Source organism: Amblyomma maculatum, chromosome 10 (assembly GCF_055883805.1).
Source record: "Amblyomma maculatum isolate TAMU_Amacu chromosome 10, ASM5588380v1, whole genome shotgun sequence".
In the NCBI taxonomy this organism is placed as follows: Eukaryota; Metazoa; Arthropoda; class Arachnida; order Ixodida; family Ixodidae; genus Amblyomma; species Amblyomma maculatum.
The window spans coordinates 27,226,349-27,292,932 of record NC_139353.1 but is presented as its reverse complement, the minus strand read 5'-3'; the positions used below and the strand labels follow the sequence as shown (position 1 = coordinate 27,292,932).

The 66,584-nt window shown below is 42.3% G+C and overlaps 1 protein-coding gene and 1 long non-coding RNA gene across 2 annotated transcripts; both read left to right on the top strand.

The window, feature by feature from the left end:
- The first annotated feature begins 15,566 nt into the window (after positions 1-15,566).
- Positions 15,567-25,203, top strand: LOC146175957 (uncharacterized). The gene is made up of 3 exons (XR_014701484.1): positions 15,567-15,798; positions 21,113-21,290; positions 25,148-25,203. It is a non-coding gene; the product is annotated as an uncharacterized LOC146175957 (long non-coding RNA).
- Positions 25,204-37,001: 11,798 nt separating this feature from the next.
- Positions 37,002-43,618, top strand: LOC146175956 (U-scoloptoxin(18)-Er1a-like). The gene is made up of 3 exons (XM_084580883.1): positions 37,002-37,397; positions 40,808-40,988; positions 43,396-43,618. The coding sequence occupies exons 1-3, from the start codon at positions 37,233-37,235 to the stop codon at positions 43,431-43,433; spliced, it is 384 nt and encodes a 127-aa protein (XP_084437009.1). The 5' UTR covers positions 37,002-37,232; the 3' UTR covers positions 43,434-43,618.
- The last annotated feature ends 22,966 nt before the right edge of the window (positions 43,619-66,584 follow it).

The following is a 66,584-nucleotide window of genomic DNA, read 5'->3' as shown; positions in this document are numbered from 1 at the left end:
ACTTCACTTTATTACCTTAAAGACCCTACACTGGGGGTATTACATAAGGGGTGGGAGTACAAACATTGATTGAATATGATTGCCTACATGGTATTTAGGAAGTGCATATTTAAACTGTTTACAAAACTTGATGGGCAGGTGATGGCATCAACATCGTGGGGAAGGTCATTCCAGTCTTTTGCAGTGCGAAGAAAGAATGATGAATAAAAAGTGACGGCGCGGGCGCGCTGGCATGAAACTACTAGTGGATGGCCGGTGCGATGAGATATGCGAGCTGGCGGTGTTATGTAGGGTGGTTGGCCGAGGGAGCTGTAAAAAAACTTTTGGAAGAGATTAAGAGAAGCAATGCGACGACGATGGGCAAGAGTTGATAAACCTGATTGCCGTTTAAGTGACGATACACTGACGTGGTACGAATAGGAAGAATGAATGAACCGTGAGAGTGTAGTTCGAATCTTCGCTCCATTTACCTTCCCTACAAAAATCTTCTATCGTTACAGCTTTCCAACTTGTTCCACGTGTGCCTGCTCAGGCTGCTGGAATACCAGGAAATTTTACGGTCCTGGAGGAGGGTTTAAGGACAGACGGGAACTGTAAAAAGTTAGTCTTAAGCTCATGTTCACAAATCGGTGTGTTAGCTCTTTATTAAAGCGGAAATACGGTATATGCAGGAAGTATTTGCTCCTTAACATCAGTTTTCTAGTAAGAAGTGCCCTGGAGACCTTGAAATCAAATATAATTTTTAGCTACGCTCTGCTGATTGAGACCAAATGCCTGCCAGGTCACGAGGCCCAGTCGTAGGTGAGGCCGAACGTTAACATGTTAGTCTTCGTTGCCAGAAAGTGCACCGGCGTCATGTACTTCCTAAATTGTTCTGGTCAGGCAGGAAATTTAACCGCCGTACAGAATTCTGATTTTTCCGTCTGCCATATGTTGACTTCAAACTGAAGCTGTTTGAGTTTCGTCGCACCGTTGAAAACACGATCTTCGACCGGCCATGCCTTAAAACCTGAATCCCAGACCGGGCATTTCTGTATTTCGGCATGACAAAAAGGCTGGCCTTCGTAAAGAACTCATAGGTTGTTTAGTAGTCGGTGTCTAGGGACTGAAATGAAATGGTCAAGGAATTGTCAACGCTGACTGCGCTGCATCAACTTCTCCCTTTCAGTATACTGTTTTAATCCATAAGCCATCACGCTGTCCACATTACAACGAAGTTAACGCAGGCAGGACAGGAGGGCACAGATGCCGGATCTTGGTCCCATGGCGTCCTCCAGTCTGCATGCTCAGCCTAGAGAGAGAAGAAAGAGGGGGGGAGGGGGACAACAGATTCCCCAGAAAACGATCTAGCCCTGCGAACGCCGCGAGAAGGCCGGCCTCGGCGATGCTGGGCTGATTGGATGATTAGGCGGCCCCTGATTGCCCCGACGGGCGCCCGGATGACTCGATGCCTCCGCGGCGGCGGCGGCGGCGGCGACGGCCTTTTTGCTTGTGGAGTTCTCGCTTTCTTCACGCCGACGGAAGCCCTGAAGTCGGTGTACGCCCCTTACCGGCTTGAAAGTCCTCTACGTTTACCGTCACTTGCGGAGACCGCGAAATGTTAGCGACATAGTAAGGGCCGCACTTGTGCAGTTGATAACAGGGTGCGGTGTGCTGTTTAATGTGTGGCAGTAGACCGGAAGGACCGAACGCCTGTTCAGCGTTGTTGTGGATGGGAGTCAGGCTGGGTTCAGCTCTCACAGGGGAACACATACAAAAATTAAAAGTGTTAAGACGTTTTCAAAATACGCCATTGGCGCTTTGAATCCGGCAAGAGAAAGCCCATGCGGACGCTTCCAACTTGCGGTATCGTGCGATGTTAAGAGTCTTAATGCTGCGCGTGGTCCGTGAGCGACTCCCTGTTCTTCGGGATTGAGGAATAATTACGAAAGTTTTCTAGGATCTCTCTGCGTCTGCCAATTTTTTTGCGCAGAATGGCATCTTTGTCTTTGGCCTCACTGAAATGCAGCCGCTTCGCACTATATTATTTCCCGCTTAAAAATATAAAATTTTTAGCAGAAAGTCATAACGTTTTGGGACACCGTGGCAGATAAAAGGTAAAAGAGAAATTAGTTGATATTTTGGCAAGTGAAATATCTGTAAAAACTGTATAGCCATGAAAAGCAGCTTTTGATTCTATGTTTCTTCTTTCTTGACTAGCAGAGCATGAAATCTTTGTAAAGAGTTCAGATGTCGAATCTCGGGAAAGGAGGGTTGGGGGTGCGGAGGGGGAGTTATAAGCTGCATTGGGAGACTGTTGTAGAAACAACACCAGTATCCAGTTTTCCGGAGTGCTAAACCAGTTTCTCGCACCTTCAAGGTATTTTGAAAATTCTCAAGGACTCACACTGGGAGACCCAGAACTATATCACCCCCCCCCCCCCTGCCTCCCGCTTAATGGGGCTTGTTTAATAAAATGAGTACCTAAGTTAGTTTAACGATGGGCTTCCGAATACCTGTCTGGATAGCACAGGAAGAAGAGTGAAGCCTGTAAAAGAGGTGCCTTAGCCCCACCGATGTATCGCGGACGTCTGTGGGCAGTTGGCGCCACGTCTATAAAACATAATTAAGAAGTCGAAACAATAAACTAATTGGGTCGGGCTGTCAATATTTTGAACAGAACGAGGTTATTAGGCGCTGCTACTTCCAACAAATAATGCTAGAAAAACTAGAACACTGATCTTACAATACAGGCACCGAATCGCGGTTCTGATATTGAGCATTTTCGTTAGCGCTGTTAAACAGCCACATGTTAATTAAAATATTATCGAGATCCTAAAATATCTTATTTATCACCCTTATTCTCGGTAAACATTGCCGGTAAGACGTGAACTGCAGTGCTCTCCGGGTGCGTATTTCATGAACAAGGTAACGTCCTGTGGGCAGAGGCATAACGACGTGTGGCCGTTCGTTTGCCTTAAAAAAATACAGTGGTGTTGCACCAGAGGTGTCGCCCTTGTGGGATTGTGGTTCAAAGTTTTGCCCAAGCACATGTGTCCGCTCGAGGCGCTGTGGTTGAAAGAACACTATGCGATGATTAGAGTATTGTTTTGAAACAAAAGACAGCACACAACACGGGAATGACTGGTAGTGACAGAAGTTTCATAGAAATTTAACTGAAGCTCAACGAAATATCCAGACACCTATCTCTGCCATCTTACCAATGTCTGGACTTCCTTGTGCTAGTTGCAGAGCTTCAAGTTAGGGTGGTGTAGGAGAGCCATATACCTCCCAACATTATTTAAGAGGGGTTTGATATCCTCCGCAAATGTGTAAGGACTGCATGAATACGAAGGCCGTAGTCTTTTATTTTAGTCAGTGGCTGTCAGAATATTTTCTTGTTGTTTCGACAATTTGGCAGTGAGTTTTAATAAGAACCATTGATATATTTTGTAAAACCTGGGACAGAGACAATCTTTTTGCCCATTTGTATAAAATGATGTGCAAAGCAAACCACCAGCAGCTTTCTCTCCCTCTTTATTTCTCTTTCGACCTGTGCTCGAATCAGTACAGGCCTCCCTCCGATAGAGCCAGACTTTGAGCACTGGCTGATCGCACCTGACAATGTATTCTCGAAGGCCGTCGACTAAGAACAGCTACGGTTATCCCTATCGCAGTCCTTCAGTAACGGCTTTCGGCAGTCGGATGAGAACAGTGTGCTCATTGGACAGTGGCGATACAGAACGTAGGGGTGCTACATTGTAGTGCACAAGGCAAATCTGTCAGAATTTGCAGGTAAGGATTTGCATAGCTGATCGTGCCTCGGTAATTTGAATATCATTGCAGCTCCAGGCGCCCAATGGGAAACAGTGGTTAAGGCCGAAGATCACTTTGTACTTTTTGTTGTCCTCTTTTGCCGGCCCCTGCGGTTCGTCGTTCTGTAGCAATGCTTGAAGAAAATATGCACATATATTCGTCAGATTCGAATTCTTCTCAGTGCAGTTCTATCAAAGGAGGCCCCTCCAAAGGGTTTCGTTGATAATTATTTGTTGCACAGACAGAGAGCTTTATGCATAAGATTGAAGACTTCTAAACTTTGGGAGGTTGCATCCGATGACCTGATTATTTCACAGGTGTGCGAACCTTGTTGGAACGTGATTACATTAGTTGGAGTAAAGCAGGCATGGCGTCATTGCTTGCTGTTCTGTATTATTGTCTGCTGGTATAACCACGAGTAGTGATTGTATCCAAACAATTTGGTATCGGGTGCTTTTCGTTGTATGAAGCTTCATGTTCTTTAGAATCACTTTCTATTTTGGGCAGATTATGGCATATTGTAATATATTGTTACAAAAATACTGATGACAATGGTCCGACGTTTCTGATGCATAGAAATAATAATAATAGTAATAATATTCCCTTAATTATTTTTCTGTGCGTGCACCGTGTAATTAGGCCTACCGACTGGGTGTATTTTTGTCAGCAGAAAGTGGGAAAAATTCAAGCGGACACAGGATGAATAATTGGATATACTGATTGTTATTATGCTGATTTACGATGCGCAAAAATAATATTGCGATGATGCAAAATTTTACGTTTAGAAAATTGATTTGCCCAGAAGCTCTGTTCATGAGCTCAGTAATTCCAGAACCTTACCCATGCATTTGCGAGCATAGATTGCAGCATAACTACTCAGCAATGTGTCGAAAATTGATCATGTCACAGATGCAGTAAAAGCCCGCGGAAAACCGGATGATTAAGAATGAAGTGCTTCCTATGGAATCCTGTCAGGAAGTGGTGATAAACTGACACGAATCAGGAGAGATAAGAAAAAAGGAACGAAAGAAATTGTGCGTTATTGAGCGAGCCTACCATGTAAGCCTGCAAATATCACAGTAGCCTTGTACTAGAAACATTAATGGCTTACACGAACTCCCTGGCAAATGTTGCCAATCATTTTTTTTTATCGGTCTTGTAAAATATCATCACCTACTTTTGAAAATATGCATGCTGTACGCTTTGAACGGCCATGTAAGCAACGGCTAAAGGACTGCACAAAAGAAACTCAAGAGTTTATTTTTTATTTTATAGCTTGGTTACTGACGAGAGGAAATAAATCACTGTTAAAAGAGGAAGAACTGATGAGGCTGGCGCACAGGTAACCCAGACCAAGTTTAACGTTCAATTTCACGGCTTACACATAAAAACTTGAAGCATATTTACACCTTGTATTAAAAAAAAAGGCTTCTGATTTACCTAACTAAGCTAAATGACACTTAGATGTGTTGGTGAATTTCGCCCTTGTTTACTTCTGTTTAGCAACCCTTGAGACATTACTGCTCTGAGCTTTAACCAGGGCACATATCTCTTCTTTAGTGGTTCATCTATTAAATCTATTACATAAAGAGGAGCGTACGGAACGATCATCCCCTTAGACTATCGGGAGCGACGACAATAGATTTTTCTTGCTGCGTGGCTCCTCAAAGTTTTTAAGTGTGAACAGGAGGAATATGTTTCTTTTTTTTTTTTCACGTTGCCGCATGACAACCGGGACAGGTGGCAGGTTGCAGGTCGCAGCTGGCTTTTCCTTGTGCCATCCATGGCGAGTAAATTATGGCTTCTGCCGCCTGCTATAGCAAGCCGCAAGTGTGCGACATGCCGACAGCGAACTTTCGCTGCACGGAGAACTACATTGCTGTCGCATAGTTGCTACGTTTCCTAGGTTTCGATGGCTGTTACCTTTCTTCTTACAAATGCCGTTTAATGCGTGATCGTTAAAGACCCCATCTATGAACATTTTCCCCTTGGTACACAAGTCGGAAGTCTCGCTTGGTATAGGCTAAGCTGAAGGAATAAAAAGATGTTTGTTTTTTCAATTTTTAGACGAGGGAGAAGACAAGAAAATATATGTAGACGACGGGTGGCGAGTGGTAGGGAAAAATAAGAAGTGTCGTGCGTGTATTCATGATAGAGTAGGGAAAGCGGAGAGGCTGACGGCTTGTCACAAGTCCGGGTCCCTCCAAACGCTTATACGGTCTGAACGCGTCACTTGCAGTGGCTGCTTCATCCGAGGGAAACGGTAACAGTAAGAAATGCTCTTTAGAATCAGGCGCATTGATAGCACAGCCATTTCTTGTTATATTTTTTACCATAAGCTTTTAAAAAGCGGACACATATTGAAATGACAATACACGAGAAAAAACATACATCTTCTAAGCCGCCCTTTCGTCTAAGAATGGCTCTATATCTAAACAATGCACGCTCTCATGCTTTGATCTTTCACGCCTGACAGTCTCTGATTCCGCGATAAAAAGGTCAGTGAATGTGAAGACGACTTTGCCACATCCGACATTTACTCCCTGTCTCTTGTTGAAATATGAGTTAACGCTACGATAGACTGCAGTGGCCTCTTTTCGATGGAGACAAAAAGCAAGACGCCGATATGCTGTGCCATGTTAGCGAACGTTAAGGAACCTGAGGTGGTCGAATTTTCCGGAGCCCTCCACTGCGGCATCTGTGATGGCCTAAGTCGCTTTGGGACATTAAATGCCGTAAACCAGACATCGTTATAATCAAATACCTTCGAGATCTCAGAATTCGCAGATATATTGCTCGCGACATGCAGTGTCAGGTACTGCATGTTGTCATTATTGACAACGTCTTCCAGACTCCCATTGTCGTCTGCATCACATCATAGCCGAGTACCTGATATGCGTAATTTTTGCGCCTCAAAAAATGAACTCGCGCAGTGTTTGGCTACGAAGCTGGCATCGAATAAATATTGGATTTTCTGAATGCTTGGAGGTTGAGTAAGCACCAAATAAAGGCGAAAATATGTATAAAATCAGTATGAAGTATGAAATCATCATACTTGTCTCGGGTGCCCTATCCGTAGTCCATATGACAAGCTTCCTCCAAGCAGAGCAAAGACGAGTTGACGATATTTTTCAATAGTCAAAGCTTTTGATCGCTTGCTAAGTGACAAGAAAGGAGCCCTTGCGAAGAAGATTATCGCACACTATAGACTCGTCTCTTTCTTTTATGGCGAAAGAAGTTGAAAAGCATGTGATGTTCTCATGAGTAAAAACTTTTAACTCGGCCTGGCGTGTATGTTCTGCGCTTGGATATCTTGCATACTCGTCTAATTAGCATTAACTTACTTTTAGTTTCACCACTAAATGAAAGAGTGGTGAAACTGAAAGGAGACAATGAAACCTATTTTGGTCAGCGTCCTGTGGGCAAAGTCTTGTAGTATCTGACTTTCCAACGGCTGAGGACACGCCTTATAACTATCCATGTCGACGTTATCAGCATCAACATTAGTGGCTGCTGCCCCCTCATTTACTAGGTACGGTCACCCCTAGTATCTAGAGGGAAAAATGCCAGTGCTTATAAAAAGTAAAAAAGCTTGACTTCTTAGTTTTCGAAGGCCTCATTATTGCTCAGCTTTTGTGTGCTGACTCTACGACGGCCATATTCAAATTACTTTCCATCAAGATTGCATGACAGCTTTTAATCTGTGATCTCTTCAGCCAATATGAGTGGTTGCAGCAGCGCTACAAATTCGCGGATTCTTCCCTGGCCGGACTACTTTACAGTGGCTTTATTCAGCAATGACTATCAAAGACAGAAGAGAAAGCAGCATCAAGTGCGACGCCCACGTCTTGGACTTGTAAGAGTAAAAATGAAAATAACTCTCAAGCAGGTAATTTTCGGTAATGGAGATTTGGGTAGGACAGCAAACCGCGGCGGCTTCACCGGCAGCCGCGTACGCAGCCGGCTACTGCAGGGAAAGCTGGGAAGGGAGGTAAAGGGAGGGATGTGCTGTGCGCAGTGTTGACCAGGTTGTCCCTCTGGGGCCGCCACCTCTCAGCCACTTTTTTTTCTCCTTCTTCAAAGCGTCATTTCTAACCTCTACCACTGCCCTGCTTTCTTTCCAAGGCGTAGCTCTCTGGATACTTTCTCTGAGTTGGGTCTTTTACCAGACCTATTTTTTTTCTCTCCTCAAGGAGGGGAACGTTAGGCTAGGCGCCACTAAGAGTGTGTTTTCGCTGGATCAGAGCGGGCAAGAGCCCGATTACCGCCTACTCCGTCTAACGAGATTGCCACGGCTTCCCGGTAGCAGCTCCTCGGAATACAGTAGGTGGCCACGAGAGTAAGACGGCAGCGTCTACCTAAGACAAAAGCAAACCGAAAAAAATAATAAATGAATAAAGGAGAATGAACGACCTGCTCTCTTTTTCTTGGTACGCCTCTTTCGCCCTCGCGTCGTCTCTATAGTAGATCGGTAACTCGGCGCTTCGAGGGACGAGAGATTGAGAGAGGGAGAGATAGAGGAGGAACCATTTGTTGGGGAACTGCACGGTTAGCCTTCAAAATTAAAAAGGAAAAATGAGCCGACAGCTTAGAACCTAACAGATATGGCCGTAGGCGAAGTAATCCCGACTTTCGCCCGCAGCCTGTTGTCCACGCTATGGGCATAGCGTTTCATTTTATTTAGATGCCCTGACACTTCGAGGGCGATATACTGGGAGAGGAAGACCGAAGCGTAGAGGGGCGGAGACAAAAAATACAAAAAAAGAGACCGTTTGGCGCCAAGCATGTGGAACAGATTGTCAGGCCACTCGGGTTTCACAACCTTAATTAGCGCCGGCTATTTCTTTATAGAAGGCGTAGAGGTGGTCGCGCTTGTGGTGTACTCTGCTATCAGTGTCAAGGTCCTCGCGCGAACATATGCCGGTCGTACTTTGTGTGGGCAGTCTTTCATTGAACGGAAACAAAAAGAAATCAATTCATTCTTCCCCGTGGGACGCCACGGTGTGTATTGGCTTAAAGGGCAGCTGTATGACAGCGAAACAGGTGGGATCGTAGCGAAGGCGCCTCAGAAAGTATACCCAAGTCCGCCAGGCCTCCTAGCAATTGCAGCGCCGTTCGAGAGGAAACGGACGCCAGACGCAGATGCAGCCTAGATGTTGAATCAACCTTGCTTGACTTTCGTTTTTTAATTCAATTACTTATTTCTATGTAAGAAAAAAATGTATTCCGGAAGGAGACCTACAGAACTGGACCTACAGTACACGGCAGTCGTGATTTTTTACAGTGAATTGCGCACTTTGCAGAAGTATATACAAAATTATATATAAATATATGAACGTTTGAAATTAGTTTGGAATATCAGTACTAATTAAGTACCAATAAAACACCACACTAAGCAAGGAAATAAACGGGTTAGCATAAAAACGAAAACAAATGGGCAAGAAAGCTCTTAAAAATAAAATACATTGAGCCATTTATTGCTTCGCCAGAAAATACATACTCAAACATTTATTCCGCAAGGAATGGCTGGTTATGATGCACTCACAGAAGATTATATTTGTTGCGAAAATTTGTAAGAAACCATACTTCATCTCTTCATGTGGCAGGCGTATTGAGTCTTCTAAAGAGGCTAGGTTGATCGAAATGTCTAAGCTAAAGAATAAAAATAGAAAGAGTAGAGAAAGTGACACCGATGCATGTTTGCAAATCGAAATAAGTTGTAAATTACAAAAACAATTCGGGTGAGAGAAAGGTAATCTACGTTACGAATATGTCGCACGATCCTCTTTTGAAGGGTAAGAGTGCTTGTAATATTTCCCTTCGGTTATTGCAACCCATTATATGATAGAGTAATTAACAGCAGGACCATGCAGTGCGTAACAAATTTGGAGTTTGGCCTCTGCTGAGCAATATATCCGCGATGTGATATGATTTCTTTCACGATGACTAGTTTTCTACAAACATCTTGTGCACGTTTATCCTAAACTATATTTGTAGGAAAAGAAACCCTGAAAACTGTGTGTCAATTAACTGCCTGAGTTCGAGTTCGGATATGATATCTGACAGAATCTTGAACATCACTTTTATTTTTTGGCAAAGAAGAAAGAAGAACCATTCAAAACTTTATTTGTTTTTTAAACAGCCGCTACCACGTGGGTTTACCACTTAGGGAATGGAACGATTTGGCACTCTTTGTTCATGTTCGGTATCGCGAAACATGTCTTTATCGCTTTCATTGTAGCACGAAATGTGCCGAAATTAGTCTGGAATGATTGCAGGTAAGAACAAGTTTTCGTACTATTCCGAATCTTTTTTCCGGTATGCCTTGGCTATTTATCTAGAAATTTCTGCGCCGATTTTAAACTCAGCACTGAGAAGTGCACCGAGCATTCTTAGATCGACGACTGCCGAGCACGCTTGCTGCCATCGACATCGCCAAATTCTTTAGTTCTTTCGCGAACGCAAGTCGAGCCCAGTAAAGAGTTCATTCAGTTCACCGCCAGTCTTTTCAGTTGCTGGTTTCGGAATCGTCCCCAGCACGTGACTATAAGGGTGGTTACGTCTTTTAAGGATTTATCCTAATACAATTTAAATTTGAGCACACATATAATGTAACAAATATTTGATCGCATCTGATAATTATGTCGTCTACGTTAGAACCTGCTATTATTATGTTGCTGCCGTCTGTATATATGAAAAACAGGACTATTGAATCATTGGTGTAACATATATATATATATATATATATATATATATATATATATATATATATATATATATATATATATATATATATATATATATATATATATATATATATATATATATATATATATATATATATATATATATATATATATAGGATGCGAGAACAGTTAACGTACTTGGCCGCTTAAAAAATAATAGAGCGAAGGGTACGCTTCATTTAAAGAAACATTTTATTAGACTCGACGTTTCGATCGGAGACCGATCTTTCTCAAGAGTGAATCTTCTTGGATAGTGTTGCGGCTTTTTAAGCATTTGGACATAGACCACACCACACCTACCCAGGTGTGGTCTATGTCCAAATGCTTAAAAAGCCGCAACACTATCCAAGAAGATTCACTCTTGAGAAAGATCGGTCTCCGATCGAAACGTCGAGTCTAATAAAATGTTTCTTTAAATATATATATATATATATATATATATATATATATATATATATATATATATATATATATATATATATATATATATATATATATATATATATACACACATATGTGTTTGTGTGTGTATATACACACCGAATGTCCCAGCTAACGTGGGCCAAGGTTTTAAAAAATAAGGTTCGCCCTAGCACAGTGAAACGAATTCAGATGTGTTCAGCGTCGCCTATGTTGATCTCCAGTATTTTTTTCGTTCACTATATTTCATTAATTAGTGAAGACTAATTAGTTATTTTAATTATTGGATTGAGAGAAAAGTGTGAATGCAAAAGTTGTAGATCTTCTCGAAAAACGGATAGCTACCTTGTTGCCATCATGGTATACGGCTTATGCCTCCCTATTTTGTACTAACACTTTTTCTCTCAAGGCAATAATAAAAAGTAGCTATTTAGTCCTTAGTAATTATTTACTTTGGTGAGCAAAAAAAAAAATACTGGAGGGTAGCATAGTCGACTCTGAAGAGCTCTGAATTGGCTTCACTGGGCTGGGGCCAACCGCATTCTTTTTTTAACCTTGCTCCAAGTTAGCTGGGACACCCAGTATATATAGACACTGACTGCCTGCTTCCAGTTGTCTGAATTCGGCCATAGTAGAACCAAGGGTGTTCCTAAAATTATACGGCAATGTGATAGCTTATAACGTAGTTTTATAGTTGAGGTAGTGAAAATATGCCTTGCTAAAATTAATAAACAGGCATAAAGTACTTATTCAATATTGAAGATGTTCAATATTGTGGAATAAATTTCTTAAGGGTTAGTAGGGCGGTTTCTGTTTTTGTTACTTTACAGAAACTGAGTTTCGAGACACATATAATCTTTGCATTACTAAATTCACACATCCAGAAGGGAATAACCGGAAGGAAAAAAAAAAACAAAACAATAATGTCAGAGACCGGGCCAGAATTGCTTGTGCCATATTGCTGACACCGCCTTAAATGTGACAGTAACCTTACATATTATTTTACTAGGATACACGCAAATGTTTATAATCAAGTTAGAAATAGGAGTGAATATTGGAGCCATGAATTATATGGTAAACTAAAATGGGCTTTTTTACTCTGTGCACTTGGATACTCTCCTAATTACTAATCCCTTTCTTTCTGCCTCTACTATCGCACACATACTAATTATGATATAGTCATAAGTGGCCACAAGAAAAAAAAAGCACCATATGCAGGCATAAAGCACCTATTTAGTAACCTTCCGCATGAATGTGCCAGCTTGGAGGAATGGTGGCGTGTGTCAGATTGTCACTTTTCCCTCCGTAAATTACAGTTTCTGCTATGTCATGCTGTATCGTGAGTTTACCATCTACCGAAAGAAGGTTCATGAATTTTCACTCGCAAAAGCGGATCACTACAATATCTCCGGGTTTACAATGAACGGGAGCCTTATTACCGCGTGGTAAAAAGAAAAAAAAAAGAACATAAGAACGATCAATTGGACTGATGTGGATGAAATGTGATAGAATTTGTTCTTGCAAATGCGAATCTGTCCCCGTTCTTGTTTCATCAATATAACCCAATTACAGTTCCGTTTTAGTTGGGATTCGATAGGAATTCTAGTTTCAGTCTCATTCCATTTCTTTTTGTAATTGCCATTTTTATTTGCCTATGAGACAGCCATTTCGATTTTAGGTGAGGGATTCTTATATTGGGTCAGGCAGCCAGGTACAGGAGCGCTGAATCAGCTGATACGATGGGATCAGTTATGACACATTCATGAAGAAAGCTTCTGGCATATCGACATAAAATTATGTGAGGAGGTTAACGGGGTGGGCAAAGCGTCCACAGTTTCCGGTCAGCGAGCAGAGCGGAGCATAATGACAGAGTACAGCGCAAAGCTGCATCGTGAGACGCCCGCTCGGCGTATGTGTATCAAAGCTGATCCTACCGAATTCTCATTCGGCGTGCCTGAGTAGGCCTTCCTGTCTATCGTAATGCAATTTCTGGCCTCTGTCTCCTCTGAGCTAAAAGTGTTGAACAGAATTGCCCTATATGCAGCTGCAATGATCAATCAGCTCGAAGTGGTTTTGCATGTGCTCCGACGCCGGACTGGTAATTCTCGCTCTCACGACATTTGTCTTGGTGCAGCAATAAAAACGATTTGCCTTAAGCGTACCCTTCCTGTCACCGCAAGACGAGTCCTCTAAGTTTAAAACGAGAAGTAAAGTGAGAAAACTAGCCTCATATATAGTAGTAATTGGAGAATGATATATCAAATGCATATTCCATGAACCGTGAATGACATTTAAGAGAAATAGTTAGCAAGAGCAGTAGTAAAACTGATCTGCAGATGAATGCAGTGTTGGCAAATATATTTTCATTGAGAAAAAGAGAAAGACCCTGCATTTGTATTGTTGCACTAACCATTGATATACACTGAAAGAGCACCCAATGCGCTGTTCACCTTCTTTTATAAGCAATAAGCATTTCCTGTCTTTCTCGAGGTTTCGCCGTCGGTTACAGTAAGCTCAGCTGTCACCAGTCGTGCTTCAGCAAGCCTTGGAGTATTTCTTCTCAAGCAATATGTTTGAATGAGGAGTATCATGAAAGAAGGTTGTCTAATATTATGTCAAATATTGTATCATTATTACCATCTCTTGATAACATTATGTCACCATATGCTGCCTCGTGACATTATCACCCCAAAGACAAACAAAATGTTTTGCTGCATTATCCCAGTCGTCGCTTTTTGTGGCATTGTTCATTCCCTGCACAATACCCTAATAGGGCAGCCTGCTTTGCATGTTTTATTTTCCTCTTATTACTTAGAAGACCGACCAGACGGTACAGAAAGAAGTAAATTAAGAAAAAGTGAGAATCAAAAAGAACACAAATATAACTGGCGCATGGAGATGAGCAGCATCCTTAAATTTGCGAGGATCCTCGACGGCGGGACAGAGGAGGGCAGGTGGTTTCATTGCGGTGAAGTTTTGGTCAAGAAAATGTTTCTATACTGGTTTGGTCTGCACTGTGGAATATTGATTTTAGGTTATTATCTCAGCCTGATGAAAACTAAACTACACCGAAGAAAAACAAAAACAAAAAACAGACAGTGATTTAGACAACTGTTGCCTAATATATTTGCAAAACTTACGCAGACGAGGAATGCGACGGGGTAAGTAATATTGGAATGACAAGACGAATTATATTTTATAAATCTAGCGGTGTGGTCTCAAGTAAAGCAATCAGAGAGTTAGTGCAGGAGTGTATTCAATGTTTCGACGTGCTAAACTTTTATAGAACAGCCATTTTAATGGTAGGGGCCACAGAAATATTGAAGGTGGTAGTCTACATTACCGATGCGCTCAGTGTGTTTCTTCCATGAAGGACCATTGGTAATTTGGACACCCATAATTTGTATTTATTACCTTAAGTCGTCTGGATTTCCTGATTTCTTATTGAACACTATTTGGTTTTTCTAAGCATCCGCATTTTCTAAATATTTCTCATTAAATTTTCTAACCTTCTGTTGAATAAGAAAGCTATTACCCGTAGTTCCATTATTGTTGAAATGATTTTATAGAGCACGCGCACAACCCAGGTTAGTAACTTTTCAAAAACACGCCGGAATCATCAGCGAAGAGTTTTGTTGAAAAAGGAGTGATCAATAATACACAAGATGGAAAGAAAATGCCTTAGTACGGAATTTTGAGGAATGCTAGATGTTACATGGAGAACAGGTAATCATTATTATTAGCAGTTAAATACTGATGTTGATTACCCAAGAAATACAGAATGTATTTGGTAGCGAAGCGAACATGTTTTTTTCATCTAGGTGGCGATGGAATATTTAGAGCTAATATATTTAGAATTCATTATTGGCTCCTTAGGACGTAAATGAATTTCATTTTAAGTTATTCCAGTGACCTCTGTGAGGTCCTTTGAACATAACAGCAGTAATCTTTGCGCGTTCTTTTATTATACCTTTCCTTATAGTTCTACATCAAAAGGTTGTTTATTATTTTTCTTTTCCCTTTTAGTTTGCCTTAATACTATCTTAAATATCAGTGTTTGCCCTTCCTCCATCCCTCTATTATTCACACATAGCGTCCTAATGTTCATTGAGCGAGAAACATAAGACAATCAAGTGTTATACTTTTTTGTTCACAAGAAGTTGGGAAATGGAAACATATCGAAATCAACCTTTCGTTTAAAATCTTACACGTGGAAAACTTGAAGTTAGAATGGCTTGACCCTTCAGTATCATCGCGGAACCATTACGTTTGTTTAGCTAAAGAGCATCACTTGTCGCTGACAATCTGGTGAATTATTCTTACATGCGTCAAAGAGATTGAAATCAGAAACTGGGGGGCGATTTTTTTCCCTTTAAGACCTTAGAGATCTGTGCAAACCAATTTCGCTTTTAAGAATCAGCTTGCTGACCAGTTGTCGCGCACGTGTCGTGATGCATCTAATATGAAGCAGAGCCTGAAGGTTAATCAAAGTTCTCGAGGATTATCGTGTCTAGAATCTGTCAGAGTAATAAGAGAAATTCAGAACAATGCTTACTGAAAGTTGATTGTGCGGGTACCAAGAAGTGAGGAAGATATAAGCGGGCATCTCACAACTGATAAAATTGCTTCCACAGCCGCGGGCTTGGATTCCAGCTTTTGAGACAGCACTTTCGCAGCGATGACATTGTCATTGATAAGCCAGGCATCATTTGCACTCATAATTTTACTCCATGCCGTTGCAACTTTCGCGGACATGTACCAGAGGCCTATAATACTAACACTACCTGGTAGAAACTACACCTCGAGACCAGATCCTGGACTTGGCCTAGGCCTGCAGGTAAGAGATGAATTTGTAGAATTTGTTTAAAGACGGATGATTCTCGATTTTACTACCAACCTAATGACAGAATCACGTCTGAAAAAGATGACCACGCAAAAAACAAAACAAAAAACAGAATGTTAACAAAGAGAAACGCTGAACTTCCAAGGGACAAAACTCTATTAAGCGCGCGCACTTACAGGAAGAATATAGAGTTATAGGAAATATATAGAAAAAAAAAGAACTATTCCACGCTGGGCTCGTGAGAACCAGATCGTAACTTTGTTTTTCTAGCATGCGGGTGCTACTAGCGATGATAATGGCTATGCAATTGGTGATAACGATAATGCTGACAGCGATGATAACGACTGCAGTTAGTGATAATGACAATGACAATAGCATCGATAGTGATAATGTTGATGATGATGCATAACAAGAAACGTAACCAAGCCTAACTAAACTTTCATTTGGGTTGAGCAGGAATAAATAACTGAAACTTTTGCTCATTTGCTTATTTTTGTTTCCTAGGTGTCATGTTAAACACAAAATTCCTTTCTTCATACTTCGATATATGTAGTTAGTGTCTACTATTTTTATTTCGTGTTTCTATTCTTTTCGCTCGGTGTGACTTGCACTTGTTTCAGAAAGAAAAAAAAACAATAGAAATTTTTCCTTGTTTACGAGACATTTTTGCAACTGGTAGATGGGTCTCGTTCTTTTTTACGAGTCTATCGCATCGCCAGCCAGGGTCTTCACGTCTCAGCGTTGAAAGGCTTCGCTCTTCAAAAAAACCTAGCGACGGCGTTGTCAGTTTTGGCGTTGTGAGAGGAAAGTCACGGGAATGAATGCCTCCGACAGGTACGTGGTCGATGATGGTTGACGTGAACGGGCATTTTTTGTCGTCACTTTGGGAAGCCATGGGACCACATGAGGTGGCCGAGTTTGCAGGACCTGGCAGGACCTGCCAACTTGGGTTTGCGTTTGGGACGAGATGGTGAAATAGCAATCCAACTCTTGAGGACCCAGGGGTGGATTGTAGGACAAGCTGCCTCTATAGGCAATGCAATCACTTTCAGAAGGCTTGGTTTTATTGGGCACTATATCTCTGCCTGGTAGTTTTCGCATAACGAGGTAGCCTAAAGCTGCATGGTAATGTGTATATGTGAAATAAAAAGAGACTAATTATTAGATTGATAATAAAGCAAATAACAAAATGTACGCATGCAAACGAGAATCCGCTAGGAGGAGCAATTTGCGCTGCCGGAAGCGTATACAAAGAAGCATAGCTTTGGTTTTATCAGATTTTCTTGTGTAGTTCAGACTGTTCCATATACCAAACAATTACGCAGTTTATTCATATGTTAGACTTACTATATGTGTCCATATTATATAAGCCATGTGTACTGCGCGACTGGGATCAAGTGCAAATAAAACAAGACAGAGTCAATTCCGTCCCTTTAAATTAAACTTGAAAGTGCTGTGAGAGTATCTTAATGGGCTCATTACAGCGACACCGTTATTTTAAAACTAAAAACAAATACTTCACCACAGTCTTTTACTTCACTAAGGTAGAATATGGCTACTTAGAGCTGGAGGTCGTTGACTCTTTAACGGAATGTTTTTCATAATATCCAGGTGACATGGCACGCGCACCTTTCTGTGCTCATTTTGTCTCTAACAAAGAGGTGCCGTATGCTCCCAATAACAGAAGTGGGCAATTGCAGATGTCGTTGCCAAAAATGAGATGTACAACCGACGTCAAGGCAACGAATTTAATTTTGATGCATTACGCGCTTGAAGTAGTTCATATAAGCATTAGGGCATAGAAGACTGTCAACAGTGAGCTTCTCCACGCATTGCAATATTACCACGACCTAAAGTTCTTAAAAAACGTTTGGTGGGCCACATTGGGGAAAGCTAGAAAATATGCGTTTTCTAGCCTGCATCTGGTGCGCCCTGTAAACCAATACATTAAACTTTAATTACGGCATGTTATATTGCTAGAAGCATCTATGAAAATGTTTCATTTTCCTCGAAGGCAACTGCTTGAGTCGAGCGAGGACAGCTCCGCATAATTGCAACCATCGGCTTTGTATGCAGGGGCTGTCCGGGAATTTAAATGCGAAAGCGATTTTCTCCGCGTTGCATATCCACAGTACTGAGAGATAGCGATTTCTTGCTTTAGTTCTGGCGCAGACTTTATTGCGCCTTTAAAAAAAAAAGGATGCTTACCTTCGTTATCTTGATCGGCTTTCTTCTGCAGAAGCGTCCTAGAGTCTAGCGACTGCGAAAATTCTAGATACTTGAACAAAATAGCTTGTGCCCTTTCCTTTTTTACTTGCGATTGCGATGTTCAATGGCGTATTTTTCGCTAATTGCGAAGCCCACGTTTTTTGTTCTTTAGGGGTTGCCGATGATGTGGTGGTTCTGACATAATCGATATTTTGACAAAGCTGGCGGGGCTGGGTGCGATGCCTTGGGGATGAACGATGAGTCGAGATATTGCGGCAGTCTTCTGCTGTCCTCAAAAGGGCCAAAATAGCGATCGAAGGCATTAGAAAATAGCCTTTCATGCCCGTGAATGTCGGATAAATCAGCATTTGACGTGAATTCTTCAAGGTTTGGATGAAGCTGGAACATTTTGTCCTGGCCTGTAGTGCCGGAGACAAAAACGGGGAATGCTCGACGAGCCTGAATCGTTTTTATCAGTAAAAGCAAAAAAAAGCACCTGGCTCTGTTAAGGTCACTTGTCATTGGTAGGTGACATCGATGGAAAGCCTCTTTACGAGTACTGTTAGGGCTTGACCGTTAGACAGTTAAGGGCATTTTATAAAATCTCTATTTGAACTATAGCAACAGAATGCCAGGGACTACCCACCCCGCTATTTCCTGGTTAACCCCCCTCCCTCCTTTCTCGTCTATAATCTTGACAACTATGGAAGTGCCCTTTGAGACGCGTGCGCACCTGTTCGCGCCCCAAAGAAGTTCCCTTGTCGAAACGCTGCTCTTGGATTGCGAACTGAGGTGCCCGCTCAACCCTTTATCAGTACTCTTGCACTCTTTCATACTGTGTCGCCATCTTCCTCCTCTCGGTCTTCCCTGTTTGCTTTTTGGTGACACTTGAATTAATAATTAGTATGCTATTAATATGGACTGATAGAATTTCTACACATAAGTAAATCAGGCGTAAAATAACACTCTGCATCTCTTAACTACAGTACCCAATTCGCCAAAACAAACAGGCGTGGTAAAGGCTTAGCGATGTGTTGATTAGGAATTTAACTAGTGCTCAAATAATTTTTGGTAGAATAATTGCATAGCATAATGACTATCAGCTATGGTCCGAGAGACGACGGTCTGTACACATTTCAATGGAGGCCGGTCGAATCGCTCCACCGGGTTTTGGCGGAAAGACTGAAAATGGCCTACGCAGGTGTACCTTGAACGTATTCAATGTAACCGTGCAATGACAGATGTTACACTGGCTAATTAGATCGGTGCAACGTTATATTGTTATCCATAGTTCTCTCATCTTAATAGGCGGAATATGCATTGGGTCTTTCATTCCTGTGGTTATTGTCCACGTCATGCATTTGGAAGTGAATATATGCTTCGTAATTATCGAGAGGTGCAATGAGAATAAATACCTTGGGCTAGAATATCACAAAATGCTTTGTAACATGGTCAACGTTTCTAACAGGCAACATAGGTTCCTGCTCACAGGAGAGCGCGATCAAACGAGAAGGTGTGGTAAAGCCTGTGTGCATTATAGTGGAGCAAAATCGTACTAATTTGGAGCTTGTTGCTAGGGGAGTGAAAATATTGTCGCAGTACAGATGAAGCACTGACTAAAACAGTGAGACAAACCGGAGAGCTCACGCTAGGCCAAACAGCCGTTACGCCAATATGAGTCTGCATATGGAGCCTTGTCGCCATAGGTTGTATTGGTGGATATTATTGTGTCCTGGTCACTGGATGAAACCTTGGCGGCCCCACCGCACAGCACTGCTTCAGCCTATACAACATCTTAACCGACCACACCACATCTCCCCGTGCACGTGCGCCAGTGCCGCTAATGAAGATGCTAGACCCGGACGACGACGTGATGTTGATAAGACCACGATGTAATGAGCCTAATGACCACAAAAGCCGCACGTTCGATAGGGAGCTTAAGACGTTCAGTGCATCCATAGGCCATGTCCCTAAGGGTGCCGATGACTGACGGCAGTAAAGTTTCGTAGATTAGTGCTCACACCCAGGCGGGTGTGAGCACATTCCTGATTTTTTTTTTAATCTCCTCTCTTTGATCGTCTTGTCATGACCACTTGGGTGTAGCGCGTCAAAAAGATCGCTTGAAATATCATATACGTCCGTGACCGGGAAGATATCTCTAAGCCAGAGGTGTTTTCGCTAGGAAAGGTTTGGATGACGCATGAACTGTTGTTAGTTGCCGAGCGGTCGACCCATTACTCTTTTAAGGATGTTATTGCAACGTGTCATGTCTGATCTTTAATCTGCATGGTCACCGATATGTAGTATACAATACGTTGTAGTATACAATGTCCATTGACACGTAAATATACGAAGTAAGAGTTTAGATGGACGTTTTTTTTTTCTTTTGCCAGCCCAAGAGATGTGAACAACGAAAAAATCCTTCCGGTCCATCTAGGGAATGCCAAACTAAGTCGTTTCTAGACGACAAGATATCATGTTAATAATCCTTCGCTATAACTTTGCTAAAACTTCCCTTTTGCGCCGGGAAATGCTAATTGAAGAAATTAAATTCGTTAGGCTGCAATATCTGTGACTTCGTCAGAAAAGAAAACACAAAAAATAAAAATAAAGCAGCCACTTTTGCATTTGATCTCCATTGAAGAGGAACATCGCGCCAAGAATGAAAACACTAAGTGGTTTATGCAAATGCTAGTTAATAATACTTTCACCGCTTTTCTATATCAGCCGGCTGACAAATTTAGCTTCTTTATCAGACAGTGAAATTTGTTCGAAACGTTGCTGACGAATATGTGGCCAATATATAATTTTAGCCAACGTCTTTTGTAATGCCAGTGAAATAGAGCCTTTGAAAACGAAATATTTAGAGGATAAAAAATGACACAAGCAATCACTGGCAAAATATTGCTGTCCTTTTTGACCAGCTTATACAGCGTAAAATACACATTAATCGAACTATCTCTGTTCACGGTGTCCTTCTGTGGTTAAGTAAATAGCATTTCACGAATACGTCACCTTAATTTGGGCGCATATTCTCACAAAAACGTATTATTGAATGTACGTACGGCCTGATTACGATGAAAGCTTTTGCCTATTGCAGAACAGAGGATGGAATCAAACTTGCTTAAATGACGGCGACTGCAAATGGTACCTCTGCTGCGTGAGATGGAACGGCAGAAGATCCTGCCAACGAAAAAAAGTGCGAGGTGAAACATGCAGTGATGGTCAAATCAAAGGAGGCTACCACGTAGCCGATTGCCCTTGCCTGAGAGGAATAGGTAACGCTAGCTATTAAATTATCTGTAGCAAGATAAGAACGTCCACGGTAATTTGAAAATCGTCCTATCTTATACTGATCGCATTATTTCCTTCTACTGTGTATTGCCTACGGTATCATCAGTCACATAATTCCAAAATCGTAGCCAATATAGCTGAATGACGTATTTTGAACAATAAGACCTTGTTAATATAGCTATTTTTCACAATTTAGCATTCATGGCAAATTGTATGGGACCAAAAATGTCTGGACTACTATACACGAGAATTCTTTCCATCATTCTGTGAAAAACATTAAGGAGCCTCTCATCCTGTTTCTCGACGTAACAACAGCGCATCCGCGCTCATGCGAGTGCATTCACAGCAGTGAGATAGTCATTTCCAAATATTGTTTAGTAGTAGAAGTGTATTAGATTTTTTAAAGTGTATATGTTTACAGCAACATAAATTATATCATACGCCATAACCCAAAAATCTGGCACAATCCACCGGAGCTGTAGAAGTGAAATAAGCCTGGGATATAGGCATTATTCAGCATGTCCAATGTGTGACAAAGCAGATTTAAAGGACAGCCCCCTACCGCCACTCCATGAGATGTCTGAAATAAGAGGGACGAAATTGGTTGAGTCAATCGCTATCGGCTCTCTGCTCAGGATGGTAGAAAAATGAAGAAAAGGTTTATTTTGAGGCAATGTAAAAACCATTTGAAATTTTCACGCAAAGAAAATAATTACCATACGTAATGCACTCTCGTGAAAAAAGACACTTAAATGAACATCACGTGCCCTTGTTGCATTTGATTTCGAACATAATGTTTTTATTTTAAAACGCACGCCTAAGAAACGTGAGAAAATTCTATAGATTCTTCAATATTTAAGATGGTGTGGTTCACGCCGCGAGATGCATAATTGAAGTAGCAGAAAATCGCGAGCGTCTTTACAACCTGAGAATAATGTTTGAAGTGTTACAGGTTCCATGCAGAAATATATTGTTTCACGACTCACCACGAAATCGGGTTAACCAGAAATGTTTTATACATGTAGTAAGCTCCTAACTGGGCAACCAATGGCATGCAATATAGTTCGCCTGACTGGAATAGTTAGTGACCACCTACTTTAGGCGCTAATGGCGTCATTGTGGATGGTTACACACGTCAATAGGCACATGACATGCACTAAAAAAAAAAAAGTGACGACGTGTTATTACTGGCTCCTTTTTAAATGGAATGATCGTGTGCATGCGTTTCATGACCCGCATGAATTCGCAGCGCTTTAACAGAGTTAGTGATTTCGCTTCTACACCCGCTTGAGGCTCAAGCCCATCTTAACCATACTCTATTCGGGTGGCATAAGAAAAAGTTAGTTTTCGTTTACAGCCTGCTATATAACGAAAAGCGCTGTAATCAGCGGTGAACGTTGAAATGAGGTACTAGGATGTAAAAGGGGAACGCTTGGAAGCTCATCTAAAATAATAAAAAATATTTTCACTCGCGCCATTTGTAAAGAGATTTGCAGCAGAAAAGATAGAAAAGGTAGAGAAGGAAGCAGAAAAGCAGGCCTTCAACACAGAGGAGTTCCAAGGTGACCTAAGCTGTTGGGCAATCCAAGGGGGGGGGGGGGGGCGGGGCGAATAAGTTTACTAGCCTTTTTTGGAGCTGACTCACTCGCAAAATACGCATTTTCCGACCCTACCTCCAAATACTTCTTTGGTTTGAAGTATATCGTGTGAAGTAAGGCCGAAGGCAAAATCTTGACACTTTTTTCGTAGGCTATCGTCACCTACCAAACATAATGGAGACTAAGAAACCGGCAGGCCCTACAGCCTCATACCAGCTAATTAATTTCATACCGCTAATGGTAACTCTATTTATAATGGAATCATAGAACTCACAGACCGAAATAAATTGCAGCTTGATCACAAGCATGAAGAGGTTGCTGTGAGCGGAGAACCTCTTAAGATAAGGAAGAGTAATAAGTTTGTCGTACTATATTGACATTCCACTTTTCATATCATCACAAAAGGTTAGAAAATATAAAAAAATCCATTTCAGAACTTCGTGTGGCAGAGCCTCTAGGAAGTAAACGTGGTTGCGGCTGGTGTCTACTTTTTGAATGTTGATTAAAGAAAATGAAACGGAGCTAAGTGAATGAAGAGAGCCTTCTTGTAAATGAGATTTCAATTATTATGTACTTTTAATTTTCACTAATGTCCGCGCTCAACGGCGTTTGCGGCTCTCGACTTTCTAGTGCCGCTATTATTACACCAGTGACGTCACATCCGCACCTTGTGCATATCTGAATGTATCTAGTAATTCGATCTCCAATCCATCGGCAGCAGTTATTTTATGGCGAGCGAATTTGCGAATTCCACTCCAGGTAAGTCAAGCGATCGCAGGTGTGGTAATCCGCAATTACTTTCATTTCATCGATTTAGCACAGCCGTTTGAGACTTCGGTTATCAAACAAGATGATTTGTTTAAGTATGCATTTGGGTATTATACTTTGTTCAGCTGAGCTAATTGACGCCAGACGTTCAGATATATTTAGCACGAAAATGTTACCAATATTTCTAGCTTCATTACCTTGATATATTATGCCAGTTTTCGCCCTATTTCTGCAATTGGTTATGAAAGAGTGCGTTCAGAAGCCAATGAAGTAATCTTAAATTATACTTTTGGGTCGTAATCGCGCAATATTATGCTATTGAGCCACTCTCCATCAGTGACACCGCTTCGAGAAAGAAATTTTGATGTTTCTAAAAAGCAGCGCATGAGAAAAACTGGTGCTTTCAGTCAATTTTCTGCTGTCCCGGTTTTTCGAAACAGATCAAAATTTCTTTCTTGAGACTATTCCATTAATGAAGATTGTTTCAATAGTGTAACATTGCAGTACTGACCTGTACAGTTAACTCTATCAAATTCCTTCTCGCTCCTACTATTCGTGGTGCTGGCATCCCTAGCGGCTCGGTGCAGCATAACCGCCTCGATCATGAATGAAAACCTAATATACGCCAATTCACCTCCGCTACCCTTCAACACACCATATATCTGCGCTCTTATCAAAGATGGCGCCAACAATTGTCTTATGAGAGCACTGGTAAGTAAAAACGAGGGTGGGGAGGATAGCTAGATATAAGTTGGAATGTTTTATAAAATAAAACAGCTGAGAGCGGGGCATGAAAACAGCAAAGTTAGGGACCGAGAATTGTTTTGTGGTTTTAAATTTTGTGCCCCGTTTTTAGATGTTTAAGAAAAAAAATAGATCGTTACCAATCAGCTCTAGTTTTCGCCCTCATAAGTATACGATTGCCTAGTTAGCGCAATAAGGGGAGGGTTGTATCAGCGAGAAATGTGGTTTGGGTTGGTTTAACGTGTTAAAGAGAATTAGGCTATGAGGGAGCCGTAGCGGGAGGTTCCAGAAATTCTGACCGCATGGGGTTCTTTCACATGTACTGACATCGCACAGCACACGGGTGCCTTGCTTTTCTCTCCATCGAAACCTATGTTTCAGAGTGTCGATGAGTGGAGTACAGGTGAAGGGGAAGGACGTTGCAGCGAGAAGATTGCCAATAATCGCTTTAATAGCATGCCACAAAGCGCAACTGTTAAAGGATGACTTTAAAGCATAATGAACAGCCGCGAATGTTACCTGCAACCTGCGGGCTGAACGTTAGGAAAGGAAGGGAACTAGGTGTGGAAACACACCTTTTGATTTTTTGTTCTCCGCGCTCAACGAAACGCGAAAATTCACTTTCGGGGCAGGACGCTGATTTTACTCATTGAAATGGCACATGATACCAGACTAGATTTGTTGTGCTGTATTCTTCAGGCTGAAACTTGGCCATTTTAACTCTGTTTCAGATGAATGCAGAAATAGGGTTTGTCAACCCTCGCGTCGAAGACATGGAATACATGCTTGGTCTTAATGGTATGAATATTGAAAAAAAAAAAAAAAAGAGTTTTCTGGCGGATGTCTCTCGTTCGAATAAATGCGGTTTCAAATAAAGAAGTTTTAGTATTCTGTCTTTGTTTACTAGTTCGTAAAACTATTCAACATAAACTGTTCACTGCTCAGTTGTACTAAATGTTCCAATTAAATCCACGAGTAAAAATAAAATTCTTCGGTATTCAAACAAACATACAAACACGCCTTCCAGCACAGCTGGAGATGATCGGGCTATACCCGTACTTGGTAAGAGGCCAACGGCCGTTAAGAGTGCGTTCTAAAAAAAGTAAAACAGAAAGTATTAAAATGAGCTTAAATTAAAATGAGCTTCGGTGGGAAACAAGCCTAAAATTATACTTCTGAACAGTTCGCTAAATTTTGTGGGAACTTTCGGGGTTTGTTTACAGTGATAAATGCAGTGATAAAAAATTATAACAAGAATTATTTTGGTGGAGATGCTTTCGGCAGTCCTGTAACCTGTAAACGTCTTACAATTTGCAATACATTCGAGCAAGCAGTTGAAAGGTTTATCCTTTTAACAGAAGTGATACCTATCTCAGTAGTTCCGACGACAAGAACGAATTGTTGCTGTGACCACATCCAAAACTTAGTCAGAAAATTGCTGCGGTTCAAATATCCTTGAGCCAAGTTTCACGAGGGTTAGCCATCGACCGCAGTCGCTGCTTCCGCTTACTTTTAGCTCGCTCCGCACTTGGTAAGCTTCTCGGCAACCAGCTCGTTCGATGGTGTCCGCCACCTGTCTTCCATGGCTTTGGTCATGGTGTAGCGAGATGACGTATGTGTATGGCGTATTTAGCTAGGTCCCCGAAGACTACCATGATCACTGCAGCGGATGGCAGTGCTTTACAATTGGAACTTTCCGAAGACGACGATGTTTACTGCAGAGCGCGAGAGTGTGTTGCAGTTTTAGACGAGGCGGGATGGGCTGCTGCGGTAGCATAGTACTCTCATGTCTAGGGATGACGATGAAGACGACGATGTTTTCTGCACAGCTCGAGAGTTTGTCACAATTTCATTAGTCATTGACCTTCAGGTTTTTGTGCATTGGAGGAGTACAGCTAATTCTCTAAAAACAAATCTTGCCTCGTCGTGACGGCCATAGCAGAAGTGAAATATTGGCCTGAACATTCTGTGAGGATGATATTGAAGCGACCTATATCGTTTCTAGCGAGCTGAGAGACAATCATTAAAGCGTGAAGGACCCGATAGGTAGACAAGCTACTCTGCCTGCTGTTGGAATACAAGAGCGGAAGCTCTAGAACCCCAGCTACAAATCCGGGGACCTGTGCGCCATTTCCGCGTAACCTTGAAGCTCAGCCCCGCCTAGCGAAAAGTCTCCTTGGTATAGGGTGCCATAAAGAGCTGGTGTATGACCATGACCATTTATGACCGCATGACTAAATGCCAGCATTACTAATTGCACATCATAAATTCTTTAATTTAATTTCATTTAATTTGCAATGCCAGGTTAACTAAGGCAACGAAAGAGGGATAAGCATGGTAAATACAGGAGACTCAAATACCAAAGTTAAAATAAACATATATAAGAATTAAAGTTAAATAGTCTTGGAAAAGGAGAAATTCGTGTGCACAACGTTGTGTTCGAGGACAGGTGGCAAGATACCGGAGTTCTCGACAAAACAAAAATAATAAAATGAAGAAAAGGACGGGGAGTAAACTCGCCAATGCAATGACAATCTAGTTGAAAATTTTATGCGTCTACATCGAAGTTGGTTAATACGAAACAGCATGTTAGAAGCCCGAATAAAAACTACTGGAGATGCTTACAATTTTCTAAGATTATAAAGGCGAAAGCCTAGTTTGAGGTTTGATAGGTTTTTTGGCTTATTTGTTTCATAGCGTATGACATGAAACTGTCCCAGTACATACTTTAATCATCTCTGCACGTATCTTCCAGATCCACTATCTAGACGGCGTTACGACCAGCAGCATTCGTCTTAATTGAATAATGTATATTCACTCACTCGAGCTACTCAAGCCATTCCTCCAGGGCGTACTTTCTCGGTCTTCGAAGCCCGCAAATACGGCCTATAGTGCGTCGTAACCTTTAGCTTTATGGAATGTAGGAAATTGTTTTGTGCACTCTAACAGGCAAAGAAAATGCATGCTTAGCAACGTTCTGAGATACGTTAAGTTGGTCACCGCAAGGTTAGCTGGACAGTGTTTCAAGATCCCGTCTAGCTACTGTCGCCCCAAAAAGTGAGCTAGAGAAGTTGTGGGACTTGGGAAGTACGGCGCCGAAAACTGCACAGAATTAAGAAGTTTGTGAATAAAGCCTAAGTTTAAGATATATGACTGTCGACGATGCTCACTGACAGCTTTATGGCTAAGCACCCATGCTCGCATGGGCCCCTTGGCGCTTCGACAGTCTCCATTCGAACGGTTGTCAATTGCATTTGCTAACCGGGCGAATAGAGGGTATCTTAGACCGGTGGGATAATTGAGGAGGATAAAAATTCATTAAAGCATATGAAGAACTCTTACATGGTATTTGCGTGTGTCAAGTTACATAAGAATATTGTGATGCAAACAGGCTGTGTTAAACTTTGTTTTCCAGAAATGAGGAGTACAGATTATTGTATTCTTCATAGGATCAGTGAGTTATACTAACATTCAGTTGAAATAAAGACGGAATAGACATGGGAAGACTAAGAATTGCGAATGCAAGCTCATTGCCAAGTATGACTGACAGAATTTAAAGGAAAAGCCAGCGTAGCAGTGGGTGGCCGGAAGGTTTGTGAGCGATTTAAATTAGGAAGTTTGCGGTGATTCAGTTTCTACAGGAGCCTTAGGATCGGGTGAAGAGGAGCGATATGGGAGATGTTTTCTCTAAAGCGGCTATAGTCAAGGTGATGATGGTGATAAATGCTGTAAACATCAATAGGAAGTAAAATAACTTTTTACTTTCGACGATGCAAATTTGTAGGAACAGATGTACGGCAGCGAGGAGACAGCCATAATTTAAACAAAGAAGTCAAAAAGTTGCCAAACATGTAGCAACTCTGTGTTGAAAATAATTACAGAAATATGCTATTCCTTCCTTATTCGGAGCTTATAGATTGCTTATAAACTTATGAGCAATCGGTCTAGCTACTCTTATTTAGAAATTAAAATATAATAAATACCTCATAAGGCGGTTGTGTTACGAATTTATTTTTGCCTTTTCCTCATAGCGTCTTTCACAACTGGAATGTCGTCTCGAACACTTGCTCAATCGAATATTGACGATCACTTGAAACATATAAGTCTTTTTACCCTTTCTACAAAACAGAAAAAGCAAGAAGCAATTTTCCCCCCTTGTTAGTTTTTCCCGATCAATCCGGTATGTGCTTCCAAACGACTTGTTCGTGCGTCTCTCATAGCCTGAGTCGCTTTGGGATGTAAAATCCCACAAACCAAACCAAGCCTATTCAATACAATTTCAGTGTAGTGGTCTACGGCACATTACGTTATAGATGAGTGAATGTGTGATATATCGTTCCGTTCATCTTTGCTTTCAAACAGCTCATATCGATGCCTTCGCAGAGTTCTTCAGTCGTTCTTTAAGTGCGCAAACTCCCATGCCAATACCTTATAGCTTGCGTCTCTATATATCCTACACATCAGTTTGGCCATCAGGAAGACTAGAATAAGCAAACAGGTCGACTACAAGGCCTACATCCTTTATCACAGGCTGGCGCATTTTGGCATAGCAAACTTATATGAGATTCCCGACATGTGAAATAGACGTGCCCTTTTGCGAAAACCATCGCCTTCTAGAGTTTTCCTCGGGATCGTTTAATAATAATAACAAAAAGTGTCACCCAATTATGGTACATTTTTGGATTGTGGCAGTGTGCGAATATTCAAAATTTTGAATAGCATTAAAATACGTTTGTTATTCGATCATATCTGATTCGGAAAACATAAATTTGAATTTTCTCGAATATTCGAACATTACCGAATACACCAAGTATTTACGAATATTCGAACACTACCGGTTGTTCTAAGGTATTTAGTTCGGCCTTCAGTGAATCGCAAAATGCTTGAATTAATCGAAAGTTCGAATTGTTCAATGGGCCTAACGAAAGATGCCGAAAACATTTGTAATCCCAGTAATCTTAACTAATGAACACCAGTAGAAAGGTTGTCTGCATTGACGAAACCCGATTAAGAACGGCAGTTTATCTCCGGTTTCGTCAAGTGTTTTGCCCTCCCCACACTTCTGCTTCCCTTTCCGTAGTGCGACGCAGTAAAGCAGTAGTGACAAGACACAAAACAGTCCCATCGCGTTTTGAGGGTGCTTCACTGCATATACTCCGCGATGAAGCTTTACGGCAAAGCGCTCAGTGCAGTGGTGTTCGTAACCAGTGCGCCAGCAACAGCGTACTGGATGCAGCCTGTGGGGGAACATGAAGGATATATGCGCAGGCGTTATAATACCGTGACCACAGGCGTTATAATACTAAGCAAAGGCAGCTGACCTTAAGCAAGAATATTTTCTTTGTCGATTCCGCAGGCATGGACATAAATATTTCTCTATGAATCCTGTTTGATGGCTTACAGTAGTCATTTGATTGCGGCTATCTCGCTGCACACGTTACCTCAGGCAGGATACAGCTCTTGTCGGGTACCGGGGGATATGCTATGAATGCAACGTAAGCAACATCGATCTAAATTTTCTTCTCAAACATCAGTCAAGAATAGGGAGGAAGCATTTTGTTCCCGAGCATTATGGTGTCGCCGCTCTGGCAGACAAGGACTAAAGGACGAGAGACACACACACAACTGCGCTATGTGTCTGTCGTCCTTTCGTACATGTCTGCCAGCGCTGCGACACAATAATGCTCGACAACCACCAGCTAGCCCAGCAGCATATCCTAAATTTTATCCCGGTACGAAGGCCAATGAAGATGTCCATCCTACATGTTATAAACCGACACTCGAACAAATCTCTAGCTAGCAATTTTTAATGATGTAGGTATTTTAATAATATAGGCGATCGCTATATTGTTGCAAACTTTCTTGAAAAAAAAAAAAAAAGATCGTTCAGAGCTTCTGCCTCACTCTATGCTTACTCTAAAATATGTCTGTTGTACTAGCCACGATTCGCTGCCATTCGATAGCAAACATATGCTGATTTCAGAAAGTGGCCCATGGGGAAGGCTGTCTGCTGCAGAACCAGAGTCGTCCCGAAGCATGCTATTGAGCCCGTCGTACATGCTCTAAATTAACAGCTGGCAAACGTTTGTGGCGCGCCAGGAAATAAAGAAAAAAGGAAAAAAGATGTCCCAAAGGATTATCACCCGTCTAGTTTAATGTAAAAATGTATTGAATGGTGGAAGTGTGTGAATGAAACTTAATACAGCCTTAGTTCAGCTGGAATGAGCTGTGCGCCAACTTGGGACGTTTCATTTCACCTGAGCCAGATGTTAATGATTGACTGCTTTCTTCATTTGCCTGCTATTATCTTTATGTCCAACAGCTCCGCCAATGAACATTTTTTATACCTGAATAAACACGCCAGAGTTAGCTGTTTCGTAATATAAATTTCTTGTCTTGAATGAGCAGCACAAAAGCCGCATCATGTGCCGTGTTTTAGCGTAATATATGTAGCACGATTAAATACAACCACGAAAATTAATTAATGAAACCTCTGCTGAGCACATGAAGGAAAAAAACGACTTCGAAACTCAGCAGATTTGAACTAAGGAATTTCTTGTGGGAAGCGGGTACGGAGCTCCATAGCTATCACCGCAGCCAATCACCGTATCATCGCTCATCGCATGCACCAACTTTCACCAACGCGGAAAATTAGTCGTCCGTGCTACTCAATCAGTTTAACTACGTTAACATCGTACCATTTTGGTGTTGCTGCTGTCCTGCACTCAGCCTCAGGACGTCGGGAGTATTGATCAGCACTTTTTCACTCTGACGTCGAAATATATGTCATCTTCCGGTGGTAGCTTTCTCGGCTATTTCAACGTCTGACTGACGTTGATTCGAACTAATGATTCCACTTCTATCACGCGATTTCCCTGGCGAGATTCTTTGCCCCTCTTTCGTACAGAATTGTTCTTTGTCCTCTAACCCTTCTCATTTCACTGCAATTGTGATGACATACTCTGCGCACAAACTCCTTCGAACATAGACATTTAATGCTTACGCATTAAAACCATTTCAGAGATGGCTAAGTATAGTCTATGGCCATGACAAAGTAGTACGTGCCCTCTTTGGTTCAGAAGTAACTCAAATCTTAAATGAAGCTCTGGTATATACGAATATCTGTTTGGATTGGATATCACACAGACGCAGAATTTTGGCTTTATAAGGCGTTGGTTTAATCGTACATTTCGTGGTTCCTCCAGGATGATGATCGCCAGAAACTTCCGCAAACGGTAGCTTAAATGAGCCTTTGCCCCTGGGAAGAAATTGCGTACGTCGCATTTAAGAAGTGCGTCCCACTTGACCTTTTCATCTGTGCGTGCATCCGTCTCCATAGTATGGCTTATGAGTTATTGTTATGAGGGATTGCAAACGCATATATTCGGTACTTGAAACTTAGCTTTAAAGACGCTAAAAGACAAGTTGAGACACGAGTATAGAAGTATATGTAGCTGCGATGGTAATCCTTCCTATTTAAATACTACCTCCTTCTCATTAGGAAATGTAAACTATACCTCGAACATTGCTCTGATGACGCCGTCTTGTAATTACCGCATTTACAGTATCCTAACGCGACCTTTTATTCCAGCGATCGTCGCGTTAACAAAGAAAGCACTTCGCGGTATTAAGGCAATTTGTTTTTCACTGCTCATCAAGGTAGCTTTCCCGCTAGACTGGTTAGTCATGAGAAGAAGCCAACTTTAGGCAACGCACCGTAAAACAAGGCCAGGTAAAAAAAGAAAGCCGAGAGGAAAGGCTGAAATCTGGTATGTGCAGCATTGGACGACGGAGTGGTGGCAGCAGCAGGCTTCCCATCGACAACAAATTTGGACGCGCCAGGCAAACATGAAGCTTCACGCTGTGTTAGATCAGATCAGGGCATAGTTAAAGCTGTGATTTCGCATTATATTCCCGAGCAAGCTTTGAATTTCTTTCCGGGCTTTAAGTAGTAGCAAAATATTTCCCTCTTCTTCCGGGCCAGAGTTCCTGCCTCGCGTTGTGTAAATACGGTATGTCCTGGTTTTTGAGTTGCAAGTCCGTCGAAACAGATTTGCCGCTTTTAAGGTTTGAGTTATTTATATGGGTGGTAGCATGTACACATGTGCAGTGTGCGTATGTCTAATCATGATACCCCATGATTCTCCATGGTTGTCATGACTCACTTTCTAGGTCGTGCTTATATCTATCAGCAATTTTCTTGTCCTCCTGGAAACGCAGCTGGACATCGATTTATTTTCGGGGCCGTAAATTGATGTTCGAATTCTGGTCAAAGTTTAACACTTGACTGGTCTTTGCTTTAAATCTGCAAAGATTGTTTTTCGCTGTGTCGGCCAGCTGAAGATTAGAACCTGGAGCTTCGTTTGCAAAAGCGGCAGGAAAGGTTTTCTGGTAAACTTTTGTTAGAATTGTTCGTACAGTGTCACAGGGTTTAAACTTCATGCTCACATTTCATTTTCAGTCACTAACTGTGTTGTATATCGACTGGGCATTCCCTTTCTGGTTAGTTCGCTAAATTATTTTTGAAAGTTACACTGAAACATATTGCGATTATAGGTCTTGCAGCACCTACGAAAAGGGCACTTAAACTGAGGACAATGCATAGACCTATGGAACACAGAATGGTTGTATCAATAACAAACATATAGGAATTGTGCAGAGTGGGTGAGGAAGCAAACTGGAGTTGCATTCTAGTCGAAATCATGAAGAATAAATGGACATGAACAGCAAATATAAAACAAAGGGAGGATAACGGATGATCGGTAAGGGAAAAAAAATATTGGATTCCAAAAGAAGGTTAGCGTAATAAAGGCCGATGGAAGGATAGGTGGATAGATGAGATTAGGAAGCTTGTGGAGTCAAGTGGATGCAGCTAGCACAGGACCGGGTCAATTGGAAGGATATGGGAGATCAAGCTTTTGCTCTGCAGTGCGCATAGACAACTCGATGATGATGATGTGTCTAAGGGTTACCTACAGTCGTGATTACGAGTACGCGGTGTAGAGGTATACTTTTCTGACTCTTCCACAAGTTCCTACATGTTGCCACCTAGTAAACACTTTTCTGACGTAGGCTATCAGTAGTGACAATGACGTGGCAAGACAGCGATGGTGGCGCACATTGTAGCACAGAAAGCTCGTCATAAGATTGTGTTAAAGTATATACACGCCGCGCTTACAATATTCCTAAGTTGCCTTATGAATATTGTTAAAACTGAAAACTCAGCCAATTGATTTCCTATGCAAGATTTGAATACCAGCTCATAGTGCTATTATTTTAAAAGCTAATTTTAGGCACCCACCGGAAGTGGATATCACTGCACAAAATTTATGCTTGAATATTACACATTTGTCTCATGATTATTTTTAAAGCGAAGCCTATTGGCTTCCTATGTTAGATTTAAATTTTGAGTGCGAGCGCATAAAAACTTTTAAATCAAATTTTAGACATCCATCAGAAGCTTAGGCGGTTGGATAAATAATATCTTAATATATTTCACAGTTGGCTCAAAGTTAGGAAAAATGCATTGTATTGGCTTTTTACTAAAGATTTATATTCTGGCTGGGAGAGGGGAGAACGCTTTAAAGGGAATTTTAGGTACCCATCAGAAGACTAGACAACAGCTATAAACGTGTGCAGAACAACATATACATTATATAGCACAGTTATGTCACATATAAAAGATGTCCCAAAATCCTTGACATACGTTTACGATTTCAGTGGGTCAGCCTTCAGTCCAATGATCGCATATGATCCCACAGCAACTGCCTGACACTGTGTTATAATTGTGATCGTCGACGCATTGTGGCACCAAATTCCTTACGTAATATTATCTGTCCACTTCCAAATTCATTGTTGGCCGAATAAGGGCTGAGGGCAATTGGCTCAGACGTTCAGACGTTCAGTGATGGTTTGATCATGGTCGTTATCGCAGGAGGCATTGAATTCGCCTGCAGGCGTCGGAATATCTTCAACGACGGAGAAGATGCCACCAGCACGTACATGTCACTGTTCAACCCAGGATGGGCTGGACTGACTTTTCTTGGCTATAGTCGATCCCTCGGACGGGGTTATGTTATTGAGAGAGTTAAGTTCGCGGCTAGAATACCATCGCGGCGAGTGGACGGGTTTGGCGCGCATATTGGCGATGAAAGACCTGGGTGCAAGTCCGGGAGTTTGTGCTTCACTGTAAACTGTAAACTAGTTAGCAAAAGGGTACATCAGTTAGAGTGTGTGGGAACCTACGCGAGCAAAACAGAAAACCAACCTAGTACTTCCTAATAGAGTTCAGCTACTTGGTTCTTTGATGTTTCAGTTTATGCAACGGTATAGAAGTCTGTCAGGCCAGTTAAACGAATTCCGGCTTCCGTAAGTTTCATGATGCTTTGAGGCCAATAAACATGGCCGACACTGGTTGTTTCATTGAGTAAGTGACGTCATGGGACCATCTGACATGGCAGAGGCGGCCATAACAGGCGGCCATAACGTGGTGGCGGGCTCAGCGCCAATCCCTAGCTTCGCTGGGATGCGTCCATGTTAAAGTTAGTCTTTAATATCGGGTTAAGGAGCCGGAAGCATGCAACTGGACCACGGGAGAAGAAAAAAAAGATGAGGCGCCTTTGCTTCGTATGTTTTAAAGCAGAACGTGAGTGCTTCCCTTCGCATTTTGGTCATTAATGCCTCTCTACACATAGGCGGATACGCTGCTAGCGCATCGAAAGCCAGGACGACCAGACGATCTCGCGTCGCCTTGAGATGCCGCCTATAATGATAGATGAGTCCGAAATGTAGTGCGCCGATTGAGAAAAAAAAAAAAAGAATGCCTGGCTGTAGAGAGCATGGGTGCCGCTTGGTCTCGATAAAATATGAATCAGGTATCACGTTGCATGCGCAAGTGTATACTGAATAATCTACCCGGCCTGCTCTGTCAACAACATAGCCGATTTGGGTGACGATGCAGAAGGGAATTCAAGCAGCCTTTGCGATAACACGGAATTACCGGCATTGTTTTTCTTGTGTAGCTCAGATACCGGAGATTTCTCCAAGTTTTCGGTCTTTATCAAAAAGCATGAATCTCGCCGTGCACTACAGAGTGCGACTTCAGCTCTGGGGAGAGAGCAGTGTACTATAAAAAAAGCTGGGTGCTGCGGCTGCAGTTGAAGACAGATTTAACTACTCAGTATTTAAGTTTGTACTGCTGGCTTCGTGTTTGGTGCTCTTGGTTTAGTATTGTACAGATAGTGCTATGCCTGACACGGCATCTTGGAATCATTTTTGCCGAAACCTGGTTTTCATCTAATCTCTGAAACGGGGCTCCTTCCAGCACTCCTGGAATGCCTAAAACTTAAAAATGGTAAGTACGAGACATTTAGTCAACCACAAAATTTTGAGTGCTAGAGATGTGCAACGAGCTCCGTTACTGGGCTTAGAATAAAATTCCCCGGGCTGTATATTTAGAAGACACTGTATACGGATATATTTGGTTCAAATTCCTGAAAGTGAGCAAACCTCCACCTTGAATAGCTCATGTGTGCTATACGCAGATTAATCTTGTGGTACCACGCTGAATTAAGTACGCAAAACGACTGCGTCAAAGATGCAATACGAAAGTCGGTAAAACGTGCGCTCCATAGGTATTAGTAAGTGGCTAGTAGTATTATAGAACAATTACATGTATGGTGTTAATTGAAGTGGCGCTGGCCTCGGCTGCGGATGAATTTGGTGTGATGTATCTTGAATGCAAGCCTTTCATTGCGTGTCCAAGAGCCGCTTGATGACGGTACCCAACCTTCGTGTTGTGCGGCTACTTATGTGTTTTCTATCATCTTTTTGGATGGGTTTGTAAAATGTTATCGGATGCATTTCAGCCTTTAGTGCCATTGTGTAGGCCGCGAGAGGCTTTTCTAAAGAAAGCCTGGGGGAACACTTAAGATCAGGCTGTAAGTGAGTGATGTGGCAGTGTTAATGACTCCTGTTTCCGCCTCCCCTCGCTTGCGAACATGGAATATGCTCCTTTGTCACTAATCCTTTAATCTGGGCCTGTAATATCTCTCCCATGTCATATAGAGTACAGTAGTCAGCTACCACAATGTGAAAGGCCAGATGACTTAGTCACGAAGCCCCGTTTTAGTCAAGCCGTACCAAAGAGCTTGGGTCCGGAGTTGCTGTCGGAGGAATCCGTTCGCACCTCACTCACCTAACGCAAAGGCAAACCCAATTTGGCAGGCCCTGGCAACTAGGCCATATGTCATTTGGTATTGTGACGTCTTGCAACCAGAGAACCAATCAGGGCACAGTTAAGTTATTTGCTAACTACCCCCTAACTGCCAGAGGGATTCCCGTGGTGTCTCGCCCGCAATGGTTTCTCGACAGCGGCACGTCAGACTCTAGGTTTTTTGAGTAATGAGGCCTTGGCTGTTGCGTTAAAAGGAGCGTTTAGAATTCCGAAAGCCTTAAATTTGCCCTCTAAGCTGCCACGCAGCCTGAAGTGAGCAGCTGCTTGTCGCGAACTATGCCTTTATGCATGTATGCACAGACGGAATGACGTCCCCGCCTAATCCGCATTTAAAATCATAGTGAGGCAAGTAGTAAACTCGAACACATCTTTAAACCAGAAGGCAGTACCTAATAATATTGAAATTGCTTAAAATTTGCCGCGTGGAGCTATCAGCAAATAAAAGCTGACTGAGCAGAGAATATCGAAAGCGGTTTGAACGCGTCGGTAGATATTTATAGGGAAGATATAGTTTTACTGCTACCATTTATAATACGCGCCTTGCCTTTGAGCCCTTTGCACCTAGAGTAGTTTGTATAGGAATGCTATCTTCGCACGTAAGCTTTTTTCTGCTCATCTGCGCCCTTTTTGTGCACGAGACTGTAGCATGGATGGACGATATGATAGAGCAAAGGCCCATAGATTTGTCGCCACCACCCAGGAACGGACATGCGGGGCAAGGAAGTAGGAGGAAACCTGGAAAGTACGTAAGTACCAATTATGAAGGCTTTAGCGAAATAGAGAGATCGCTCTGCCTTACAGTCAAGTCGTGTAATCAGTTGGTTGCGCTAATGTGTTCCTTTCAGTGCAGTACTAAATCGTAGGACTAAATCGCAAAAAGAGTAATTGATTGACAGAAATTTACACCCAGAGGGCGGGTGCCAAGTGGTAGCCAACAAAACTAATGAAATATTTTTGATTACAGTAAACAATATAGAGGGCCCTCAAAGCTGCCTACATAGTGCATACGAAAACGTGTGGTTTAGGAAGTTGATTAGGGAGGAATAAGAGGTAGATTAAGGTGCTTTAGGATACGGTGCTTTAGGAGGCGGATTCATACCCAGTCATGTTTATATACCGGAGTAAGGGTCTAATGGACTCCTGCGACCATGACCGTGTCCCGATTGCGTTACAATGATTTTCGAAATCTCACTGCTGCCACCGCCGTCGGGGTTCGTTGGTAACGAGAAATATAATGGTTTTTCCACGAAAGACAGCTACATGCGGGTGAGTTGGTACAAAATTGCGGAGGCTGAGGTGGTACAGAACAAAGCTTTTGAAAATAATGCCAGATGGCTTTTATACGAAAAAAGGATTGGAATTGGACTGAATGGAATCGGTGCGTGAACGTAAGATGAACGATAGAAGTGCAGGATTGTTCTGCTAAATGCCACTCTAAGCAGCTCGTGGACGAATCAAGGAATCTCGTTAGGGTGACCATTTGCTCGCCTCACATATCCACAGAGCAACTTATTTCAGAGAACCGCGAACGATTGCTGAAGATGCTTGTTTATTCGTAATAATAACCCTATAATAACGAGTGGTATGTATTGCTGTAGCACACATTAATTTCTCGGTGTTTTTCGAATTTCAATGTTGTTAATACAGTGAACCCATGAAATTCGTCCATGCCCTTATTAAGCTCTTCGTGTACACAACCTTTACCGAATTTTCCCCGAATTTTTCATGTAACCGCTTCAGCAAAAAAATCTCCAATCCTTTCGTAAGGATGCTTCGTCGCGGCTTTGCAGTGAGCCGACATTTGCTACAAGAGGAACTTTGATATTAAAGGTAATCAAGAGGCCCCTGGAGCCGCCAGCCACCAGTTTGATGCCTGTATACGCATCCTAACTTATGAAGTTGCCAGTGACTGTTGTGACTGCCTTTATTCCACATTAAGTGTGTTTATGCTTTCTTGCAGCCTAACCTTGAGAATGTTATACAGCTTTGTACAAAATTGTTGCAACGGAAATGAAACATTCTGTTATGACGTGTCTGCCAAATGGAAAGTGATTTACCGGTTATGGCCACAACTGTCTGAGAACATTCTTACGTTACGTAAAGCGTCAAGTCTGCTAAATTCCACGTATTCAACAAAGCTCCTATGAAAATCGTTTTACGAAAACTAGAAAACGCGCACGAGGAATAGGTACTCTATCAATCCTCTCTTCAAGGGAAATATTTTCAAGCAAACGTCATCAACAGGAAATATATCGGCGATTGAAAATGTCGCTCTTTCTCTCCTCCCTCATTTCAGCTTACAACAGCGCGCAAGAAAAATTAAAAATACAAGCTGCAATGGCGCTCCTCCGCGCTCAGTTCAGTTCATCTCATTTGGGACAGTCCAATGAGTGGGCGTATCCAGCAAGCCCCGATAGCGTCATCGGGAAATTTCGCGTGCGAGGACGTGTCTCTTATAATTGGTCGGGAGTAGTCGCAAGGAGCACTTTTTAAAAATAATCTTTAAATTACACGGCTCCACGCAAAGCTCTTAAATTTGACTTCAGTACTCACCAAGACCACCTTTATGGATTTCTTACATTAGAAGATTACCGCAAGTAGCATTGTGGGGGTCTTTTAGGCTAGTTAGCATAAAAAAAAATATGAAAATGTGGAGCTTGGAATGACGTATATGTGCATATGACAAAAGCTAACAACCAGTGAAACTAAGCAATGTGCAGCTGATTTTCATAAGCTACAATATTGAACAGATATTTATGAGCTTAAAAATACTTAAGTATTTTTAAGCTCATAAATAGGGCTATGCTTAGTGGCTTACCGCATCAATCAGCACGAGCTGTGTTACATTTGCAGGCGTAATTTGCTGAATGATAGAAGGCTTTTGATATTTACAGGCAACGTTGGCGCAAGGCTTTTTGATATTCGTCCCTACTCTTTGCTACATCAATGTCGTAAAGCGATACAAAAAGTCAGCGCCTGCAGTACGGGACGGCTGCCCGAGCGGATCGGGTTACGGGCTCGACCAATGGACGCCCCCGGTGCGGCTGATTTCCTATTCCCTTCTCTCCTAGAAGACAATTTCAGTAAATGAGCAATTACCAACAAATCATACAACGGAAAACAGCCATGCGGCTACTAAGGAAACTTAGAGCTTTATCAAAAACTTAGTAGTTAAGAAAGCTGCACATCTTTCGTTGTAGCCACGTGATTCTCTTTGGCTGGATGATAATGAGAAATAAATGCTTTATTACAAATCTGCTCCACCTCGGAGGTCTCCCATAAAACATATCTCTGTGCGCACTAGGCATTTTGTTTTGCGAAGCTGCCATACTTTCAGAGTTTGCCTTCCTCGTGCAAGTGCGTGCCTGAATTGGTTTGTTAGTGATCAAAACAAATTAGCACAAAACAGGGCGGACACAAAAGAGACTGACTTGGCGACAAATGGAAGTTGAAGATGACGCGATTAAGTGGCTGTTTAACATGTGCCATGTCAGGCGGCAGCTTGTGTTGAATGTGTCACCCTTTTTTGTTAAGATAAAAAGCGTCTACTGGAGGCATTACATTTGATTGAACACTTTTGCGTGTTTTCAGGCGAGGCTCTGAATTTAGACAAACCCAGGGTATTCTGGTTGGGTCCTTTAGGTACGAAGGAATACTCTGCACCAATCGTGCAACAGTGGAGCATATTGTGATTCAGAAATCTTGGCTATGAGGTGGGAAACTCGGGCTTAGATAGATATAGACCTTTCGATGTTTGCTCTCGCTCAATTAAATCTGCCAAATATTATGAAAACAGCCATGAATATTCTCAATTTTTCAAGCAACTGAAAAAAGACACATATCTTCTATCTCGAAACTAATTAAATAAATTGTTACCAGATGTCTTTTAGAGGCCTCTTTATAGGTAATATTCGGGGTTATAATAGCAGCTAAATTTGTCAAAATTCTGAGCTATCATCGTGCAGTGTTGCTTAACTTGGGGTCGGCAAAATTCACACTTAGAGGTGTATTTATTGCTGTTTAAGGAGATTGCAATGCGTAACGTATACACCAACTTGCATTGTAGCGTTATCATTGTTTTATTGAAATGCTGTTTTCCATAGAGTTCTCTGAGCTGACTTTTTAGCAATAAGCTGATTTATGTTTACCCTTGCAGAGCAAAGATATCGACGAAACCTGCACTAACAACAGTCAATGCAAAAGCGGGCTGTGCTGCGTTCTGAGAAGCAGCGGGAAGGTTTGCCGGCCAAAAGCACGAACTGGGAACCCCTGCAGTGATGGGCAAGTGAAAGGAGGATACTACCCCAACCACTGCCCTTGTGCACAAGGAGGAGAAGGTAAGAATGGTTAGAAAAGCCGTCGATGTTTTCTAAACCATCAGTTTTCTTTTCGTAAGGCTAAAATTTAAGGTAAATATGTTCATTAGAAATTTCAGAATTGCAGATAAACTATATATAGATATTGCATGTTGAGTACAAAATGAAAAATATTGGCCTTGCTACTGTAGTGGTCTTTATGTAGCAATGTGTTGACATAAGTTATTCCGCTTAGCTATAGTCGGCAACAGCCCAGGTGTATCTCCTTTTTCTTGGATCTGTGGTTTTGAAAGCCAGCGGAAGGTCGCTGCTTTCTACATCACGCGCTTCAGCGTACCTCGATACCCTGGGACTTTGCACAGAAGGCGGTGGTGGAGGATTTAGCTTATCGGGCAAAGCAATGCAAAGAACGGCACAAAGTTGCTGCTAAAGGCAACCAATGTGTACCCCACGTTATCCATATCATTCGAATGCCTCTTTTTCTATCATGCTTCATCAGGAAAAAGAACATATTAGTTTTTTCATCCAGTTATTTTTAATATGGCTCACGAAGAGGCATAGGCCAATATTGCAAGGGTGAATAATGTCACAATTTCAAGTCGATACAATTTAGGAATGTTTATGGAGTGGACATTCGTAATTCTAAGCAGAAAAAAGTGCATTACTGACATTCGTGCTTGAAGCACAAATGCACAGGAATGTCATAGACCTACTACAAAGCCTGATGACTCGGGTTTGTTCACGGATACAGCTTCCGTGTATTGATGGAGGCGAGAGGCAAGAAGTCCGAATAGTATGCGATGCCAGGGCGGTTTAAGAACCCCAGGTAGCTGCAATTATTCGCGGCTCTCCACTACGGCATCTCACATTGAATCTGTTGCTTATGATTGTTAAATCACATAAATAAAACAAATAATTGGATATTCAAACATAAGCGCAACCATTGATATAAATGCGGTTGCCATGAACATACACTGCAAGAGGGAGTGCAATACTACAGGAATACGATAATATGTCTCCGTTTCTATGCCTTTGATATACCGCAGATTAGGTTCGTATTTACTTCACACATGCACTTTTTTCTCACTCTCACATTTGCAGTAGACTTATTCGGTTGCTTATTCTGTTATTTGCTTCTGATCCTTTCCGCTTTTCGTTGCATCTGTTTATTTTGCTTCGCGTGTTTCCCCGTGTGACACAAGCTTTGAGCCAACGCAAGCCTTCTCATTTTCTTCATCCTCCCAATCCTTCGTGATTCCCAAACAACACCAGAGTGCCACCACTTCTCTTGCTGTAAACATATATACTTTAATATATCATTCCTTTTCTTCAGCCTTGCTTCGTCTTCTTGCAATTTGGGCTCTTAGATAAAGCGCCCTCTTTCTGGTTCTCCGAGGGCCAGCGTGCTATCTTCTCCATTCTCATTTCCGTTCCAAACCAATTCATTCATTAATCCATTTATTCGTAACAAATTGCTTAATTTAGCAATGAGCCCGGCTTGCTGCTTCTGCAGGGAAGTATAGCATCATTAAATTACACATTTTGGATTGTTGGGCTCATCTACCTACCAGAGAACTTATGACTAATCCCTCACTTAAAAAGTGGAATGAAGTAAAGGCCAGCAGCGACACAGACATCTAATCCGAAGCCGTGGCTGGGGTCTGTGTTGCCCGGGATGTTGATGGTGTCGGAGGCACGTACTGACCACTTTGCCTACCTTTACGTTTACTTTCCATAATAAACTTGTACTTGACTTATAGTCGTCTTTCTTGCTACTGTTAAGAACATCCTCTTCCCTTCTTCCCTCTTCCTCTTATCCTGGAGTTCTTCGTCCTTACAATTTCTGTGGCGTTCCCTGATTTTGCGGCGCGACATCTCTAGCACCCCTAGAAATTTATACCCCCGCACCACCTCCTGTCTTGCACTTCTGGTTTCAAAAATTTCCAAAATGCTTGAGCACTTCTGACTTCGAGCAATTTGAGAGACGGAATAAGCAAATGATAGGTGAGAGCAATTTCATTTCTGAAGTAAAACTTCCGGGTTGTAGACTTTCAGCCCTTATGTCTGTACCTTAATGCCTATGAGGCAAAACGCTAAGCTCTAGAGTTCCGTATACCAAGAAGCTATTTCTTTAGGATTTTTTTCGCTTTATTCTGTTAACTTCATGTGCTGCATAATCACTTGACAGAGAGCTGCAACATAGCAATACTAATATGTAGCAATACATATAGGCCACATTGCTCTTGAAATATTTATTATCCTCTTCTGCGCCTGCACAAGTTTTCAACTTCCGCAAGTTTGGTCGGCAGAGGTGATGTTCTGAACATTGATTTGGTCATCTTTCCTCTGCTCTGTTTCCGTGCTGGAAACACTGTATTCGTTTTATTCATGCATGTTAAACTAACGTGATTTCGTTTTTCTTTTACAGATCAGTGTTTGGGTAAAGTATGCCGCAGGACGTTTTGAAGATTAGTTTCATTCTGCGGAGCCGGAGGCGCGCAAGAATTAAAACAGATCTCAGAGTGAACCCATTTGTATTGATGACGAGAACAAGATTGAAATTGTTTTGTTTCGGTGTTACGTTTTGCTATGAAATTCATTCTTTACTGCACTTTATATTTGCCTAAAATAAGGATTAAACGGGCTGAATAGTGTATACGGCTCTAATAGTCTGGCCACTAGGTGACAGCTGCGCGGGCATAATCATTATCAGTATTCTGTTAATGATGTAGTTCACCTACTATCGTACCGCCTTCATCGCACATAATAGTGCAGACATATCTCGGGAGCCAGCCTGCGCCGACTTTTTCACCCCTTTCACTGGATATGCCGGCCGGCTCATACATAGACTGCCTTGGTGAAGACTGCCATGGTTTGTCCTTCTTCACAATGGCGAACTTCTCGTTTATATCAACATTAACGTCCCACTTACGTGATTTCAGGAATCACGGATTTCAAAGCACACTCGACAGATTTCTTATTCAACGAGCTAGATGACAGCCACAGAGGCACAATGATTATGTGATGCTTGTTTATTATGTAGGCATGTGACCTTGCCAATACTCTGATTCATTCCGGCGACAATGTATGCTGCTGCTCTCTCGGCTGCACGGCCACTTCAATGGTCAATTATTTATGTTTATCTGTATTCCAAACTGATGAATGGTGCAAGCAGGTTTCTTCTGAGTGATGATGTGTAGACACACCAGGACCCTCTTCAGCTGGATCCACGCAAGTCTGTCCCTAGCGCAGATTCCTGGAGTCTGTCCCCCCTTCAAACTAACTTGAATTGATGGCTACTGAAGTTAACCTACGGTTGTGTTTATTTGGTGGCAAAATAGCAAAATATAAAACCAGCTTAGCACATTGTCTATATCAAAGCTTTTCAGTTCTCAGTTAACGCGGTTTCGAAGCCTTGGAGGCCCATGTGTCTTCGATGGAATCATCAACGTCGGTTGGTAGCGTGATGTCTTTTAATGATACCCTTCATACCCAAATCCAGCAATAAACCAGCGCAATCTAAAGCTGCATTTCAGCAATGACAGTTTAGGCAACCGGTCTCGTAGAACCGTTATCATCATATTTATGGTCGTGCTGCAGAACCTCATGGAGGGTGGCTGGTCCTGGCCCTGATGGTGCTGGTATAGGTAGGTCACTGCCGCTTGCGGCGGGGGCTAGCCTGCCACCGATTTTGTACCATTTGTAGGCCGTCATTGCACACGCCAACGCTCAGGTGGTGGACGACGGCTGTTGCGGCGCGCGCCTTTCTTTCCCTCTTCTTTTTCCTTTCTTCTCTATTTTTGGTTCTATCTGCACGAGGCAGCAGAGGTGGCTTAGCTATAGATCCAGTAGCAGGCCCGTGCATTTTCTTTTCTTTCTTCCTACAGCCACAACAACAACAGCACTGACATCGCACTGCACACGAACACCTCTTCCCCAAAGTTCGGAAAGGTTTCCATTTATGGTGTCCGTCCGCTCGCGGTGCGGCACACCATAGCGTGGACAGCACGTATTTCGCGACTAAACTTTATGGTAAAGCCGGTCTTGACACATGGTAAAAATCTGGCGTGCGCGAGATCTGTTCACGACATGTGTCCGCGAGATGTGTTTTCCTTGTCTAGCGTTCTTGCTAACTCCAAGAAACGTAGGAGCGCGACGACGAGCCATGCCTTATAGTAATAATAAATTTGCTACATTTGCATGAGCTGCAACGAACGCGCGCCAACGTACGCCACGGGACAGGAGCGACGACGTTATCGTGCGATGTACTGTCTTTGCCAAAGGTAACCAGGCTGCATTTTTCGCTTCTCGTTTGTATTCTAAAGCTAACATGGATCCCCTGATGATCATAGCTTTTTGGTAAGTGAAGACAAGAGCTCTCTCTAACTTTGCACCGATTTACAACATCAGAAGCTTTCTCTGATTTCTCTGCTACCCGACTGAGAAGCGGAACACGCAGCCTGGTTACTGCTGGCAAAGACGGTACCATGGTCAGTAGCAAAGCTCAGGCTTTCGCATTGCTCCAGTGCAGATTCCGCAGTGCTATCGGAAGTTTTAAGGCGACAGCTTTTCAGGCTCGTGGAAGAAAATCCCGTGCGCAAGAGTTGTGCGCGGGATGTGCGCAGGATCTGTGCGTCGGATCTGTGCGCTGATGTGCCACTTGTCAATCATCCTGATGATGTCAGCAGAAAAACAAAAACTCTGTCTCCACGAGGAATCGATCCTCCATTTCTCGGATCCCCAGCCGAGCACGCCACGCCCGAGATCCTGAAACGCATATCATAATTATCTTGCTTGCCGTTGATAGTAACGATTACAATGACGGTATACAATTAGTGATAACGACAGTAATGACAATGATAACGACGGCGCATTTATTTGATAATAATAAGTAGAGAAAACATGATGCAGCACGTGCAGTGGCACTGATTCTCCTTTAGCATTTCTGCAGTGTAGCTTCCACAGTGATCGAGGAATATTTTGACTTCAGTGTTTACAGAAATAAAGCTTAAAAATAGATATTTAACAACAACATCATTAAATTGCTTTTCTTGAAATTCAGTGCTATGCTACAATAATTTCGCGATGTGGTTTGATACAGAAAATAATTCGTGAGGAGGTAGTCAAATTTATTCCGCGAGCGAGCCACCACCATACTTACCTGCTGACACAGCATTGGCGTTTTTCAATAAAGTGCTACCTGCTTAACTAGCACTTCACGGCAATATAAATTGCCTGCGTGGCTCAGTAGTTTTAACATTTTGCCTCTTGTCGTTGAGGTATCAATATTGAGTCAAGGCCACCTGTGCGAGCAATTTTATTTAGGCTGAACCAAAATGCTCGCTTACTATAAGATCACTGTGAACAGAACAAAAAAGGGGTCGAAATTATCTCAAAATCTTCGACTGCACTTTCTCTTGCATTAAAAAAATTATTTCGAAAAGTTGAACCCGGACAAGCAGGAAACCAGCTCATGGTTTGCGCGATGGTCAACGCATGTAAATTATATGAGCCTACAGTTTTAGCCAAGTAATGGTTACAGCTAAAGGAAGGGCTGCATATGTGGATAAGAGATCAATGTTTGTTTATTTCACCCTATTCCACAAGTTACTGAATATATTGTATGTTTTCACAACGCCCGATAATAAAACCAGCTGCCGTTCTTTGAGAACACTTTATAGTCCATTCTGTTCGTGTGCCATTTCGGAATTCAAGTGCAAAATAACCAGTTTCATCGGGACAAATTTAATTTATAATCTTTTTTTTTATCCGACGGTTATGAAGAAGTGCTTGTAATTGTTTTCTGAAGCCTAGCTACGAGAACAGCTTCAAACTATTACTTTCAGCAGAAAAAGCTGCAAAAGCTGCCGTGTTTGTTTATGTACGTCGTCACCAATCAGGACTGCCGGGACATCTGGACTGATGTAGCGAAAGTGGGAAAACATCATAACTGCCGACAATAACGGAAATTATACAGCGGCACACTACTGAGGAAGGTCACACGGAAAGCTTTCAGCGAAAAGAAATTCTATTTTATAGGTGAGTTCTATACAGGGTCGCCACGCTGAACCACAATATCCAGGAAACCAGTTCAAGGCTTGCGCGATGATTAATGCATGTAAAAAATTATTAGGAGTAAAGAAGGTACAGTGTGCTGTAATGCTCGGTCTATTGAGAAATTGATAAGCATTTTGATTAGATTTGTTATTCTCCGCAATAAGTAACCGCAATAAGTGTTCCACGGGAGATTTTTCACTTCCGACCATCCCATCACGACAGGAGCGGAAAGTCCTGGTCACCCATTTAGTGCAGCGGTCAAAAATCACACTCCGTAATTATGGGCAACATAAGCTCTTTTCCCAATCTACAATCGCAGCAAAAATAGTGTTCAAGTTTTCATTTTATTCTAATACGCATGTGTCCTATTTCTGGAGAAACGAAGCAGCTAAACATGAACAGTTATTTTTAACAAAGATTAATGTTCAGCACAAATTGCAACTGATCTATTTGAGTGCTTCTGAATATCGCAGCTTCGCCGTCATGACAAAAAAGAATTTTCGCGTTATCTTTAGAAATGTTTTATTCTTCAAACTTGAAACACAGAAAGGGACCTCTTGGTCTCAATCAAATGAATGGACACTGTATCAAGCACTTTTTTAAATTTGGAAATGCCAACTGGCGTGTTAGCGATTTCACCCGAAAACCAATGTAAAATGTACGCTATTTGTTATCTGCTGAAATAGTATTGAAAATCTGTAGTATAATTTCTTTTCTCCTTTCCCGACATTTACGTTGGATGTGCGAAACCTTTCAAAATTGATAGGCTCGCGCAAGCATCATCTGTAATAAAATTCTGGCTTCAATAAATGCGTTTCCGCCCTTTGCTGCCTGTTTTTTCTGAAGTTTCTGCATTATGGCTTATAGATCACGGGTTTATCAGCTCATAACTAGTCGTTCTATAAGGGGCGCCGTAGTGGACGCCTCAAGTTAATTTTAACTCCCTGCTTAATTTTACACAGACTGGCAGTGCACAACAGACGGGTGTGTTGTAGTCGGCCAGTGGACTTTAATGAGCCTCAGCTTCGTCCATCACGGTCGATCAGTATTTGAGGCGAATAACTTTAGCGCCGGAAGAGCTAGGCTGAAACCAAGCCGCGACAGCCGCGTTTAAATACAGGCGATGTGCAAAGTGCCTGTGTTCTCCCAGGCGGTCGAAACTTTCAGAGCTGTTCACTTGTGACGTCCCTCGTCACACGAGTTACTTCTGGACACTACCGCAGTAAATAAAAATTTTGTCGTTGGCTTTGGTGGCTTAATGTCCCAAATCAACTCCAGATACGAGAGACTCTGTAGTGGAGGACTCCGGAAATTTCAACCGCCCTGGGATTTTAAACGTGCACTGACATCACACAGCATACGGACGCCACCCTGTTTTACCTCCTTTGAAATGCAGCCTCCGGCGGTCGGTATCTATCTGAGTATTTTTTGAGGGGAAATAAAAGATAAATTGTCTCCACTGTGCCTCGCAGAAATATCGTCTTTCCGTATACAAGTTGTTCGTGCTTCTATTTCTAAATAAACCTTTCAGCTTTTCTAGACGATGTTTTGCTTCAGAAGAAGAAGAAAGATACAAAATATAGTCACAGAAGCAATTGCGAAGAGGCTATGATCAGAACATAAGTTAAAATTTTAGAGGAAAGTAATTCGCCCGAAGCGTGCTCGCGGGAGCTTTGATCGCCTTTCACACCGCCTTTTCATTCCGGGAATTTTTGGCATTGAGAAATTGGCACAGAGGTTGACAAATACAAACAAACAAACAAACAAACAAACAAACAAACAAACAAACAAACAAACAAACAAACAAACAAACAAACATAAAAAAACTAAACCTAGTATTTCAACCGAGGTATATGCGCGAGCTCCGTAATTAAAATGCTCTTCTGACATCGCTGCAGTCTGCACATCCATCAAAGGCCTAATATAAACGTGATATAAAACTCGTTTTTCTGAAGAAAGTTTGCACATTATAGCCCGAACCGCCAGTCACACCAGTCATACCGGAAGGTAATATCCCATAACCTCAGACACATTATTGACGAAGCATGTTACGTTTGCTTTTATACATGAGCACTAATTAATTTTTCGCTTTCTTAAATACAGCGCCTCCCCGTTTTGCGTGTAAAACTCATAAAAAGGTATTACAGTGCTTAATATATTCACATGTTTTGTGTGATGCTACAGCTTCTTCCCGTCTTGAGTGTAAATCTCCTAAAAATGCATTACAGTACTTATATTTTTACATGTTTTGTGTGATGCAGTTAATGATTTATTTCCCAGTGTCTCTAGAATGTTCCAATCAAGACAAATGCGTTGTATGCACGTATAAAGAAAGACAATACATCCTTTAGGTACCATTCAATGATTAGTGAAATTACGAATTATGATTGCTGGAAAACTTATCAACAACCTTAGATATGCGGATGATACCACTTTAATGGCAGAAAGTGAAGTGGAACTCAAGAGACTTCTGATGCGCGTACAAGAAGAGAGTGAGACTTTTGGGATTAAACTGAACATTAAAAAGACAAAGATCATGGCGTCTTGCCCTATCAAGTCCTGGAGCATCAATGGACAAGAAGTGGAAGCTGTGACAGATTTTCTCTTCTTGGGCTCCAAGATTACCTCGGAAGGAGACTGCAGTCATGAAATTAGGAGACGCCTGCTTCTGGGAAAGAGAGCAATGGTTAGCCTTGACCGCCTAGTAAAGAGCAGAGACATTAGTCTGCCAACCAAGATCCGTATAACTCGTGCTATGGTCTTTCCAGTTGTGATGTACGGATGCGAGAGCTGGACTGTGAAAACGGCTGACCGCCGAAGAATTGACGCGTTTGAATTGTGGTGCTGGCGAAGACTCTTGAGAGTTCCTTGGACTGCCAGAAGATCAAATCAGTCGATATTGTCGACCATAAACCCTGACTGCTCATTGGAGGGTCAAATTCTAAAGTTAAAGATCAGCTACTTTGGTCATCTGATGAAAAGAGAGGAGTCGCTGGAGAAAGATTTGATGTTGGGAAAGGTTGAGGGTCGCCGGAGAAGGGGTAGGCAGCGAACGCGATGGTTAGATGGCATCCTCGAGGCACTGCAGATGAAGTTATGTGATGTTAGGAAGATAGTGAGAGACCGGAAAGCGTGGCGTGACATGGTCCAGAGGGTCACGAAGAGTCGGACACGACTGAACGACTGAACTGACACTTGGTTTGTCTTAATCTGACAAACATCTTTTATGTACCGGTCACTCATCGTTTCAAAAATTAAGCTTGTGCAAATGGCATCATCTGAAAAATCACACTAACCCAGAAGCTCTTTGAAATACAAGAATTTCGTGTTATTTGTGGAGGAATTTTGATTAGCCACTGACGAAAACTCCCGCTAAGCTCGACCGTGAACCGAAATATATACTGAACAGATTGCATCAAATAATTGAAAGATGTGGATGAAAGGCGGTACGCGAGAGCACGCACTGTGCTTTGGACTGTATGACAATGTACTCTTGATTACTCTTTACATAATATAGGTTGAAATATTTGGTGCCGTAGATCTGGGTAAACATAGATAAAATAAAATTTAGGAGGATGCTTAAGCTTCGTCTTAAAGAGTACATTCGTAGCGCCTTTAACACCGCCTTTTATATGCGAAATTTTTAATCATTTTCTTGTTTAAATCATTTCAATGTTAAAATTACCCTCACTCTTTACCAAATTACCAAAATCAAACACATGTTAGTGTAGTCATACGCCCCACATTGCGTTCACTAGCTACTCCTCTAATACTCTTTGTACCAACGACCCTTATGGGTTATGCAATAAAGAAAAAAAAAATTATTCGTGGTCTATGAGCGGCGTGCCCGTCTGGAATGCAGAGGACCTGGGTTCGGATCTCATTGGGGGATAAGATTATTTCATTGAATATATGTCACAGCTTTCCTTCTAAGGGGGGGGGGGGGGGGGGTTCGAACTCCCGAACGACATCATGTGATTGTGACGTCATAACACTGTCGACCAATCAGGATTTTTACCGCAAGAATGTTTCCGACACGATGTGCCGGCAACTGCGACTACCAAGGCGACGGCTTGCAGACCGAACGAACTCCAAAGGTTTCGCGTAAATTGAAGTTAACTAAGCGGCACGCTCACAAAGAGTAAAAGCGCCGCAGTAGAAAGTCATCCGACCTCAAGCATATCTCAGGAGAAGAAAGTTTATTTTATGGCTTAGGTGTGATGACTGAAAATCAGTACCACCAGAGGTCTTAGGGGAAATTTGCAAGTTAAACTCGGCTTTATAATGGTAATTGCTACTATCTATGCTGCCTTGATCCGGCGCTAAAAATATTCAGTGCTTTGCAGCAAGCGACCGATCTTAGAAATCCCGATGTTGTTGGCTGTTGTTCACGGTGGCGAAAAAGTTTATGAATGTAACTAAAACAGGCTGAGATAAAACAAAGTAAAAATACGCAAACAGGAGAAATACCGCAGAAAACATTGTTTTGCTACGAAGACAAGGAAAATATTTACCTCTATTGCCGGCTATGGCTGCGATATTCAGCCAAAGATACATTTCGGTGAATAAGCAGGCAAAGCTTGCAATAATGCAGAGGATTGTTATCTAACTTTGTGTAACGACAAATAGCTGAAATAAGCAATGGAAAAATACGCAGCATAAAATATAACTCCAGATGGGGTTTAGCGCAATTCGGCTGAATACTAAATTTAAACTTCAACGCCGGTATGATTCTGTCGTTTCAATTTCACGCTGCAGTAGTGCACGGTGTTTTTTTCTTCTCGGTAATGATTGATGGCAGGTTGAAGTGCAATGCTCGATGAAGAAATAATTTGCATATGAGAAGGATGCTAATGCAAAAAAAAAAAAAAAATAATGGATGCTCCCTCAGGGAAACAGATGTCATTGAAATATGAAGAAAACGTTTCAAGGTTGAGTGGACTCATGAGGGTAGAGGGGAGAACTAACTCAACAGGATTTCTTCGGGCTTAAGATGGATGAAGAAGTGAGCTCCAATGCAAATCTTTGTCGGGCTTGGCTGAAACTTAGTAAAATGTGTGTTCCCCCATCCTGAAAGAACAACCTCTCCCCGCATATTTTTTGTTTGTCAGCAGCAAAGTAACGTTTGGTACTGGTCACAAAAATAATTTTCGAAAACATTTCTAGTTTATTACTGTGCCAGGTAATATAAATAGTTAGGTAACCCTGTGGAGTCACTGGAGTGCTCCTAACAATTTTTGAGCAGGCATTACGTCCTAGTCGATTTTGCTTTTTAAGCCCAAACGACATTTCGCACGGTCTAATGCATCGTCAATGGCTTTAAGACATTATTAGTATCAGTCAGCAGGTTGCTTTCCGTGAGAAGGTGGCCTGCAAAAAAAGTGCTACAAATCTACCTTTGTAATGATAATCTTCTATCATAGACGATGATGAGACCAGAGACAAGGAGATTCGTGCTGTAAAGAAGGTAGGTGATGCGTGGGAAAAAGAGGCAGAGGAACTTCAGTTACCTAATTAAAGTTTCCAAGGACTTATGTAATGCGAGGTATATGGCGATAAGTTTAACAAAAACGAAATACGAGGACGGGCATGATAAAGGATCACTCTATGTTTAGTGGGAGGTATATTTGCATATTGTAAACCGGGGACTGGAACGAAGCTCCAGGTAGTAGCAGTTTACAAGGCAACGCGGGATTGAGGGTCACCTCCGCCACGTATAAAACTGTGCTTGGCGGACCAGGTTTTTTCAGACCTGGAGCCCGAGTCGCGCACCGAAGCGAGCAACCCTAACCGATGACGCTGTCTTACAAGAGATGGGGATGAAGATGAAGCTGCATGTTCACCGGTTTGAAAGATAAAGGGCCATGCGACGCTAACAATTTATTTATCCAAAAAAGTTGAATTCATGAGATTTTTAAATATGGCAAAAAAAAAAGAAAAGAAACCAATCTGGTGAAAACATTTTTAAAAAGTAAGGAGAGGAAATTACTTCCTACAGTGTATCAATCAATCATTTTATTTTTCAATAAAACGCACGAATTGAAAAAAAAAAAAAATCTCATCCATCATATGTTTTCACTTGCTTTTTTGCGGAGATAGAAGTAGCGCTGAGCTCCCTGTTGCCTTTCTCTCTTAAAAAAACAGCTTCTGCCAGTCCGCGAGCTTACCTGTCACAGAATTTGATTTTCTTCAAGTGGTTGCTGACAGTTTTTCTTTCTCATTTTCATTTTCATAAATGGTCGGGTAGGTTTTCGGATGGATCCAAAGAGTTTGTAACGGTCTTTTTGTCCCTTGGTCTGTTCATTAAGCAGCACCCACTAGTTATACTGTTTTGACGTTAAAAAACCCAACAAACTCATCCGAAACCCTACTCGCCCAGTGCTGCTCTTGTATCAATGAAAATGTAACAAACAAACTGCGAGCGACGACTTGGGCAGAGAAAAAGTATGATAGGCGGGCAATAGGACTGGCCGAAGCTGTTTTTATTAGAGAGGCGACACTTCTGTCAGCACCACCTGTATCCCCTTAGGAGAGATTCAAAACAGATTTAAAACAGATAACTAAAACTTATGCAGTAAACAGTAAACTACCATCCATAATTTTTAAACATGTTTTAGTTTGCTCGTTTCTTTTTTGAAGCAACGTATTAAATGTGCATGCGTTCATCTTCTTCTGGCTATCGATATTCAACATGTGCCCTTCAATAAGCACTGGTGGAGCCGGCGCTCGTCCTGTCTGTCGTTCGGTGTCCTTTGTGTTACAAATTAGCTCTGTTTACCTTACGTTCGACAATGCTGCATCAACTAGTCCCGCAAAATATGCTACTAATGACGTGTGGGCGCCCAGATGAAGACACTATGGGTTTATGTGAAATCTATTGTAAAAAAAAAAAAAAAAATATTAGTTCCATTGAATGGTTTTCACTGCTAATTAGGTGAATCACTATATTGCAATTTGAAATTTCTTTTCCTTTTGAGTCAGTTTCTTTTTTTTTTTCTGAGATTTATCTCTGTGCCTTTAATGTTCCTAAACGGATGGTCCTTTGCATGCATAACTGAATCGACTTTCTTTCCTAAGTTATGATATGTGTACCATAACAGGAAATGGTCTGAATAAATGCCGATTAGCGAGCCACCACACGAGCTGCGGGTGTTTTTTCTACCTTGAAGCTGTTTTCTAAACGAAAAACTTTTATTCTGAAACAGGTATTACAGCTGGCAAGAGGTCGATCTCATTTGACCGTATCATTCAAAAACATCTTAACAGGCAAGGATGGCTCCTGAAAAGAACTGATGGATTCGGATGTGAAAAAAAAAAGAAAAAAAAAAAAAAACGTGGGGTAAATAATATTGCAGGTAATATGTCTAGTTAGCTGGCTTGCTTACGCAGAAATTTTGAGGTAGCTAGCAACTTCTTTGTATAGCTCTTTGTCAAGATGACAAAGGGTCAAGCTCAAAACGCTTAAAAAAGCGTTAGAGAAGGTCCTATGCCATTGCAGCGCGAGCTGCATGCTTTAAGGTTTACGAGGCTGTGCTGGTGACAGCTGTGAAGGAATGAGACAATGAAACGCCCACAGCATTCGTTGGCGTTCGTTCTTGTATTCTGCGCATGCATCACTGTGCAGTGAATAAACCGGCGGTTCTCGTCTCCACGTCGCCTGCAACTGCGGCTAGGAAAAATGAGCGAAATAAAGCTAAAGCGCGGAACGGAAACGGTGGTTTGCACTGGGCTCGTACCCGTTTGCAGAAATGTTGGCGCATTTTCGCGCATGAGCAGAACTAAAAATTTCACGTCGGCGAAAGTATGTTATGAACCACTGACATATGAAGCCATTCTCCCGTCGTTACAGTGTGACGTTACGCACAGCACCCTCGACCCGTAATAAATAAATCCCGTAATAGAAATATAGAGTCTAGCTGCAAACATGAGATTCGAACCCACAACGACGCAAGAAGGTTAGCTTCCCTAGGAGTCGCGTTAGGTAACCGTCCCCGAAGCTTAAGATCGCACGTGCTCCTCAGTCATTACCTCGCAGCGTGGTTCATCGTATTCGTCCTCTTGCATTAGTGCGCAAATAATTTCTGAAGAAAGAACACAGTCTCTTCCGTAGTCAAAACTGCGGGATGGAAGCCGAAATTTGAACGCGTAGCTACATCAGTTGGGGCAGCCGAGGAGCGCTGAACGCACTGACTAGTTTTCGCACTGCTCTATACGTCGTAGCTGTGGGAAAGAGGAGGGACAAAGAGCAAAACCTGCTATCTGCGCTTTCAGTGTGGATTCGGGGCCTTCTACCGCTTCTTACATTTTCAGCGCAAATGATAATCACTCGATCATTTGTTGCGCTAAGTAGTTTAGCATATCTCTGCCAATATCTATAGTTTCGTCCTTTTACTGCAGCCTGGACAATTTTTCTGTGTTGACATAGAGAAATTACTCTGTTTCGAATTTAACTATTTATATTTAACACAGCGGGACCTTTCCGACTATGATACAAGTTCTTTCTGGTTGCTCACTGTGCCGCAAGACGGCTTCTGCAACAAACTTTAATGGCAGAAAACCCAAACCAATGCTTTTAGTTCGAACAATATTTCAAGACCTAACGAAACCCTAGTAACTATTTAGTTTTTCACATCTATAAAAAATGGTGGCGAAGCCTGATCGGTAGATCTCCTGTTTGTGCGACTGGCTGCACAATGAAGGTGTTTGTTAAAGTTACCAAATGCCCTTTACCACTTTGATGGTTTGAAACGAAAGCTGTTTTGAAAGCAGCAACAGAGTCGCATGGAGGCGACCTTGCTGGCGTATTTTCAATCGAGCAGTAAATGATAAATGGTGCGCACGTAAATGCCAAGTGAGGTTCTGTTTACGTTGTCGAAAGTTTTTATGAAATGTGCAGGACAAATGATTAAAGTTCAATTGTGTTTTCTGACGTTCCTCAAATGATGTTTTGATCAGCGGGTATACCAGCGAAAAAAGGCCACTGAGAAACGCTTAATCACGTGGCTAGGACGACGCAGTATATAAATAAATTCTCGCATGTGCAACTTTTCTACAACTTCTACAGCGACATCGCGACACCTTTGAGGAAGATACGAACCATGCTCCTAAGCTTTGTCTGGTTCATTTATGTAATTTTTGCGCAGGTGTCTGCGGTGTACAGCAACGACATGGAGCAGAAGCGAATTGCAATTACTCTACCACCAGAACTTCGAAACAAGCTACGGAGCAGCAAGAACAGCGAAACTCACCAAGTAAGTTCAAACCATTAAAGATCAGTAAAAAAGAGCTTTATGTAGTTCAAATTTCAAGCTACGGAAAACAAAGCAGTAAAACAGCAGAATCAGTAGTTGTCATATTCAGGCAACAGAACTAGCCAATTTCGTTCTAATTTAAAATAACTTATTTTTCACTATGTTGTCTCATTTCAGATTATATGCCTTCATTCCTGAAGTTAGTGTGTGTAATTAAAGAGATCATACAGGACCGGGATGGCACAGATGTGATAAAAAAGCCTGCTTCTAATTGAAACTTGATTTAACCTCACTTCCCGCTGATAAAGATAAATCTTGTTTTGAGAAGTTTAAAGGTCAGGCTTTGCGATGCGGTTTTGTACGTAAGGTTAAGAAGAATAAAATAACTTTAAAGTGAAAGCGCTGTAAACATTATAGATCACAACAACTTGCAGCCAGTGAAGTTAAGTGAAAGAGGGGGAAAGAATCTAAAGCCCATTTAGAAAACAGCCATTTAGAAGAAAACTGGGCACTATCACGATGGTTTGACATTAAGCGCGAAAGCGGCACTGGGCCAGCGCAAAAAGCGAGGGAGTTTTTTCGCACTAACGAAAAAGGGAAATGTGAGTCCTTGTGCTCGGATGTGACGGGAACGTTGCCATAGTTCACAGGTCACTATCGATGGGAAAACTCAGAAAATAGGGTGACACCGGGTGATCAAAATCATAGTTCGGCCTCAAATAAAAAAAAAAGAGCCTCGAGAATTATACAGCCAGGCGTTTAGCGTGGAAATGCAAATTGTTCGCTCTTTATTGCGTGATTATTTGCAAGCGCCGTTAAGCTCGCGACATCGGCAAAGAGAGAAACGGCAAACGAGTCAAAATGATGAGAAGGGAAGAAAAGGTTGAACTGAGAAGAAAACGGAAGGAAGGAAAGCGCTAAGCGGGCGGGAATGGCAAAATCGCGCAGGCGCCAATCATTTGGATCTCAGACCCAAAGAACTGATTCTCAAGCAGCTACAGGAAGTTCGATGCCTATTTATATGAGTGATCTGGTGCTATGGCCGTAGATACATATCCGCGAGGAGAATGAAAAAAACAAAAAAAAAACAATTGAAGAAAATCGCGCAGAGCGAACAAAGTAAATGGCATCTCTTTTTCGAACTGTCTTTCAAAAAAGCTGAGGAATGAAGTTATGCTGGCGACGGTAAATTATGCGCGGGGAAACATCACAAGGAATACAAGAAACATGCGAAATCTCCTAAAAACTGGATTTGACCGTTGCAGATTGCTGGGGAACTGGATTGCTAGGCGAACTTTAGGTCTAGATAATCGTCAAGGGAAGCTAGCCTAGCCCAGTCTTCGAGAAACTAGGTGACATTAGCGGAGCGTAATAAGGGTTATCGATGTTACAGCCGAATTGGTATTCGAAGCGCTAATATTCGGAAGACATTTTAGGCCCTGAGTTGTTTAAATGCAGCCGCGAATACCGGGTAGAATTCATACTGAGGAAGGATAATGCCGGCAACTACTTCACATGATTAGAAAATTAGGACGGCGGCTGGCAATTTGAGAATGGCCAGCGGCAAAAAGTGAAGGCATTATGGGCTTAAGTGCTCCACCAATGAGTGATGCAGTGAAAATTTCATGGGCGGTGCATTTGTGAATTTCCGGTTATTCGAGGGGCTTAGCTGCCGCAACAGGGTTAGTTGGAGAGTTACAGAGAGGCGTTTGCCCTGCATTGTGTGCAGTTAGGTTGATGACATAGATGATGGCCAGTACACCGACAGAGAAAGGAGGGAGCCTTTGTCTTTTGCCATTACTTGCAGGTTTGGTCATCTGATGAGAAGAGAGGAGTCGCTGGAGAAAGATTTGATGTTGGGAAAGGTTGAGGGTTGCCGGAGAAGGGGTAGGCAGCGAACGCGATGGTTAGATGGCATCCTCGAGGCGCTGCAGATGAAGTTATGCGATGTTAGGAAGATAGAGACCGGAAAGCGTGGCGTGACATGGTCAATAGGGTCACGAAGAGTCGGACACGACTGAACGACTGAACTGAACTGAACTGACCTGTATGGAGCGGAAATTTGGAGCCTAACGAAGATGTATGAAATTAAGGCTTGCGCAGTGGGCTGCAGGATATGCACAACGATAGCCACTATGAGAGCAGCGTGAGTGATGAGGGAAACACGTTATCCTAGCTGATATTAAGGTAAAGAAACGAGCATAAAGAGGACGCCTAAATTCACGGAATGGTATCTAGTGACAATGTTTGGCAATCCACTGGGTCCATAGAGCGAGAAATAATAAGATATTGTTGCTGAAGGTTACTTGAGAATACGATCGGTCTGGTCTAGATGACAAGTGAGCTGCAGAACGCAGAGAACCGATTTAACCAGTAGTACGTCGCCGAGGAGATGTGGACGGTATTGAACATAGTACTCGATCATCACACTAACAGATATCTCTTTTCGAAGGGAATTGAACGGCCAACTTGAAATAGTCCAAAGAATAGTTTGAAGAGCGAGTGATTGAGAAAATATATTCACATAGGTAAAATTTTCATAAGAAGCAGTCTTAATGACATTGAAATCATACAGCAACAAAATTCTCATTATAAAAGAACAATGACGCACTATCGGAGCGTGCGAAAAAGATCGATAAGAATATTGCCTCTTTATGATAATTTCATGCTAATACGAAAGAAATAAACAATTTCCTCAGATATATGGATTCCCGCCCTGGTTGCTCACTGGTTGCGTCGCTGGACTGCTGAACGCAATGACGCGGGATCGAAATAGGGCTGCGGTGGCCGCTTTTCGGTGGGAGCGAGAAAAAGACGTCCGCGTGCTGTGCAGTGTTAGTGCACGCTAAAGAACCCTATGTTCTTGAAATTTTTGGGGATATATGAGCGTGCTGATTTTAAGGAGTGGCGATATTTTAGCGGAACTTTGCCACTGAAAAAGTTTACATCACCCAAGTGACTCAGAATGAGGAGAGGACGACGAAGAGGGATATAAAAGAAACGTGTGTGATCGAATGGCCACGTTTGAGCTTCTCTTCTCCCTTAATATCTGCGCAGAGAGTTCACATGTAAACTTTCCTTACGCAATGGCTTTCAAAACGAAACGAAATCTGGAGTTTTTGTGGCCTCTAAGTGAGACTCTTTTAGCGAGGCGCATCTAGCGAGCGGAGTTGGGAAAATAACGCGTGTTAGTGGGCCAAAGGACGAACGTCTTGGAAACAACACAATGGATTGAATGGGCCTATTCAGGCAAGAAGACAATAATAGTATCCGCAAAAGCCTGGCGCATGCTGATGTAGAGCAAGTAGAAAAGGTAATAGTAGAAAAAAGTAGAAAAGCCTAGTGACATCAGCTTCATAGAGTTTAATGCGTAAGCCACGAATTGCAACATGATGTCCACGTTCCGCTCCTTTAAAACGATATGTATGATCAGCATGTGATCGAGTGTTTGATTGGTGCACTCGGTAAGACAATTGTTCTGTGCGTGGTAATACGAAGACCAGAGTTAGCTAGATCCAGACAGCTGAAGTAATTCCATGAGGTCAGCAGTAAACAACCGCCAGAAGTCGCTGATGATAACCCGGGAGCACCTTTATGAAGTAATATAATGCGCACCAGAAAAGACGATACGTCACTTGTCCTAGCTGAAGCGCTTCAGCTGCACTTATTTGGGCGAATAAACCACACATTCTAAAATCAAGCGATGCCCTTCTAAATGATTACAAGAGAAGACAAGCAGGTCGACTGTAATTTTTTTGGGAAGCGCCGATCTGGGCATGAAAGCGGGAAAAGCGATGGAAGACATTACGCTGCCATCAATCAAAGCTTGCGAGGTATAGTTTGGTTGTCTCGTAGAGCGTTGGCTAATAGACTGGTGTACGAAGTCAACTCAGTGTACGGGAGAACCTTAGGTTCTCCCGTACACTGAGTATTTCTCCGGGCACCTTGGGTGCCGGAGAAATGCGGTCGCACATGGCATGCAGCACAGGATTACAGGGATCTTTAAGAAAAATCAAAAACACATATGCATCATAAAGCAAGTAGTTATTTTTTTCAAAGACTTAGTCGTTTACATGTCCTCTGCATCAGTAAGCTATTCGGAGCCAGACTACTGATTCTCCTTTCTAGAGAGGTCTGAGACAAGGCTCAATAAATGGAGCAGGGAAACTCCCCTACTGAAAAATCCTGTATAAAATTCGTACAGGAAATCGTATACAGGTTTACTGTACAGGATGTGGGATACATGATTGGAGGCTATTTCAGCAAATTCCTGTACTGCCCTGGAAAGTCCGGAATGAAACCGCGCGGAGCTCTGATACGGGAATGGCCTGTATGGTTGATGGCCTTCGTTTCCGGAAAGAAACGCGTCGCCAGGGTGGAAAAAGCATGCAACAATACAAAATAAAACGACTACATTTAAAATAATAAATAAAAATAAAAAAAAAATTACTACCGACTAAGGAATCGAACCTCGGTCCTTATCAGACGGGCACTTTAACCACTACTCTACTGCGGATTAAGGTTGCAGGGGTTATTATTCAGTATATGTAGCTATATTTGCTCTTTCGTACTTTTATATTTTCCTTGGCAGTAGAATTTGTGGCCGTAATTCACCGATCGCCCTTTAAACACGCTGAATATCTTTGCAGGCTATCACGAGGGTTCACAAATGTGCCGTATCTTTAAATGCGTCGCTTTATTGAAGGCAAACCTCGAGATATCATAATTTACTAGTGCTGATGGGTTTTTCATCGTCTACGAACGCTTGTAAGTTTTCCTACATACAGAGATATCCGGTGCACTAATACTTGTAATACTGGCCGTTTTAGCTTCACGTGTTACCAGCGGAGCATCGATGTCAATGAATACACTTCCGACTGAGCGGTTTCAATATGTAAACATTCGAGAACACGTCGCCCGGTGTGCGGCTATCTGCGCATCTTTCGATGGTCAGCGATGTTTGTTTATTTTTTCTCGAACAGTTTTTTGTCATCGCTAGCGAAACGATACGTTCGTGCTTCTACTTTCGTGTTGTAGGCGGCAGATCTTCAGTCGCAGATATGAAGACGCACCGCAAGATCGTACGAACTGCAGCGACTGTTGTTCGCATTTTCGAGGTATTTGGGAAACGAAGCGTGCCCTTTATATACAGAACAGTTGTATAACATGTTTGGTATCATGCTTATTTAGTGCGCTGGCGTGTCCGGCATGGTCATTCTGGTTGAGCTTCGTCGATCAGCCCGGCTTCTGTTCAGAAGCGGAATACTCTGCCCGGTGTCAGTTCCAGAAATGACGCGTTCGTCCGGTTTCTGGTTAATTGATACAGGCTGAACAATACATAACACCACTACATTTGAAAAAGAAAAAAAAGAAAAGAAAAAAGAAAAAGAAACAAAAAGAAAATAGAAAATGAAAAAAAATTTACATGTGATTCAAACTTCGGTCTTTTCAGCCAGCAAGCAAGCACTTTAACCACTACACCATGGCAGAACACGGTGATGGATGTTATATACCTGCTTATGTAGTCGAGATGGCTCTTTTGTAGTTTGTGTATTTTTGTAGGGTGTAGAATTTGTGATCGTAATTGAACGATCGCCCTTTAAACACGCTGCATCTTTTTCCTGGCTATCACGAAGGGTTATCCGTGTCCCTCATCTTTACAATGTATAACTTTCTTGCAGACAAACCTCCGAATGTCACAATTTACTAGTGCTGATGTGTTTTGTCATCGGCTTCGAACGCATGCAATTTTTGCTACATATAGATATATGCGGTGCACCAAAACTTGTAATACTGCTTGTTTTAGCTTCACCTGCTGCCAGCGGAGCCGCGACGTCAATGAATTTACTTCTGACCAAGTGAAACCCATCAACGAATTAGCGGTGAGGCGGAGGGCAGAAGAGTTCAGGATCTCGCCACAGAATACGTATTCAGCTCTAACTGAGGATGACGACATTACCCTAGAGGCAAGGAACAATAATTCCAGAAATATCATTACTGAGTGCGCGGTAGAGGTAGGCGGTAGGATAGTTAGAGAGGATACCGGTAAGCTGTGTAAGGAGAGGAAAGATTTGATTAAGAAACGCCAGAGTATGAAAGCTTCCAATCCAACAGACCAGATCGAATTGGCCGAGATATTAAAGCTAATCAATAAGCGCAAGGTGGCCGATATAAGGAAGTATAACATGGACAAAATTGAGCATGCTGTAAAAAACGAGGGAAGCCTTAAAGCGGTAAAGAAGAAATTGGGCATAGGCAAAAACCAGATGTACGCGATAAGGGACAGGGCGGGCAACGTCATCACTAATATGGACAAGATAGTCAAAGTAGCCGAGGAGTTCTATACAGATCTCTACAGTAGCCACAATAGTCAGGACCGTAATGAGATTGGCGGTAGGAAAAAACAGTCAGACGTTCCACCAGTGACGAAGGACGAGGTCAAGGAAGCACTAGAAACTATGAAAAGGAGGAAATCAGCTGGAGAGGATCAGATAACTACAGATTTGCTGAAGGACGGGGGGGGATATCGTGCTAGAAAAACTGGCCACCCTGTATACGCAGTGCCTGGTGTCATCAACGGTACCGGAACCATGGAAGAACGCAAACATTATCCTCATTCACAAGAAAGGGGACTCTAAGGACCTTAAAAATTACAGACCAATCAGCTTACTGTCTGTTACGTATAAGGTATTTACTAAGGTAATCACTAATAGAATCAGGACAACCTTAGACTGCAATCAAGCAAAGGATCAAGCAGGGTTTCGGAAACGGTACTCTACTATCGATCATATCCATACCATCAATCAGGTGATAGAAAAATGCTCAGAATATAACCAGCCCTTATACATAGCATTCATTGATTACGAAAAAGCATTTGACTCAGTTGAAACCTCGGCGGTGATGCAGGCATTGCGAAATCAGGGGGTAGACGAGCCGTACGTGAAAGTGCTGGAAGATATATATAGTGGCTGCACAGCAACCATAGTTCTGCATAAAGAAAGTAACAAAATTCCCATAAAGAAAGGTGTTAGGCAAGGAGACACAATCTCCCCAGTACTATTCACAGCTTGTTTAGAGGAAGTATTCAGAGACTTGGAATGGGAGCAGTTAGGGATAAGGGTAGATGGAGAATACCTCAGTAATCTGCGATTTGCTGATGAGATTGCCTTGCTAAGCAACTCGGGGGATGAACTGCAAATAATGATTGATGACCTAGACAGAAAAAGTAGAAAGGTAGGCTTGAAAATCAATATGCAGAAGACTAAGGTAATGTTCAACAGCCTCGGGAAGGAACAGCAGTTTACATTAGGTAGCGAAATACTGGAAGTAGTCGGCGAATATGTCTACTTAGGACGGGTAGTAACCGCAGATCCGGACCATGAAAAGGAAATAACAAGAAGAATAAGATTGGGATGGAGCGCATTTGGCAAGCACTCGCAGATTATGACTAGCAGCTTACCGGTATCGCTCAAGAGGAAAGTATTCAACAGTTGCATCTTGCCTGTACTCACCTATGGGGCTGAAACGTGGAGGCTAACCAAGAGAGTTCTACTTAAGTTGAGGACAACCCAGAGGGCTATGGAACGAAAAATGGTAGGAGTAACATTAAGAGATAGAAAGCGTGCAGAGTGGGTCAGAGAAATAACTCAAGTTACCGACATTCTAGTGGAAATTAAGAAGAAGAAATGGACATGGGCAGGACATGTAGTGCGAAGAGAGGATAACCGATGGTCGCTGAGGGTAACAAACTGGATTCCAAGGGAAGGAAAGCGTAGCAGGGGGCGGCAGAAAGTTAGGTGGGCGGATGAGATTAAGAAGTTCGCAGGGGTCAAGTGGATGCAGCTAGCACAGAACCGGGTTAAGTGGAGAAATATGAGAGAGGCCTTCGCCCTGCAGTGGGTATAATCAGGCTGATGATGATGATGATGATGAAGTGTTTTGCATGCGTAAACACTCGAGGAAGCGACTCCTGATGTTCGGCTGACCTGTGCATATATCGATGGACAGCGATGTTTCATTTATTCTCGAGCGTATTTTATCCGCGCTAACGAAACGCTACGTTCTTGCTTGCACTTTCGCGTTGAAGTTGGCAGATCTGCAGTCGCAGATTATGAAGATGCACCACAAGATCGTACAAGCTGCAGCGACTGTTGCACACGCAAAAACAAAACGCGATGCATGTATGTACTTGCTAGCGCACACATCCACGGCTTCATATCTTCTAGGTATGTACGAAACAACGCGTACTCCACATATACAGAAAAGTTTTAACGTATATTATGTATGGTTTCATGCTTATTTAGCGTGAAGGCATGTTCCGACGTGGTCATCCTGGCTGAGCTTCACGATCCGCCCGAGTTGTACTGAGAAGCGGAAATACTCTGTCCCGTATCAGTTTCATTCATATCGGATTTGTCCGGTTTCTGTTAAACCGAAAATGACCTGTCCTGTATATGAGCTCAATACAGGACTGGTTCGCCCTGTTTCATATCCATACCGGACTGGGTTGTCATGTATAAGATGCATACTGGAAATGGTCTGCCCTGTATTAACTCAATACCGCACTGGACCGTCCGGATTGAGATTCATACCGGACATGACCTGTCCGATATAAACCCGTTTAGGCTTCATACAGGACTGGTCACACCGGTATCAAATTTATACAGGATAATACAGGACCGTTTCAAACCCGCTTCTCACGATACGGGATTTTTCACTAGGGTCACTTTGCAAATGCCTAGAAAACGTAGCAATAGACCTGTCCAAAAGCTCCTTGTGCTAACGCCTCAACAGGAAGCAGCGAGAAGAGAGGAGCCAGGAAAGTACAATCAGCAGGAAGAATCCGAAAACGCTGTCGTCGGCTGCCAGTGCTGTGCTCGCGTCCTTCGAGCGCTCTCAAGCTCTTTTTCCTCTAACGCGTTTTCCTCGCGGTGCGCGCAATAAAAAAAAAAATCACTGCTGCAGTTGCAGTTAAGACTAAGAAACTATTTCTTAGTCACAGGGAGGGCGCTAAAATAGTTTAACGTGAAAGCGTTAAAGGCGTCGTTGACCGACAATCAGTACCTGCCTCGGTGTTGTGGGCGAGCAATCACGGGCATAGCTATTGCAGGTGGTAGCTATCAGCTCACATGACCGCACACTAACTAGACGCAAGGTTGCCTAAAGATACGATTGGCCGGAGCCGCCAACTCGGGCTTCTCTTTTCATATGAGAGGACGATATCAGAATTAGCCTGTCAGGATATTTCAATTCACATTACCCTTAGGTCGCGCAGGCCCGTTTATACAGCTTCATTAAAGAAGGCCTTATATGTGGGCAGGTAGCCTACGCTCTCAGGTCATACCCTTAATGGTGAATCTTAAGTGTCCACCATATTTTCTTTGTATACTGAACAGTCATTATAAATGAGAATGAATATTTTACATTACAGCAATGGACAGGGGGTGATGGCTGCCAAGACAGCAGTGAGTGTCCAGAAGGGTATTGCTGCCTGAGACAAACGAATATAAGGATCTGTCAGCAAAAGCCACGCACTGGGGAAAGCTGTAGTAGTGGTCAAATAAAAGGAAATATATATGACTCCCGGTGCCCTTGCTTCTACAGAAGAGGTAACATTCATGAGATCGTTAGCAATAATAATCTTTGTGACCTTACAAGAATATCCGTATATTGTTCTCTTTGTACACTTAATAAAGATAAGATATCGGAAATCATTTTTAAACCTAGCAGGCTTTCAGACTCTGAATCACGCCTAAATTTAATAACATTTGCTCATGAAACATTGTCATAAGCGGCCTCTGGTCATAAAACATCCCCCAGTGGTGTTAAAAACTGGCGGAGGTGAGAAATAGTTCCAGAAATTTCAATATATCACGACAGAAATGCTCCAATTTTAGAGGCAAGGGCTTAGCACTGAAAATGTACTAAGGAGGAAACACCAAAGCTTGCCGTACAATTGGTACAATTGGTTGAAACTTAGAGAAGTCTTTGTGTGAGTGTATTAGGGGCGGTGGGGATTTGAAATATTTAACTAAAGAACCGCAAAGTGTTTTCATTCCTTCCACAACAATGGCGCATCTAAAGTGAAACAACTCGGATGTGTAATTGTTTGTGTTCTCCGCATAAAAAACTGCATGCGAGGCCAATGATTCTTCATTTTAATAATTATATGTAAACGTCGCTCTAATGCAGAAAAAAATGTGTGTCAGCTGATAATATGAATTTGATGTAGGTTTTCAATGTATTCGAGTTCCCGGTCTATTCCTCGTTGTTATACACTTCATAGCGAGTTTAATTAAAGCCAACGAGC

What these genes read in the sequence shown, in the direction of transcription:
- LOC146175956 (XM_084580883.1), top strand. Translation starts at nt 37,233, where the DNA reads ATGCTATCTTCGCACGTAAGCTTTTTTCTGCTCATCTGCGCCCTTTTT. An exon ending in GGAGGAAACCTGGAAAGTAC is followed by an intron (nt 37,398 to 40,807) that starts GTAAGTACCAAT and finishes TTACCCTTGCAG; the next exon opens with AGCAAAGATATCGACGAAAC. An exon ending in TTGTGCACAAGGAGGAGAAG is followed by an intron (nt 40,989 to 43,395) that starts GTAAGAATGGTT and finishes TTTCTTTTACAG; the next exon opens with ATCAGTGTTTGGGTAAAGTA.